Raw genomic sequence first — 72,089 nt, 5'->3', positions numbered from 1 at the left:
GAGCATCACCTAAAAAAAATTTTAGTCTGTAACTTACAAAGAAAAGACAAATGATTCTCTAGGCTGGAATCAAGATCAACAAAACTATATCTCTTGATTTACATTTAAACATACACATTTTTGTTCCTTTAACCTTTAAAGAGTCTATTTTTAAATGACCTACTTTTAAACTGGTTTTTAGTTAAGTGTGTCACACCCAGATGCAGTTGACTTTTAAAAGTGTTTCACTCCTTGCTATTTCTTTCTAAACTAATTATTTTATTTTTAGCCATTCTGACTAGCACAAGATATTTTCTCTAGAGAATGAAATCTTTTCTTTAACAGGAAAGTGGATGAAAGGAGCATAGATGAAAGGATGAAAGGAGCATTTGTTCTGGGTATAGGTGTTTTAGGTTATTTCATGTTTCTGTGAATGGTGCCTATTATACTGATCAATTAAAACACCACCGTTCTTCTGTTTAATATCTTCTGCAGATGCAGGTGAAAGGGTAGTGAGAAGCCTCAGGAGTTCCTGAGGTTGATCTGCCCTGAGACAGGACTTCAAAGCGTTACCAACAGATGGTTGTCCACCTCATTTGTAAAAGTTGCTAGGGGGAAATTCCACAGTTGTTTTTCATCCTGAATCCATCTGTGCTGCATCCCTTTGTCAGGAACGTGTGTCTAGTATCTGTCCAGAATCTCTCCTGTTTGAATGTAAGTCCATTTCCTTTCATTGTGACCTTCCTTGATGGGAAGAACAGCTGCTCGCCATGCACTGTGTAATGTCTCTTCACACAGATCAGCCTTTATATATCAAATAGAATTCTTGGCTGCTTCAAGAGACTTAGGTAAAAAACCCTATGTTTGATTTGGAGGGAAAATGCTGTGTACTGATTGAAATCATTGCACTGCACCATAACACGGTCTTATTATTCATAGGTTGGTTCTGTCTTTGAAATTCATAATTATGGTTTGATTTAAATTTATGCAGTTAAAATATTAAGCTGATCCCTACCATGTGACACCTTGAAATATGTACTCCAATGCTCTCTGTAGAGAACTGCTAGATCACATGAGCCTAGTGCTGCTAAAAATAAAGGATGATCTTGTGACGAGTGATAAGACTTCCACAGACCACTAAAAGAAATAAACCTTTCCCAAAGATCAGTTGCTGACATATTTACATATATCCAATAAGCAAAAGTACTGCCATAGGCAGTATCAAAGTTGAGGGAAAATTTAAAGCTATTTAAAATTTTAAATCTTCCCAATTCTGGGTTGGGAAGATCCTCTGGAGAAGGAAATGGCAACACACTCCAGTACTCTTGCCTGGAAACTCCCAAGGACGGAGGAGCATGGTAGGCTACGGTCCATGGGGTCGCCAAGTGTCGGACATGACTGAGAGACTTCACTTCACTTCAAAATTCTAAAAGATGATGCTGTTAAGTGTGGCATTCAATATCTCAACAAATTTGAAGACTCAGCAGTGGCCACAGGACTGGAAAAAATAAGTTTTCATTCCAATCCCAATGGAACGCCTCTCCATTCCAAAAGAAGGGCAATGCCAAAGAATGTTCAAACTACCATATAATTACACTCATCTCACATGCTAGCAAGCTTATACTCAAAATCCTTCAAGCTAGGCTTCAGCAGTACATGAATTGAGAATCTCAAAATGTACAAGATGGATTTAGAAAAGGCCGAGGAACCAGAGATAAAATTCTCAACATTCATTGCATCATGGAGAAACCAAGGGAATTCCAGGAAAAACATTTGACTTCATTGACTACACCAAAGCCTTTGACTGTGTGGATCACAGAAAACTGTGGAAAATTCCTAAAGAGATGGGAATACCAGACCACCTTACCTGCCTCCTGAGAAACTTGTATGCAGGTGAAGAAGCAACAGTTGGAACCAGACATGGACTGGTTCAAAATTAGGAAACGAGTATGACAAGACTATATATTGTCACCCTGCTTATTTAACTTATATGCAGTTAAATAAGCATCATACAACTGCCAGGCTTGATGAATCACAAGCTGGAATCAAGATGGCTGGGAGAAGTATCAACAGCTTCAGATATGCAGATGATACCACCCTTATGACAGAAAGTGAAGAGGAACTAAAGAGCCTCTTGACAATGGTGAAAGAGGAGAGTGAAAAAGCTGCCTTAAAACTCAACATTCAAAAAACTAAGACCATGGAATCCAGTTCCATCACTTCATAAAAGGGGGAAACAAAAGGGGAAAAGTGGAAGCAATGACAGATTTTATTTTATTGGGCTCCAAAATCAATGTGGATAGTGACTGCAGCCGTGAAATTAAAAGACACTTGCTCCTTGGAAGGAAAGCTATGACAAACCTAGACAACATTTTACAAAGCAGAGACATCACTTTGCTGACAAAGGTCCGTATAGTCAAAACTGTTTTTTCCAGTAGTCATGCACAGATGTGAGAGTTGGACCATAAAGAAGGCTGAGTGCCAAAGAATTGATGCATTGGAATTGTGGTGCTGGAGAAGACTCTTGAGAGTCCTATGGACTGCAAGGAAATCAAACCAATCAAACCAAGGAAATCAATCCTAAAGGAAATCAGTCCTGAATCTTCAATGGAAGTACTGACGCTGAAGCTGAAGCTCCAATACTTTGGCAACCTGATGCAAAAAGCTGACTCCTTGGAAAAGACCCTGATGCTGGGAAAGACTGAAGGCAAAAGGAGAAGGGGGCAGCAGAGGATGAGATGATTAGATAGCATCACTGATGCAATGGACAGGAATTTGAACAAAGTCTGGGAGAGAGTGGAGGACAGAAGAGCCTGGTGTGCTGCAGTCCACAGTCACAAAGACTTAATGACTGAACAAAAACAACTGCCAAATACTCTTTAAAAAGCCCACATTTCTGTTTAAATTGACCCAACAAATAGCTACTGAACACATGTTATGTCCCAATCACTATACCTTATTCTACAATATTATTCTAGGTGGATTCTTGAGGTAGCCTCCATGATCCCTTCATCCTCTATTTACACCCTGGTATGGTCAAGGGCAAAACCTTAATTTGTTTCTTTCTACTAAAAAAAAAAAGTACAACCTAAAAGTTGAGAATTATATTTTATTCATTGGCCTTACTAAGGACTATAGCTAGGATGAAAAGTGAAAATGTTAGTCACTCAGTTGTCCCCAACTCTTTATGACCCCATGGACTGTAGTCCACCAGGCTCCTCTGTTCCTGGAATTCTCCAGGCAAGAATGCTGGAGTGGGTTGTCATTCCCTTCTCCAAGGGATCTTCCTGACCCAAGGATCGAACCTGTCTTCTGCTTTGCAGGCAGATTCTTTACCATCAGAGCCACTACAGAAGCCCGTAGCCTAGGACGCATCCTCTCAAATAGCTCTGAGGGACTATTCCAAGGAGATAAGGGAGGAGCCAGAGCATGAAAGAGTCTTTGCTGAAAAACAAAACAAAAACCATGTTGTCAAACATCAAAATATTACTGCTAATCATACACACACACAGCCATCTGAAATGAATGATTTTACTGCTTTTCTGTGTATGGGAAGATGCTAGAGTCTGGGGTCATAGAAATTAGTCCTTTTAGATATGCATCTTAACTATCTAGACTAGTATCCTGTGTGTCTCCGTCCTATATTCCCCTCTGGGCACACGGTTGGGACAGCTGCAGTGGCTGAAGGCTTGATGGCAGGCAACATTCGCTGTTTACTGAAACGGCAGGCAACGTGTTCTTTTGCCCACACTTCCAACAAACAATATGGCAAAGGTATGCATGTGATGATGCGTCTGTGACAGTTTGGATGACATTATTAAAAAACTGCCCTTCTTGTTGGAGGCTGTCTCCCTTGCTGGTTCTGAGGAAACAAGTGGCCACGTTGGAAAGCTCCACGTGGCAAGGCACTGAAAGTGGCTTTGAGAACCAGAGAGGGGCCTTCAGCCAGTGACCTGTAAAAGTTTCAGCCAGCATCCAGCAAGAGAAAGAATTTCTCAGTTCTGTAATCCCAAGAAAGTTAATTCTGCCAACAGTCTGAGTAATCTTAGAAGAGGATCCTTCTCCAGTTGAGCCTCAGATGAGACTGTAGATCTGGCCAGCACCTTGATTCCCTTGTGAGACACCCCTGAGCAGAGTGCCCAGCTCAACCAACCTAGACTCCTAATTCACAGAAACAGAGATAATGAATGTGTGTTGCTTTAAGCCACTAATATTGTGGTAATATCATTCCATAGCAATGGATAACTACAGCTCAGTCTTTACCTTTCTTGACCTTAAAATCTTTGAAGCATGCAGGCGAGTTATTTTGCAGAATGTCCCTCAATCTAGGTATGTTTGTATGGAAATCAATCAATCTCATCCTCATGATTAGATTCACAATTTTGACAGTAATGACATAAATATAATGTTGTATCCTCCTCAGTATGTTCTATTAAATGTGTATACTATTGGTTTGTCCCAATAAAAGCAGAGACATTACTTTGCCAACAAAGGTCCGTCTAGTCAAGGCTATGGTTTTTCCTGTGGTCATGTACGGATGTGAGAGTTGGACTATGAAGAAGGCTGAGTGCCGAAGAACTGATGCTTTTGAACTGTGGTGTTGGAGAAGACTCTTGAGAGTCCCTTGGACTGCAAGGAGACCCAACCAAGCCATTCTGAAGGAGATCAGCCCTGGGATTTCTTTGGAAGGAATGATGCTCAAGCTGAAACTCCAGTACTTTGGCCACCTCATGCAAAGAGTTGACTCATTGGAAAAGACTCTGATGCTGGGAGGGATTGGGGACAGGAGGAGAAGGGGACGACAGAGGATGAGATGGCTGGATGGCATCACTGACTCGATGGACGTGAGTCTGGGTGAACTCCAGGAGTTGGTGAGGGACAGGGAGGCCTGGCGTGATGCGATTCATGGGGTCGCAAAGAGTCGGACACGACTGAGCGACTGATCTGATCTGATCTGATCTGAAGTGATAATGAATCACTTGGTTAGAGTCTCTTTGTTGTAAAGATACTATTTGCCCATGGTAACTAATAAGAAACCTGCCAGGTGATACTTCAAGCTATGTAAATATCCCACCCATCATCACACTCTCATCAGTTAATTCTAATGACCATTAGTGATTTTTCTGGGCTTCCCTAGTGGCTCAGACAGTAAAAGAATCCGTCTGCTATACAGAAAACCCAGGTTCAACGCCTAGGTCAAGAAGATCGCCTGGAGAAGGGAATGGCTACCCACTCCAGTATTCTTGCCTGGAGAATTCTATGGACAGAGGAGCCTGGTGGGCTATAGTCCATGGGGTCGCAAAGAGTCGGAGGTGGCTGAGTGACTAACAACTTATTTTCAATGATTTTGTAATTACATGATTCCTTTTATATTCATTTTGTTGACATTCTAGTGTAAGGAACATTCCTTTCTCTTCTGTTTATTTGCTTATCTAGTTATTTATTTATATCAGTATGGAATCACAGTTTCTTATTTTAGTCAATGGTTTAAAATTTGTTACTATCAGTATATGTCAATATATATCAATACGTATTTTGATATTCTAATTGTTTCAGACTTGTATTAGACTTTGGAAGTCCTCTGTTCTGATATGCTGGCATTATGTTTAAGTCTTTCTTACATTCTGTCAAAACAATATTTTCCAGGTATATTTTGCGCTTTCCCTGTCACAGACCTGGAATCTTCTACAGAGACTCTTGGTTTCTTTTAAAGTGAAGAAACATATTTTTAAGCCAAAATCTAGGACTAAGTGTACTCTGACACATGAATATCATTGCTTCTAGTATTTCTCAGTGACAGTGGGATATATATTGAAATAAGTTTAACAAAATACATGTAAGACATGTACACTAAAAACTTCAAGACACTGCTGGGAGAAATTTTAAAAGATTGAAGTAAATGGATAAATACATACATTAATAGATATAGGACTCAGTGTTATTAAGATGTTGGTTATGAAGATGTCTACTGCTTAGCATCTCATAAGGGTGCAATCAGTTTATTGGCTGGAATTGTGGTTGTGGTCTCATTTGAGGCGTGACTGGGGAAATATCTGCTTTTGAGCTCACTTTAGTTCTTAATCTTACAGTTATAATACCAAAAAATTAATTTTCTTGGTGGCTGGAGCTCCTTGTAGGCTATCAGCTGCAGGCTGCCCACAGCTCTTAAAAGCTGCCTGCATTTCCTTGTCATGTGGGATTTCCCCACATCATGCACACACACACACACACACACACACATTTAATTTTTAACCTCCAATTCCATTTCAACATCACAATGTACCTTCTAGGCTTCCCCTTCAACAATGAGGGACCTAGATCCTATTATATGTGCTAATATATTGACTCAATTTTCTCAAGCTTAGAATATATGTTTGCTGTAAGAAAAAAGAAGATACTATGTAGTATTTGAAAAAAAAAAAAAAAAAACAAGGCAGGAAAGATGTCATGACTTTCATAATCTGTGTTCTCTTTTGGAAAAGGAATTTGATCATCCACGGTTTTATTTGTTTTTTCTAGTTGTATGAACAAAACCTTTAGCAACAGAAATGAGTAAAAGTCATACAGAACCTTGTAAGCCATGTTAGAGATTTGAGTTTTTTCCTAGTACAATGAGAATATAACAGGTTGGAGGGCTTGTCTGTTAGGTCATTGCATTTTTTGTTGTTGTTGTTTTAAGTAGCATTTACCTCACCTTCCAAGTTATTTCCTCGTAATGTTTATTATTTACTCATCCTTCAACTTATTCTAAAACAAGATTTGATATGCTTAGAGCAATCCATACCAATAAGTTAGAAAGAATGTATGTTAAAAAAAAAAAAATGGAGGAAACTGGGATAAAGAATAAAAGAAGCCAGAGAACAAGATGCCAGGGTGAGGCCAATTCAAAATATTCTTAACTTTAAGTACTTTAAAGTTACAAGAGGTACTGTTCTGAGTTTTCTCGAGACTAGAACAGTTTGAAATGCCTCATCCCATCCCTTCACAGTAACCCCCACCCAACATCTATACCACACAGAATTGAGACTCACTGATGGGAGAGTCCAGGGATTGTTTTTCTTGCACAATTTTTTTTAGACGCCTTCCTGGTTTCTGATAATTTAACCCTTTCAGGTTGGGAGAGAAAAGGGACATTTGGATAATGCCTGTTTATTTAATCATGGTAGCCAACCAAAGCAAGCATTTTAAGCCAAAAATTCACTCCATCCTTAGTTGGAAGTAGAATTTTAAAATATAATTGCCCTCCTGAGAGGAGAAATGCATGACCTTCCACAGAGAAAAATTGAGCACTGAGGAGATGGTCTTTAGGTCATGAGCGCTATAATCACTATCATAGTAAGAAATTAGAAGATCATCCTCATTTTAAAATCTGATATAACTTATCATGTATTAGTTCATACTCCTTTGCTTGCTTTTTACTGGTTTGTGGCTACTGGCATACAGCAGTGAAGTTTCAAAGAAACGGAAATGACAAAAGGACAATCATTTAATGAAGGAAGTATAAACCATTGCACTGGGGGACTGGAAGACATTTCTTAAAGTTCTCATATTATCTGTTTAATTACGTGTTTCTATGTAGTGAGTAATGTCTTACATTCTTGCCAAGAATATTTGGAAAGGAGTTTGTTAAAAGTATGTCAGCTAAATCACTTTTGGTATATCACTGCTAATGGTGTCGTTCACACGTTGTGAAACACACAGCTCCAGTTTAATTCTGCCAAAAAAATTAGGTCATTGCAAAATACCATATTAAAACCGCAGGGAGATGGGGATGAGAATAAAGCAAGGGAAGACTCCCAATTCTTTTTTGTGAAGCATGATAGAAGTGAAGTGAAAGTCGCTCAGTCCTGTCGGACTCTTTGCAGCCCCGTAGACTATACAGCGGAGAAGGCAAAGGCAACCCGCTCCAGTACTCTTGCCTGGAAAAATCCCATGGGCGGAGGAGCCTGGTAGACTGCAGTCCATGGGGTCGCGAAGAGTGGGACACGACTGAGCGACTTCACGTTCACTTTTCACTTGCATGCATTGGAGAAGGAAATGGCGACCCACTCCAGCGTTCTTGCCTAGAGAATCCCAGGAACGGCGGAGCCGTCTCTGGGGTCGCACAGAGTCGGACACGACTGAAGCGACTTAGCAGCAGCAGCAGACTATACAGTCCAGGGAATTCTCCAGGCCAGAACACTGGAGTGGGTAGCCTCTCCCTTCTCCGGGGGAACACCCCAACCCAGGGATCGAACCCAGCCGCAGTTACAGGCAGTTTTTTTTTTTTTTTTTTTTTTTTTTTTACCAGCTGAGCCACAAGGGAAGCCCTATCAAAGCATGATGAGGATAACGACAAAACAGGGTAGGAATGCTGAGTCCTTTTAAACGGATACATTTTTCGTGGTATGTGTACTTTAACTCCAGTTCAATATAAATGAAGAATTAAAAACTGGGCTAACTGGCTGCTCTGCACGGTACCTGGGGACTGCCCCGTAGATCAAGTTAACCTACTTGTATGGAGATTTGTGATTTCATACACAAACCATGGTGATTATTGTATCTCAATTTACCTTTATCTTTTTCCAGTTAGGAAAGGGGGCTTAATGCAAATTAAGCCTTTCTTGTGAAGGCAGTTAATTTATACTTACTATGGTTATTAACGTTAATCACAGGAATGGCTCTGTTAGAAGTTACCCACCAGGACTGTTAAATCTATTTTGGTGACTCACGTCCCAGATCTCGTCACCCCAGATGTGGTCCCTTGGCTGGGGCGCCCTGAGCCGTTGCGCCGTCAGGGCTTCGTGGGAGGTGGGTCCCAGCTCCTCCCAGACCCACGCGCTGATCTGGCGGAAAGTGAGGCAGGACAGTCATTGTTCTCCCAGGCCCGGGGAAAAGAGCGCGGGCTACCAGCACCTCTCATTTTCGGGCGAAAATTTCCCCAGCTACAGCTCTCTGGGTTTGGGCTGGGTCTCCACAGCGTGACCTTTCCTTGCCTAGAGAGGGACGCTCAGCGAACACATCCACCGTCACCTTTGCGCGCTCCTCCGGAGCCGGCTTGGCATGCAGCGCACCCCAGCGGCCGCAGGGCCTCCTTTCTAGTCCTGGCCACTAGGCTTCCGGAGAGCTCGCCAGTCGCCGCCCTGGCCGCCCCGGAATCTAGAGACTAGAGAGACTTCCAGAGCCAGTCTCAGACACACCCCGGGGAAGGCGCGGGGCTGCGGCACCCCCCCCCCCGCCCCCCCCCCCCCCCCCCCCCCGCCCTCCGCACCTGCAAACGGTGAGGACCTGGAGAGGCGGGGCGCGGCAGGAGGCTGGCCCGGCGACTGAGCAGCTCCGCCGAAAGCCTGCCCGACTGAAGCAGGGCGAAGGGGGGAGGGTCTCGAGGCGAGTTCTGCTCCTCCGAGGGAGGGACCCCAGCTGGAGTGGAAAACCAGCACCAGCTGACCACAGAGACACGCCGCGCTGATCATGGAGAGGGCCGGCCCCGGCTCCGCGCGGCCGCAACGGCAATGGGACCAGGACTCGGTCGAAGCGTGGCTGGACGATCACTGGGACTTTACCTTCTCTTACTTTGTTAGGAAAGGCACCAGGTAAGAAGAGGAGCCGCGGAAGCCCCGGCCGGGGCATGGAGCGTGACCTGGGGTTTCTCTCTCTCCTCTATTGAATGCTCCCCTTCTTTAAGCATTAAGCAGTCTCCACTCTCAGGCCCTTTGCTTTTGAAGTTGGGCCATGATCTTACGGTGTAGAGACCTCGACTTTTAAGGCGAGTGCAGTCGAAAAACCCAAGCGTCGGATCCGATCCAACTTGCTCACAAAAGTTCAAATACAAAAATGTATGTGCCGAACCCCCACCCCCACCCCCTCCACACGCCGGCAGCCCTGGTAGTCCCTGGGAGCAAGATTATTTCCATATATTTGTTCTCACGGGCCTTTCTCTAGCCTCCTGGTTCCCCTAACTCTCCTTAGCGAAACCAAAACAGTGCTTGACCCCCTTCCCTGCAGCTCCGGAAGCACCATTTCCAACGCGGTCCCGGTGGCTCCGCTCCTCCCCCGTCCCCCTTTGCCCCGGCCCTGGCGGGGCGGAGAAGCCGGGGTAGGGGCGAGACCGAGAAGCACCCAAAGGCAGCACCATGCCGGAACCTTCCCAGAGTGAGTGCTGTCGTCTTTTGCCCCCCTCCCAGTCCCCTGGTTGTCCCGCGCTCTTCCTTTCCTTCGCGTTTGCGCGCAAGGCGGCGGCGTGGAAGGCGCTCCGTGGAGGGGCTGGCGGCGCGCACACAAAGGACGGCGGAGAGCTGACCCGGGGGGGGTGGCAGGTCCCGCGCGGCCCGAGGCGACCCCGGAGGCCAGTCTTCCTGGTCCGGAGCCAAGCGCCGGGGCGGCTGCTGCGGAGGGTGGGGAGAAGGGAGCCTGTGCTTGGGGAGGAGGCTGCGCAGCGGACAGTCGAGGCGCGCGTGGGAAGCGCCCGCGGGAGAATTGGAGAGGCATCCAGGCTGAAGCCGAGGGGCTAGGAGGGTGGAACGAAGAGTGGGAGGCGGGAGGGTGCCCGGAAGCCGGAGAGTTGATGCGAAGCCGCAGCGAGGGCGAGGCTGCTGCGCGCGGACGGGTGCTGACTCCCAGGCGCACTCCTTTGGAGAAGGGGCCCGGACTTCGCCGTCGCCGGCTCGGGGCAGCGGCCTTCGGGCAGCCGGCGCTGGCCGCCTCGGGCGGGAGGGAGGCACGCTCGGGGCGGTGATGGTGGAGGAGCCGGCCGGGGCTGGCCGCCGGACTCCCACCCTCCGGCGCACCGCCGCGGTCCGGCCTGGCGCTCCCCGCCAGGGGGCGGCGCGGTGCGGCGCGGCGCGGGGCGAGCGGGCGGCGGCGCGACGGCGGCGGCGCGACGGCGGGGACCGTAGGGAAGCCGGCTTCGAGCGACCCGCCTCACCTGGGCGAGTCGTCGCCCCCGACGCCTCCTGCAGTCCAGGGTCCGCCGAGGCCGCCTGGTGTGCACCTCCAACTCCCCTCGTTTGCTATGTTGCCTTTTGGAGACAAAACAAGGTACTTCCTTCAGCACTGCCCCAGTCTTTCCCAGTTTTCCCGGGGGGCGCGGTGGGGCCGGGTGCTGTGCTGGGTGGTGGCACCCGGGTCACACTGGCTGGGAGATGCTTTATTGAAAATGCGTTCTTTGACATTTTTGTCTTCCTTTACATTCCTGCAGATGTAATATTTTTGAAATCTTAGTTAACTGAGTCTTTTTAACTCCCGTTTCTCCCAGCGAACGTTCAGGGTTGCTATCGGTTTGATGACTTTGGGGGTTTTTAACAGAGGCGAAGGTTTCGGGACAAACCTTATCTCTTCTGTTTAATTACTCCGCCTTCCTTTTAAAATCCTCTTCTCCGTCGCTTTCGTCTTCTATCACAGTATTTAATCTGGAGTGACCAGAGGATAAACCCTGAATAAAAGTGGTTTCTTTCCGAAGGGCACTTTTCTGCGCGTTTGGGGTGAGCACCAAGACCTTCTAGGCCTGGAATGATCCATTGCTGGAGGCCGACAGTTTCTAGAGGTCGCCTCCTCCGAGGCTGTCTGTCCCCGGATTCCTTTCACCGTTTGCACACTTCCACCCTTAATGAATTACAGCGCAGAAGAGACTGGACAGGAGAACTGGGCTGATCTTTTAAGTGTGTGGGGGGATGTTCTTTAGAGATGTGCCTTAGGCATATTATTAAGAACGAACGAAAGTATTTATTTAAAAATCAGCGTTGATGTCCTTTTCTTTGTTTTCTCTCCTCTCCCTTTAAAAACACAAACTTGGGCGTGTTTGGCGGTAGCTTTTAACTCATACATAAGAACACTTCACTTTGGGAACCTGCCAAAACTTGAAGAGTAATATTTTTTTCCTAATAAATGAATTAAGTTACATTTCTTTTCCCATTTTTTTTTTCCTCCGAAGTAGCATAGGATTAAAATCTCAATTCTCAAAATTACACTACTTAGTGTAAAATTTAGATCATCTGGAGTTTTTATATTACAATTGATGTTGAGAGTAGGTTGAACACATTCTGTGATGTGTGTGTGTGTATATCTAATCTTGAGAGAAGAGTTTATGTTGAGTAGAAGTTGGAAAACGAAAGTGAAGATATTCAAGAATAGTGCAGGCCCTCAGCTTTAGGAATTATAAAGTGCTGAAAGTTGTCAGTGTGAAGAATATAATCTGAGTCTTGTGTGTAGCCATAATTTTTTCTAGAAACAATATTCCAGTTTGGGCTTATATTTGATAGCGTTAACTGGAGACTTAAAATTTTAAGAATGAGAGGTTGGACATAAAAATGCCAACCTGCTAAACACCGTGTGATTCACACGGTTGTGGTAAACTCTTATTGCCGACACTAACTTTACAGCTAAGTTGTGTGTGTGTGTGTGTGTGTGTTTAACAAGAAGCTCGTGTTCTAGATTCCCTGGAGAAGGGAAAGGCTACCCACCCCAGTATTCTGGCCTGGGGAATTCCATGGACTGTGTAGTCGATGGGGTCGCAAAGAGTCGGACAGGACTGAGCGACTTCACTAACACACTGACAGCTGTGAGGCTACTGAAAGTTCACAGGATTTCCTCAGTGGCTCAGTGCTAAAGAACCCACCTGCCAATGCCGGAGACGTGGGTTCGATCCCTGGGTGGGGAAGATCCGCTGGTGAAGGAAATGGCAACCCACTCTAGTATTCTTGCTTGGGAAATCCCATGGACAGAGGAGCCTGGAGGGCTACAGCCCGTGGGGCTGCAAGAGTTGGACACAACTTAGCAACAACTCAACAACCTAAGGTTACTGAACATGCTTAGTCTAAAAGCAGTTAATATTTTAAAAACAAGCATCTTCCAGAGTATCTTCAAATACTTTTAAAAGAAACTAAATCAGGAACCCTAGATTCTATTACTCAAGTTTCTACTAAACAGATACTGGGTTAATAGACAGGAAGCCTAGCATGATGCAGTCCATGGCGTTGCAAAGAGTCAGACACAACTGAGAGGCTGAACCACAAAAACCAGATACTGAACAGACTATATAATTACTCTGGACCTCATTTTCTTCATCTCTAAGCTTGTCCCGCTAAGTTATTGTCACTTTCTCTCTAAAATTCCATTTGACTCTAGCTTTAGAAATTTGCATAAGTATTTCTGATTTTAGCATCCTAATATGGAATACAGGCCTGTTTATGACATATATTTTCATATTTATCTTTTATTAATTCTAATTGCTAGGTTATGCAGTCTGCTTGAATTTTCTTCAGAAATAAATCTTAATTTATACTTCTCCCTGTCCAAAAAACCTTCAAAACACATTAGAAAGATGTCACCAAATTGTGAATAAAAGTCAACTCAAGTAACTGAAAACAAGTTTTTAAAAAACTTTTTGTAAGGATAAGAGTGTATGCTTTAGATAAGATGGAGTCAACATCAAACCAAGCACCCAAAAGTTAATGTGAAAGGAGTTCCACCAGAGCTTCTAGAATCACGTGGTATCGTGATAAACAAGAAACAGAACAGGCCCAGAGTTAAGCAGCTTTGACCAATACCAGAATATACTACATGCTTGCCACCTTGGATTCTGTACTACCATTTCATTCTTCCTCCACATCAGTCATCAAAACTCAATTCTTTTTTCAAAACAGCTTGCTCTGATGTACATCTTCTTATTTAAGCTCTGGCATCCACTTTGTCCAAGAATTCAAGCTCCTAGGCTGGCATTACTAAAATCACCATCACAGTTTACTGCTTTTCAAAGAGTGATTTAAGAACTTGCATCAGAATCATTTGGGATTCTGGTTAAAACAAGTTATCTCTTAGATTCCATAAAAAAGACCAGCACTATCCAGTATACATAGAATGCAAGTTACATACGTTATTGTAAAATGTTCTGATAGGTTAAAAGCCTAAAAAGAAAAAAAAAAGTGAAATTATTTTAATGTTTTATTTAACCCAATGCACATATAGTATCATTGCAATAAGTAATCAATTAAAGACATATCAATATACTTTACAGGGCTTCCCTGGTGGCTCAGAAGGTAAATAGCCAGCCTGCAATGTGGGAGACCCAGATAGGATCCCTGGGTCGGGAAGATTGCCTGGAGAAAGAAATGGTAACTCACTCTAGTATTCTTGCCCGGAAAATCCCATGGACTGAGGAGTCTGGTGGGCTACAGTCCATGGGCCCCAAAGAGTTGGACACGACTGAACACCTAACTAAATATATATATATATATACACACACACACACACACACACACACACATATACATTTGTTACATGTATATATATATATATATATATTTTTGTTTCTCATACTAAGACTTCAAAATCTGGTACCTTATTCTTGTAGCATATCTCAATTCAAACCAGCATATTTCAAGTTCTTAAGTCACATGAACTTAAGTTCTTAAGAACACAAAGAAAGTACTAACAAATACTTCCTCTATAGATGGAAACCTCATATATTTCACCAGCCTTCTAGAATTCCCAAATTATATTGATACTAATGATTACTTGTATCTTCAAAAAATTTACAAACTATAGTATTGTGAAACTGAAGGATGTCTTTCCTGAAGTGCTAAGCTGTAAGCTCCTTAGAAAGAGAGACAATTTCTACACGGAGAAAGGTGGGCATCACGCTCTACCAGCATGGCTCTAACCCAAAATCCTGGTGGCAGAAATGAAAAGGAGGTGATTTAAAGACACACAAACACACTTGTACCACAGAGACTAAAAGATGTAAGGAAAGTATTACTGGATCAAGTCAGCTTATTACCTATATACCTGTTTCACTCTTCAAACTGATTCAATTCTGATATATAACACTGCGTATAGGCAGAGTTCTAAGATGGCCCCCCAAATTTGTGGTCTCTAGGGAACATATCCTATATAATCCCTCCCCTTGAGTGTGGCCAGACATGTATTTATGAGGCAAAATCATTTTGAAGATTCAGTTCAGTTCAGTCCCTCAGTCGTGTCCAACTCTTTGCGACCCCATGAATCGCAGCATGCCAGGCCTCCCTGTCCATCACCAACTCCCGGAGTTCACTCAAACTCATGTCCATCGAGTCGGTGATGCCATCCAGCCATCTCATCCTCTGTCGTCCCCTTCTCCTCCTCCCGCTAATCCCTCCCAGCATCAGAGTCTTTTCCAATGAGTCAACTCTTCGCATGAGGTGGCCAAAGTACTGGAGTTTCAGCTTTAGCATCATTCCTTCCAAAGAAATCCCAGGGCTGATCTCCTTGCAGTCCAAGGGACTCTCAAGAGTCTTCTCCAACACCCTAGTTCAAAAGCATCAATTCTTCAGCGCTCAGCTTTCTTCACAGTCCAACTCTCACATCCATACATGACTACTGGAAAAACCATAGCCTTGACTAGATGAACCTTTGTTAGCAAAGTAATGTCTCTGCTTTTCAACATGCTATCTAGGTTGGTCATAACTTTCCTTCCAAGGAGTAAACGTCTTTTAATTTCATGGCTGCACTCACCATCTTCGGTGATTTTGGAGCTCCCCCAAAATAAAGTCTGACACTGTTTTCACTGTTTCCCCGTCTATTTCCCATGAAGTGATGGGACCAGATGCCATGATCTTCGTTTTCTGAATGTTGAGTTTTAAGCCAACTTTTTCACTCTCCTCTTTCACTTTCATCAAGAGGCTTTTTAGATCCTCTTCACTTTCTGCCTTAAGGGTGGTGTCATCTGCATATCTGAGGTTATTGATATTTCTCCCGGCAATCTTGATTCCAGCTTGTGCTTCTTCCAGCCCAGCGTTTCTCATGATGTACTCTGCATGTAAGTTAAATAAGCAGGGTGACAATATACAGCCTTGATGTACTCCTTTTCCTATTTGGAACCAGTCTGTTGTTCCACGTCCAGTTCTAACTGTTGCTTCCTGACCTGTATACAGGTTTCGCAAGAGGCAGGTCAGGTGGTCTGGGATTCCCATCTCTTGAAGAATTTTCCACAGTTTATTGTGAGCCACACAGTCAAAGGCTTTGGCATAGTCAATAAAGCAGAAATAGATGTTTTTCTGGAACTCTCTTGCTTTTTCCATGATCCAGCGGATGTTGGCAATTTGATCTCTGGTTCCTCTGCCTTTTCTAAACCCAACTTGAACATCTGGAAGTTCACGGTTCATGTATTGCTGAAGCCTGGCTTGGAGAATTTTGAGCATTACTTTATTAGCGTGTGAGATGAGTGCAATTTTGTGGTAGTTTGAAGATTAGGTTTAACAAAGAGGAAATCACCCGCCTGCGTCTGACTTAATTATATGAGCTGTTAAAAAGGACCTCCTTGGAAAGAGAGAGAGTGGAAGTGTGACAAGGGCTCAAGACTGGCCTCTGGCCAACAGCTAGCAACCCAATGAGGACCTCAATTTAAGAACAAAGAAGTTCAGGTGAGATCTCTCATGCAGCCAGGTGCCTTTACTTCAAACTTACCAGGCTACATAGAGCACCCAGCCATGCCATGCCCAGACTCTCGATCTAAGGACTGAGATAATAAATGGGTGTTGCTGTTTTTGTTTTTAAATCACTAATGTGTCACACACTAATTTGTTACACATCAATAGAAAACTAATACACTCAGGCACTTTCTCATATAATTAAATAACTACATCTGGGCAGGTTTCTCAGACTTCATTTCACAAATAATTTCTCCACCTGCTGTAGGAATACAATTGCTTCACAACTGACATGACAGTAGTAGTGCACTATCTGCTTAATTGGGTTTCCCTGGTGGCTCAGTGGTCAAGAATCCGCCTGCCAATGCAGGAGAAGCCGGTTGGATTCCTGGGTGGGGGAAGACCCCCTGGAGGAGGAAATGGAAACCTACTCCAGCATTATTGCGGGGAGAGGCCCATGGACACAAGAGCCTGGCAGGCTACAAGTCCATGAGGTCGCAAAAGAGGCAGACACCACTTAGCGACTAAACAACATCTGCTTAATACTTCTCATAGAAACATTCAAAGCCACTGGATTTGAGTCAAAATTCCCTGAGAAGCTCTTCAGTGTTGACGAGCCTTTTTGGTAAGAGAACTTTATTCCCTGACCATCTGTCTAGGGGTGGTGGGGTACACAGAGTAGAGGCTGGACTATCAGACGCAGATTTTTGCTGCCCCCAGGCTCCGCCTAGCAGCGGGGTCGGGGGTAGACTCGAGCTGAGCCAGGACGAGGGAAAGAAAAAGGGATTCCGTTCGTCCCTTTCATCCCTAGCCCAATTTCTCAGGAAAACACCACGCCGGCACAGTAATATCTCTAAAACCTTGTCTGCGGCACGCAGCTGCTTTGAAACTGAAAGTGTTAGGCGCTCAGTCGCGTCCGACTCTGTGACCCCATCGGCTGCAGCCTGCCAGGCTCCTCTGCCCATGAAATTCCCCGGGGAAGAATCCTGAAGTGCTTTGCCATTCCCTTCTCCAGGGAATCCTCCCAACCTAGGGATCGTGCATTGCAGGTCTCCGGCATTGCAGAGTCCTCACCGTCTGAGCCACTGGGGAAGCAAACTCCCAGAGCACCTAGCAAATTCCGACCGCTGACTAAGGATCACTGGGGCCACTCAGGGTGGCGGACAGTTCATAAAACTTTCAAAGAATCTCCCAAACTCGGGAATTGTGCTCCTAGGTCGCTCTGTCCGCAGACCCAGAGAGCGGCCACTAAAACCTGGACCTACCGTCTTCCCCTCTAGCCGCCAGCCCGCCAGCCAGCCCACAACTACAGCAGGAACCCGGCCAGGTGTCACCGCCCGGGAACGGCGCCGCCACGCCTCCCCACTGCGCCTGCGCGAACCGCCGCTTCCGGCAGGGGCTTAGAGAACCGGCCGGACACCGCCGCGCAGGGCGGGGGGGTCTAGAGGCATTTCGCGCCTGCGCAAAGGGCGCGACAGGCGGGGTCTAGAGGCTCTTCGCGCCTGCGCAAAGGGCACGACGGGAGGGGGCGGGGGCTAGACGCGCTCCGCGCCTGCGCAAAGGGCGCGAGGGCGTCCCGCGTCGTTCCTTTTGAAACGAGTGGCGGGGAACTGCTCCCGAAGCCCCTGGCGTCGCTGTCTGCTGGGTGGAAACGCGTACCGTCATCCGTGGGCCTGGCCATGGCGCTGCAACTCTCCCGGGAGCAAGGCATCACCTTGCGCGGGAGCGCCGAGATCGTGGCCGAGTTCTGCTGTAAGTCCTCCTCGCGCGGGGCGGAGGGCGGGGAGAGCCGAGCGCAGGCCACCCGCAGGCCCGCGGCTCGGCCGGAGCGGCCCCGAATCCCGGCCCTTGTACCGCGGCCTCCGGTGCCCGCAGGAGGGCTCAGGAAGTGGGGCGGCGGGCGCCGCCTCCGCTCGTGTTGCTGCCGGCGGAGGAGGCGGCCCGGGCGCTGCAGGGGCCCGCCTTGCGGGGAGCCCCTTTGCGGGAGCGTTTCTTTCCAATGCAGAGCTCCTCCCACACCCCCCGCCCCCAACGGCGAGGGGCCTCGGGGGTGGACCGTGACGGGCTAGACCTCGGGAAGAGCTGTTCTGAGCTCGGCCAGGTGTACCTGCTGACAGAACCTGGCAAGACTGGTGAGGATAAGAGGAGGAAAGAGAGACGGGGAGAGGCCTGCCCGGGCTTGGTACCCGTCTGTCAGTTGCCTGTTTTGACACCCTCGAATCATAAAAGAGGCATCTGGACTTGTTTTACAATGACATGAAATTTGGCACTGGTAGATTAGTGCAGTTTGGCATTTTTCTTCTGTTGCCACATAAATGCAGCTATCACTTAGACGCAAGATTTTAAGGATTTTTTTTAATGCCACTTTGTACCCACTCGGCTTTCAGCAAAACACATACACGTGTTTAGACATTTATAACTTTACAGTATTAATGAAACCATAGCCCCATCTACATATGCTTTATTTCCCCTGAACTTACAACGTGACGATGACTTTAATATTTCTTATGTTTTCAGCATTTGGCATCAACAGTATTTTATATCAGCGTGGCATATATCCATCGGAAACCTTTACTCGGGTGCAGAAATATGGACTCACCTTGCTTGTAACTACTGATCCTGAGCTCATAAAATACCTAAATAATGTGGTGGATCAACTAAAAGATATTTTATGGTTGGACACAGTTTTGAGTTTTGCAGGCCTTAATGTTATTAAGATCCTCGGGGCTTCCCAGGTGACTCAGTGGTAAAGAATCCACCTGCCAATGGAGGAGACACAGAAAACCCAGGTTCCATCCTGAGTCTGGAAGATCCCCTTGAAGAGGAAATGCCAACTGACTCCAGTATTCTTGTCGGGATAATCCCATGGACAGAGGAGCCGGGTGGGTTACAGTCCATTGGGTTGTAAAGAGTTGGATACCAGCACACCTACGATCCACATTTTCTAGCTTCTTGGCCGTCATTTTTCAGCTCTGTACAGGGTAGTGTAAACCGCACTACCATCTCCGATACAGTTTGGGAGGGAAGCAAATAACATACAAATTGAAAGAATTCCTACCCTTCCTCCACTTTTGAGTAGGCTGAATATTTGAAGGTTCGGAATCTGATATGGCTTAACAAAACAATCTCCATCAACTCCTTCAGGGATGATAGAACACATTGGAATTTTATGTAATTATGATGGCATTCATTATCTGAGAAAAATCCACTGCATTTATTTTTGGTAGCTGCTTGGAGTCTAAAGCCATCATTATATATATTAAGATGAAGGAACTAAAATCAGATTCAACTTAGGGAACTAAACTTGAAAAAGAAGGAACTACTAAATAACAGCACTCATTGGCATTTTCTTATTTTTCACCTGTTTCCATTTGTCTTTTTTTTTTTAATCATGCCTGTGAGTCAGTAAGCCTTTTCTGTCTGCACACTCATTTTCTTCTTTTAGCTCAAGAAGTTGCAGTATTGTTGGATTAGTATGCTCCATCTATTCCTTTTATTTCTAGAATTTCTACTTGTTTCTTTTTCCTATTTCTCTCCACTTAGGATTCTCATTTCTAATTTCTCTGTGTTGTAAATTGTTTCTCCCTTTCTGCTCATTAGATCTTCCAAAATACTAGTTCTAAAAATACTACAGCCGCATTTTTTTTTTTTTTTCACTTTAAAATTCATGAATCACTTTTGTTGTTTCAACTAGCTTCATTTTCAGATTACATCATTGCGTTTTCATTAACTTCAGAGCTAAGCCACCCATAGTCATTCCTACGGCTGTACTCAGATTGTTTGCTATGGAACCTCTAGGCAACTATGGATGTATGTCTTCATCTTAATCTGAAGAAGTAGCAAGCCAGCCTTGCCTAAGTTACTGGGTTTTGGTTTGTGTCCTTTGAGACCAATAACATTTCTTGTCAGATGTATCTACACTTTCCTACTTAATTTCTCCCTTGTAGTTAAAAGGGAGGAAATGCTTTACAGGCAAAGTATTCAGTCTTTTAAATTCCACTTCTCTAGCCTTAGGAACTTTACCCTATTTCCTCTCTCTTATGTTGTCAATTTCTTTGTTTCCTTTTGGATTATTCCCATTGGTTTCATTTCCATTTTTAAGAGAGAAAAAAATCACCAACTTCCCCATATCTTCAAATGACCACTCAATCTCTTTCTCACAGGTAAGCTGGTAAAAGTTGTTCATATATGCCAGGAGTGAGCGAGGCCAACAGGCCAGATCCAGCAAGTGGCTGATTTTGTACTGCTTGCAAGCTAAGAATATTACATTTTAAAGAAGACTATGCTACGTAGGTGACCCATAGGCCTTCAATATTTCTAAAATATTTTCTATCTCTTAAAAAAAAAAAACAAAACAACCTGCCGATTCCTGAATAAAGTATTCTCAGTTTCGAAGATTGAGGGCTCAGTCTGAGGCCCTCTTAACAGTAATCTCTCTCTAGTTGACCTCCTAACATGTACATACATAATTCTAGTAACAACTTTGTATCTGACTCATGAACCAATATCTAACCAAAGCCTCTCCTAACTCTTGGCTCATATATTGAGTGACTCCCTTAATGTCTTTATGCAGCTATATACTAGACCACTTCACACTCGGTGTATTAAAAACCGAATTTAGGATCATCTCCATTTCAGTTCTCTTTCCTCTTGGTGACTGGATCAACCATCCGATTACTGATATAAATCAGAAACTTGGGAGCTATCCCTGATTCATTCCTCTTCCTTACCCTGAAGTAATCCAATAAATCTTAACAGTTTTAACCATGAAATGTCCTGAATCTGTCTACTGCTCCATCTCTACCAGTATATCTTTCTCTAAGTCTTGATTCGCTCTTGCTTGAGTTATTCATGAATTAGTGCCCTAGATCCCCTGTTTACTTCCAGTTTACTTTCTCCATCACATCCAGAAGGATAGTTTTCAAATACAACTTGAGTCACATCATACTCTGCTTCAAACACAGTAATGACCTCCTTAGTTCTTAGAGTGTAACATCTTTAATTTGGCGCTCATGACCTTGTGTGGTGTGGCCCATTATTCTTGTCAGACCAGCCTTGTTCATCCTCCCTTTCTTAAATTGCAGTTGTATTGGCCTCCTTTCAGTCCTCTGATCCAGTGATCTGTTTTGAGTCCAAGACCTATAGCTTTAGCAGGGAGAGCCCACGTGCCTCAACTAAGACCTCACACCACCAACATAAACCCATCATTTCGTGTTTTAAAACCTATACCCTCTTCCCTGTTTTGCATATGTATATTGTTGTCTCTTAGAACAAAACTCAAACCCCCTCAGTCAGAATTTCCTATTCTGTGCTTTAATTGTAGTATGTGTTGCACCATCATAGGTAACCGCTATTATGTCCTAGGAAACTGCACCATCACAGCAGTTACAGCAGTTACAATTGCACATTTATTGTTGCTGTTAGAGTAATGACATCTCCTTCACCCTTCCCTTGGATTAGGATGGAAGTACCTCATGTTCACTGTCTTAGCACCCAGTGCTATACCTGGCACAAATACTGAGAGTTTGAAATTGGGAGCTAGGCCATTGATGGGGCAAATTTTCTGCACAATTTGGAGGAGAACCAAAATAGCAGTGGGAGAAATTTGCTGAGGATAGGAAGTTGGTCGTGAGAGGAGAGTTGCTTTGTAATGCAGTAAACTAAAAGAGATGCCTTGTTTTGTGTGTTGCAGAATGGTTATACAAGTGTTCAGTTCAGAAACTGGTGGTAGTCATCTCAAATGTTGAAGGTGGAGAGGTCCTTGAAAGATGGCAGTTTGATATTGAGTTCAAAAGATGCAAAAGATGACAGGTAAGTAGGAACTACTTCCATTTTCGTATGTTTTAAAATTTATTTTCTTTACCAAATGAGTTCTAATTCTATTGAACAAGTTTCATATAAAGTACGATTTTTTTCTAGGATGTTTATTTTTTTTAATATAAATTTATTTATTTTAATTGGAGGCTAATTACTTTACAATATTGTATTGGTTTTGCCATACATCAACATGAATCCGCCATGGGTGCACACATGTTCCCCATCCTGAACCCCCCTCCCACCGCCCTCCCCGTACCATCCCTCTGGGTCATCCCAGTGCACCAGCCCCAAGCATCCTGTATCCTGCATCGAACCTAGACTGGCGATTCGTTTCTTATATGATATTATACATGTTTCAATGCCATTCTCCCAAATCATCCCACCCTCTCCCTCTCCCGCAGAGTCCAAAAGACTGTTCTATACACCTGTGTCTCTCTTGCTGTCTCGCATACAGGGTAATCGTTACCATCTTCCTAATTCCATATATATGCGTTAGTATACTGTATTGGTGTTTTCCTGGCTTACTTCACTCTGTATAATAGGCTCCAGTTTCATCCACCTCGTTAGAACTGATTCAAATGTATTCTTTTTAATGGCTGCTGCTGCTGCTGCTGCTGCTGCTGCGGCGGCATCGCGTCAGTCGTGTCCGACTCTGTGCGACCCCATAGACGGCAGCCCAACAGGCTCCCCCGTCCCCGGGATTCTCCAGGCAAGAACACTGGAGTGGGTTGCCATTTCCTTCTCCAATGCATGAAAGGGAAAAGTGAAAGTGAAGTCGCTCAGTCGTGTCCGACTCTTAGTGACCCCATGGACTGTAGCCTACCAGGCTCCTCCATCCATGGGATTTCCCAGGCAAGAGTACTGGAGTGGGGTGCCATTGCTAGGACGTTTAATTTGATCCTTAGTCTCCTGTGGCAAAGGATAGTTCACTGTCTTATATAAGACAGTGAACTTTTAACATAATTGCCTATAGAGTAAATTGGTGAATTTCACCCTTCAGTGTTTATGGTAGTATGTACCTGGTGGCCCGTTTAGTGAATTGTTTAAAGGTACTTTTAACCATCAGGGGTTATCCTAGATTCCCCAAGCCTAAGATTCAGCTCTATTGTATTTCATTGAATGCCCCAAATTTTCTAAGACACTTCATAAAAAAGTTTCCAGCCCACCTGAATGGGAAATGCTTATATGATCATGTCTAGCATAGTCCTAGGCTTGCTTACTGGTAAATTCAGAATCATTTTTCATAATGAAATGTAGTTTGCTTCTGAAGGCTTTGGTTTATTTTAGGAAATGTTTAGCTTATAAAAATAATTTGGTATTTAATGTAATATCTTATTTGAGGCAGTAGGGAATTAAGCATTACGAAAAATGCACCAACAAAATATTTTAGATATTATTTTCATTTTTTGAAAGGTGCTGTAGTTTTCCTAACTTGAAGCACTTGGCCAGTTTTCTGATTATCTGATACCAAATAACCTGATTTTAAGACCACCTCTAGAAAATGACTGGAATGATAAATGAAATAATAAAAATGCATATGCCTCTTGTGAGATATAGGCCCTAATGATATACTTATAACTTACAAAAAAAAAAAAATCCATTTTAATGTATTAATTATTTGATCTTGGAAACATTTAATCAGTCTTAACAGTGTTTTAAATAATTTGTTAACACTTAAATTGATTTGGTTTCTTCAATAGTGCACCCAGAGAAAAGTCTCAGAAAGCTATCCAAGATGAAATCCGTTCAGTGATCAGACAGATCACAGCTACAGTAACATTTCTGCCACCGTTGGAAGTTTCTTATAAGTATTCTACAACGTCACATTGACTTAAAATTTGTCAGAGAAAAGACTAAGCTACTCTTTTAAGAATTAGCCCTTTATTAAATTTTTTCTTAATTATTAATATTACATAATAAAAATGAAAAACCCATTATAAAGCAGAAGTAGTGTTATATGCATTCTAGAAATTTGGAAATTCTGAAAAGGAAAGGAATGAAAGTATTCCACAGTATTCATTCTTGAATGTCTTAATGTAATCCCGTTCATTATCTTAATTTTTTATGTATATTTTTAAGGCTAGCCATAACTGTCTTGCTTTTCGACCTTATCCGATATTTCCTGAATGCCTACTGTATGCGAGACACTGCTCTAGGCCCCAGGCTACATCAGTCACAGAGCCCAGATGTTAGCTTTCCTTCAGGTTGCCTTTATGCTGTCCTGTGTGATGGACTCCATACTTTCTGCAGATAACGGTTTTCTCTTTTAAAAAAAAGAAAACTTGAAGTTTAGCAAAAGGAGTACAATATTTTCTGTAATACAGTAAATGTCTATGGAGGAAAAGCAATTGACTAGTCATTACAGACCATGCTAAACTCTCTTTTCTAATACTCTGGGTGGTTCAAAATGTGAGAGAGACAAGGAGGGTTCTTCTATTTTGGAAAAAAATAATGTACTTTAATGATTTTATCTCCAATTTAGGTTCATTTGATCTCCTCATTTATACAGACAAAGATCTGGTTGTACCTGAAAAATGGGAAGAGTCGGGACCACAGTTCATTACCAATCCTGAGGAAGTTCGTCTTCGTTCATTTACTACTACAATTCACAAAGTAAATAGCATGGTAGCCTACAAAATTCCTGTCAATGACTGAGGATGAGATATGGACAATAACGTACTTGTAACTCTCAAATGTGGTTTTCCTACCAGGTCAACTGTAGTTGGTATGTTTTACTTCATTGGTTAATTTTTAGATGAGGAAAACTTAACATGATACCTAACTGAATCTGTGCAAAATTGTTCCGTTTTTGGTACCTATCTGACTTTCCATAGGGTTGACATTAAAGTAAAGTTACTGCGCAGATTGCATCAGTACTGCAGTGTTACTTTCTTTGGAGGTAGTAACCATAGGTGGAAAAACTTTTGCTAAATGCCTTCCTAAATCAGACTTTTGGTCAAGTAGCTTGACTCAGAATGTAGAGAAATATTTAAATATGAAATAGAACAAAAGAAATATGAATATTCAGAATCTTCATTTACATCCTGAAAGTAACTAATGATAGTCCATAAGTAGTGACATATTTCTCCTATTGCATCCTCTTGTCATTTATTTCATTTGTATAGTTTCTGTATTGAAAAAATGTCCAATTATTTGAGTTTAATTTATGTAACTTGAGCCTATAAAGCTGTGGATATTCCCACTTTTCAAATTGTTGTGATACAGCACTCTTAAGAATGTCTTTGATGTTTTATAAAATCAGGCTTTAAATGGCAATGATGAAATAAAGTTACATGTGTATGTTTTACATTTGTATTAAATTTTTTATATTGGTGTATTGATACAGTTACGTAGTTATTATGGATTCAGTACGGCATATTATTTCCTGTGCCTACTATATTGTAGGGAGGGCCTAAGGACACAAAGTAGAGTAAGTCTTGAGGTACTTTCAGCTTATTGGACAAACTTTTATTAAACCTCCTTCACCCTCTAACAGTAGATTTAAAATAAACATTGTTCTTTATGTAAAATGATAAATGTCACTTGGAATTAATTGAGTTTAGCAAATGTTAGATTGTATACAACCTTTCTATGCTCTTAGGTTTATTATCAGTGACCCTTGAACAACATGGGGGTTGGAACACTGACCCTCGAAGCAATTGAAAATCCCAGTAAAACTTATAGCCAGCCCTTCATATCTGTGGTCACCCCAAACCCATGGATTCCACCAACCATGGGTCATGTGGTACTATAGTATTTACTATTGAAAAATAGCCAAATATAAGTGGACCTGCACAGTTCAAACTGTTGTTCAAAGGTCAGCTGTATACTTAAACATCACGTTTATTCCTCTGCCTGTGCCTGCATTAATACTCTCATCAAGTATGTTCTTTCAGTTCCCACCTATTTTTCCAGAGTCAGTTTAAGGCAAACTTATAAAAATTGCTTTCTAATCTCTATACTAAATCTTAGCTCATTTTGTAAGAATTCATTTTTTTAGGTATGTAGTAGCAGACACTGTTTTAAGATCTTTATATGTATTCATTCAACCTTCACTATTAAGTAAATATACATAATCTGTATCCATTCATTCAAAAATTACATAATGAGCATCTATTAATGTGCAGAAAAAGAATACTGCATGCCAGGTATTACGAAGAATGAAACAAAGTCCTGGCCTTTCTAAAGCTTGAGATCTTATGAAGGAGAGGAAAGTATACGACAGAGGACCATCAAGTAACCAAAGAGGTTTATTTCATTGTGTGTTTGTGTTATTTCACTTGGAATAATCTTTCTCTGATCCAGCTGGGTGCTTGTTGAGAATAAAGGGCGATGTCTCACATTCTTTCATCTCTTGGTGCTGCTGGACAAATAGGTACCAGGTTTTGATGATGGGTATCATGTATACTGCTGTAAAAGCCATCCCCAGAGAGGAGCTGGAAGTATCTAACTTAGGCCCACCCGTGTCTTTTTTTTTCCTGAATAAGAAAAGCAGTTAAGTAGAAGTGGAAATTGTGTTGATTTAGGGATGGTCAAAACTCAATATTCAAAAAACAAAGATCATGGCATCTGGTCCCATCACTTTACAGCAAATAGGGAAAAGGTGGAAGCAGCGACAGATTTTATCGGGCTCCAGAATTGCTGTGGATGGTGACTGCAACCATGAAATTAAATGGCACTTGCTCCTTGGAAGAAAAGATGTGACTCTTGATGAAAGTGAAAAAGGAGAGTGAAAAAGTTGGCTTTAAAGCTCAACATTCAGAAATTAAGATGATGGCATCCAGTCCCATCACTTCATGGCAAATAGATGTGGAAACAGTGGCTGACTTTATTTTCTGGGGCTCCAAAATCACTGCAGATGGTGATTGCAGCCATGAAATTAAAAGACGCTTACTCCTTGGAAGCAAAGTTATGACCAACCTAGACAGCATATTCAAAAGCAGAGACATTACTTGGACAACAAAGGTCCGTCTAGTTGAGGCTATGGTTTTTCCAGTGGTCATGGATGGATATGCGAGTTGGACTGTGAAGAAGGCTGAGCGCCGAAGAATTGATGTTTTGAACTGTGGTGCTGGAGAAGACCTGAGATTCCCTTGGACTGGAAGCAGGTCAAGCCAGTCAATCCTAAAGGAAATCAACCCTGAATATTCATTAGAAGGTCTGACGCTGAAGCTGAAGCTCCAATACTTTGGCCACCTGATGCGAAGAGCTGACACATTGGAAAAGACCCTGATGCTGGGAAATACTGAAGGCAGAAAGAGAAGAGGGCAGCAGAGGACGAGATGGTTAGGTAACATCACTGAATCAATGAACATGAATATGGGCAAACTCCAGGACACAGTGGAGGATAGGACCCTGGGGTTCTGCAAAGAGTCAGACAACTTGGCAACAGAACAACAGAGTCTCTGTTTCCAAACAGTGTGAGGTGCGTTATAGCGGTCACTATTAAAAGACAGTCGAATTCTTGGGCTGTTGACGTTTGAGAGATTGAGAAGGAAAGCAGAAGTAGAACTTGAGTAAAAATATGAAGAGAGTTGAAAATTATGGTCCTGTTTTTAGGAAATACGTTTGAAAATCTTTATAGAAAGCAATGACTGCTTCTGGAAACACTGCCTCTTTGCTAATAGGAATAATAAATGTGGTTCTTTCCTCTAAAAGCACACCAGTAGCAACATTACGGATTACTGCTAACACTTAAATGTCTGTCATTTATGCATTTAGTATTAGTGATCTTAATACTGATTTATTATGACTCATACTCTCTTTTCAAGAGTTACGTCCAGAAATTCATGCTCTGGATTTGAATGTTAGTCTCAGTAGGAGCTTCTGCCATAGTCTATTGCCTAGAAGTTACTCTGTAGTACCAATTCTGCATTAGCTAGGCTCTTAAAAAAAACAACAAAAATTGGCTTTAAAAAAATTAATGAAAGAACATTAACTACATAAAGAATCAAAGGGAAGGCTGAAAACTAGAGAACTAGGGCAGCCCCAAGGACTCTCAAGTCACAAATTTGTGAACTCTAATAAATGGGTCACTGGTGTTACCCAGTGACATCTCCAAAGGAGTCAAACTGATGGTTTCAAAAAGAGTAATATGGATAGTTTAAAAAAAAAAAAAAAAAAAAAAAGGGACAATGAGGAGCCTTAGCATTCTAACAAGCTGAGATATAAGACTAAGAATTCTGGGAAATTGCATTTTTAAATATTTTGATCACTTTGATGCAGCCAGCATTGTTAAGATGGTTAAATTAGATTGCATATTACTATTGCGAGTTTTCTGAGGAGCTAGTCATGATCTTTTTTACCTCTTACAGATTATATATCAATTCAGAAATATACTTACTGGAGTTGAGTAGGAAGAAGCCAAGCTGTGAGCTTTATTGAGAAAGCTTGACTGAAAAACTTCGGCCTACGATTCCCATTGAACTTGTCCCACTCTTTCTATACCTTGAGGCTCACCTTGGAAGGGAAATATTTAATCTAACAGGAAAGAATTGTGACTGACATCCCCACCGTGTTAAAGAAGTTGATTCCAAGAGAGTCTGGTAAGCCTCCAGACTCTGCACTCTGACTCAGTTCTGCTTACTATAGGTAGAGGAATGAACACATGTTCCAGCTGAGCCCATCAAAGTCTGAACTAGAGCCCCAGAAGGGACTGAACCCCACCTAGTCTTCAGGGTCCTTCTCCCCATAGCGTTAGCTGGACAGAGAAGTCAGTCTTCTGGTACTTTGACGCAGAAGTAGAACAATCTCCAGAGAAGGGCAATGGCACCCCACTCCAGTACTCCTGCCTGGAAAATCTCATGGATGGAGGAGCCTGGTCGGCTGCAGTCCATGGGGTCGCTGAGGGTCAAACAAGACTGAGCGACTTCACTTTCACTTTTCCCTTTCATGCATTGGAGAAGGAAATGGCAACCCACTCCAAGGTTCTTGCCTGGAGGATCCCATGGACAGAGGGGCCTGGTGGGCTACAGTCTATGGGGTTGCAAAGAGTCAGACACGACTAAGTAACTAACAGGCAGACAAGCACAACAGTGACAACAATCATTTGTTTCTCCTTCAAGCCTGCAGGTCAGCAGATGGCCTCATTCTCGCTTTACTGCTGAAGAGGCACAGAACTCGGAGGCTTCACTTCAAACTTGTACACTGATGCTTTTCCACATTCCACTGACCAAGGCAAGTCTTATGGTTCAGCCAAACTTGAGTGGGAAAGGGAAATACACTCCTCCCCAGGAGATGGTGGGGAGAGGTGTGAAAATCGAATGCAAGGCTCTAATAGACCAGGGATTGGCAAACTTTTTCTGTAAAGGGTCAGTTGAGGCTCTGCAGCCAATATGGTCTCTTGCACCTACTCAAGTGAGTCAGTTGTTATGAAAGCTCCTCAGACAGTAAGTAAACGAATGAGCATGGCTGTGTTCCAGTAACAAAAAGCTGATGTGCTGTATTTGGTCCATGGGTTACAGTTTGCTGACCCTGTAATAGATACTTTTGCTCTTTTGTTCGCAAATGTTCAAACCTGTCCCTGGCTCAAAGCAACTGATTCTCTGATACTTAAGGCTCACATTTAAAACATCATTATTTATTGAATCTATCCACAGTACCTCAAATGGGATGGCCCTCTATTTCATCTCAATCCCGTATTGAAACAACTGGCTATTTCTTTGAGGTACTCCTCAGGACACCCTACCATGAATTTGTATCTGAAAACTTGGGAAGGGAGCCTCTTTGGCATATGGCGCCTATGAAGAGGTTGAGAACAGCGAAAACGCTACATGCTTCTATTTTTAATCACTGTAGAAACATGGATGCTGAATACATTTTTATTACCAGTATGCATTCAGTTTCTTAGGTTCCTAACCTCCTGTATGTTTTGTAATTATGGACTGAAAAATTACTAGCATAATAAAGTAGGTATCCACACACATATTTAATTTTTTCTTTACCTTCTGTTTCATGTAATTGTAAGATTCATCTTAATTTTATTAAGTGTGAAAATTCAGGATAGCTGAAATAATGCTACATTGTAATACCTAAGTTTTCCACCAGGCGTCACTAATACTGTGAATTTCTTTTGACTCTAAAGACTAATACTCCACTTTGCTTATTGAAAGTTAACATTGGGACTTCTGGCTACAAAAAGACGTCGGGAGAGAAAACACAGCATCTGTCCTTTGCTAGGCATTTTACATGAACTGTCTCATTTAACTCTTATGCTTTAGTGCACAAAAAGCATTGCAGGGTCAGTGGGCATGCAGACAGCACTGTTTTAAAGTTTAGATGGTCTCCTTTGTCCGCGGCCATGGAAGTTCATTTGACTCCATACCAAGCACATCGAAAGGAGTGTTTCCTCACCATTTTCTTGGTGGCTGTTAACCGTCTACATCCTGTTAGCAACTGAGTGTCCAGAATAAGTCAAGTTTTCCTTTACTGGGCTTTAAGTTTCATTGGTGAGTTTGTATTTCCACCTCAGATGACTGACCAATGATGGGCAGCAACCAAAACACAGAGGACATTTTCCTATACCTTATCTATAGTGGTTATGGAAAAAAATCAAGTATGAATTTTCAAGCATTTGTGAACCAGTTTTCCAACTTGCCAGGAGAATTGTTCCTTACTCCTTGGGGCATTAATTCTTGGCTCAACTTGTAAATAATTTCTCATTTTTAAAAATTCCGTGTATGAAACTGTATTTCAGTTACTTATTCATTGTAACCATGATCAAAGTTTGTGTTGGAATAACAATGGAATAAAACCTATTAAACTTCAAATTTTATTAGTTATATTTTCTAAAAACAGATCTTTAGTAATCTTTCCATTCTTCATGATTATGGCTTTGAAAGTCAGCAGAATTAACCTATGCTTATTAAAAAAAAAAAAAAAAAATCTAGCTGGGAGAGCTACTTAATCTCCATTAGAGCGGACAATCCGGTTCCAATCTGGCAAAAACATTGTAGCCCTAGCGACAAAACTATTAGAAAAGGCCTAGAGAGAAAAATGTCAGAGCTGACCCTTTGATTACGCAAGTCAGTTTATGTTACCACTTCACCTATTTTTGTCCCCTTACCACTTAATCTATGTTTATACTAGAGAAACATAATACAGTTTCATTTATTTGTCTAGGTCCATTTTCATCTACATTTATCTGCATCATTTTGCTATGCAAGCTGGTTTGCACAAAGGAACTTAACATCAGATCAGAATCTTGATTGTCTTGGAATTTCATCTGTGCTGGAAAAGGCCTCTGAGCATAAGCAGGCTAACCACACTCTGCTTCCATGCAAGGGAAAGATCTCAAACATCTTTAAAAACTAGTTAGATACAGATATATCAAGTAGATGCCTAGACATGGATATGATTTCTATCTGAAGGGCAGTCTCCTTGTCTATGTGCAGAAGTTAGTGGTTTTAAAGATTGAGTCAGTAATACCAAAATAGTTCATGTCTAAAATACCATTCTTGGATTGCTGTACTCAACCATAATAATCAATACAGCTCTGTGGAAACCAACTCAAGGTTTCCAGATCTAAGAAAGGAAATTTGTAGGCAATGATTATCTACCATGTGCCAAGCACCAATGAATGCTTTACATCTGTTCAGCCTCATTCCTTCTAGGAGACCGGAGGGTGGGGCTCGTGAAGAAGTGAGAGACTTGGGCTGCACCCTGTGGCCTTGGGAACTGGTGAGGGGACACGGGGAGGGCCACGGAGCAAAGAAAAGGATGAGGTCTGAGTCTCAGTGACAAGTCCTCCGCAGTAAGGAACGGCTCCAAAGCCTCAGTTCAGGACTGCGAGGAGAGAAGAGTGTGGAAAGAGAAGGACTGGATCCAGAAGGAAGGTTTCATAACTCCTGATGCCTAGAGGGTAACCGTGAAGGAACACTGAGTAGGTAGGAAGAGCCCTTCATAGAGTATCTTTAGCTCAAGTTGTAGACAGGAATGGGCTCTGGCATCAAGTTAGTACATTATATGCATTGTCTGTGGAGTAGGAAATGGCAACCCACTCCAGCAGTCTTGCCTGGAAAATCCCATGGACAGAGGAGCCTGGCAGGCTATGGTATATGGGGTCGCAAAGAGTCAGACACGACTGAGTACACACACACATTATCTCAATCCTTAGAACAAACTATCTTCATTTTACACCTGTAAAAAGTGAGATTCAGGTAGGTTAAGTAATTTGCCCAACTTCAAACATCCTGAATACATTCCCAGACCTGACTTCAAAACCAATATTCTTTCTACTGTACCTCACTGCCTCTCAGAGACTAGGGAACAAGGAAGAGCTCCCCTGCTCCAGTGCCCATCTCAGCCAAGGAGACTTACCACTGAATCTAACCCCAGGCTGCAGAAGAGAAAACTCACAGCCACAATATTTGACTGTCGAGGTGTAACTTTTTTAAAAGACTCTTTTTCATAATAAGCTATCACTAAATGTTTATAAACACAGAGCATTTTGCTGTGTAACAGGAGCATTTTCTTCTATCAACATTTTCTTCTCTCATTCTTTCCCTTGTTTTTGCACCAAGTGCTGTGTTAGAATTTGGGTTTCTACTTTATGGACTTTAACCCATTTGAGAAACAGACACAGAAAATAGGAAGAGATTGAAATGTACTTATTACTACCTAAACTATGGGGTTGCTATTAATGCTGGGTAGGAGGAAGCAGAAACAGGCTTGCTCCTCCTCCTCCTCCATGGATGAACTGTGAACACTCAGAACACTTCCATCCTGCTCACTCAACCCCAGCACCAGCATGGGAGTAGAAGACCTGCATCCTGAATTCCAAGGGTAGAACTAGAAAGCACCTGACCTGAGCTCCTGTCAGTCTCAGAAAGTGTTCCTCTTCGTTGCTGGGATGGTGTGAGAGAAAGTGGAGAGAGGAGCCGCAAACATTTCTCCAGTGCCAGCTCCCATCAGCAGTATCAGAGCAGCAACCTGGAGGCAGGAGTAGTGTGCACCCCCCCCCCCAGTGTTTGCTGGGTCTTTGACCTTCTGTCGTACCCCACTGTGTTCTGCTCGCACCATGCCAGTTACTTTGGTGCCCAATACTTCCAGGCATCTGTGTGAAAGAAATATTCATGGTGATGGCGATAAGGATTTTTTTTTTTTTTACTTTGCTAATTATGTATTTTAATATGTATTCAGAAAAATACATAACACATTTTAACATACGAGCTAAAGATTTTTAAGTACACATAACATTTTTTTTTTTTTTTTTGAAGTATTAGTGTGGGTGCTAGGCAAACAAAAATCACGAAGGCAGCGTGGATATGAAGGGAGGCTGGCGGCGATGTCATGAGCCATGGCCTCAGGAGGTCAGACGTAAGCCAGGGTGGCCGTCCCTAAGCGGGGCAGGCTGCGTGCTCACAGTGCTGCGTGCTCTCGCCATCCGGCACTCTGCTCCTTGCTGCACAGACCTCCCCGTTGGAGCCACTGACGGGCATTTCACTCTGCCCACAAAAGACTCTAGCAGCATATGAGTCAGACAGGAGTCCATGCAGCACCATAAACTCAAAATTCAGTCCCTATTCTATTCTTATCACTAATTATGTCCTAGCATGCTGTCCAAAATACATCGCCAGACTTTATGAAATGAACACAAAGACTGGATCAACAACGTAAAAACGCTCCAAATTCGAACAATAGGCAGCTCTTATTATTTGACTTCCTCAAAACTAACTCCCCCTGCAAATAAAAGACCATAGAAATTAAAGCCCAAATGCCTTCACTCCCAATGTTATGGGCTCAGTCTCAGCCAGAGGGTCTTACACAGTTGTCTGGCTTCCTATATCTGCAGCTGCGTCCTGGGCAGCTGGTCTTTCATAAGAATGTAGCTTCTCTAAACCTAATCTCTAGTTGTGTAGTGTGGGTCAACGCTGCTATTCTCAGCCAAAGAACATGACAGACGACTCGGCGGGACCTGTGTTGGAGACAGTGAGGCCTTGAGAAGAGCGGGTCTCAGTCCCACGGCAGGCCAGCCAGCTGCGCCAGAGTCAAGTCCACGGTCTCGGAATCTGCACTCACTGACCGGAAACTGCCCAACAGCTGTGCTTGTCCATGTTTAATATATGTGTGTATTTCTTCTTTGTGCTTTTTCTTGTTTTGTTTGGGTGGTGCTCATGCGATCTCCCCGTATATGCTGCCTACTTTGTCTCAGAGGGACATGTGAGACATTATTGCCTTCTTAGAAAATTTAGATATTCTAGTTTCTTGTCTCATGGAAGATTGTGGCCTAGAGAAAACCTCTACTCCCAAATTCTTCCAACCACATTCTTTCTAGGAGTGAAGTACACTTTTCTCCATGAAAATATAAGGGATTGGGTAGAGACCATCACCCTACTTCCTTAGCACTATGTTTTTTAACTTAATAATATACGCTGCTTTATTTAGTCTGATGATTATGATTGTCATCACTCTTCCATAAACTTTTTCTTCCTACCTAGGTAGGTTGAGTTGGACCTAGATAGGCAGTAGGTGACCAGAGTCAAAATTAAAACAAAAAAATTAAAACACCAGGATCTCAGTAAGACCAGAGGGTCAGGATTACTCTTGTAGTGTTGGTGGGAATGTAAACTGCTTCCACCACTGTGAAAAACAGTTTGAAGGTTTCTTTAAAAATTGAGGACAGAATTTCTAACTGATGCAGCAATTCTATTGGGTTAGCCAAAAAGTTCATTCAGGTTTTTCCATAGCATCTTATAGAAAAAAAGCTGAATGACATTTTTGGCCAACCCAAAACTTTCAGGTATTTGTCTGAAGAAAAGAAAAACACTAATCTGAAAAGGTATATGCATCCCTGTGTTCACTGCAGCATTATTACAACAGCCAAGATATGGAAATGACTGACATGTCCAAGATGGATAAAGATGCAACACACACACACACACACACACACACACACACACACAACAGAAGAGTAGGCAGCCATAAATGAAGGAAATCTTGTCATCTGCGACAACATGGATGGAGCTTGAACGCATTCTGCTAAGTGAAATAAGACAGATGAAGAAAGACAAATACCATATAATTTATCTTACATGGAATATAAGAAAAAAAAAAACAAAAACAAACTCATAGATTCAGAGAACAGACTGCTGGTTACCAGAAGGGAAGGGGTTGAAGGAGGGTGAGATGAAGGAAGGGGATCAAGTGTATGGTGATGGCTGGTTACTAGACTTACTTATTACTTTGTACTGTACGCCAATATTGATTTGTAATATTGTCTATCTGAAGTTTGTATGAATATGATATACTAATTTTACCTCATTTTTTTTTTTAATTGAGAAAAAGGAACAGAAGGATACAGAAGTTTAGTAAGACTTTAAGGAGAGTCTAGATATCACAGATGAAATTCAAAAGTTAGTATTCCAAAAGGTGGGCCATTTAAAAGATAAAACATAAGCATAAGCCAAAAAAGAAAAAAAGAAAAACCTAAACCTAAACTTCAGGGCAGAAACTTTGCTTTTTCCCTCCTTCCTGTCTCGGCAGGATCTGACTGATCGTTAGTGTAAGGAGAAAGACTGCAGCTGCGGTGGGAAGTGGTGCCAAGAGTTGCAGCTGCAGAAATTTCTTGCTTTTTTCACTTTTAATGTATAAAATTAATACATATGCAAGTTTGTTTTTTTTTAAAACCAAACAGTACAGAGTTGTGCTGAATGAAAAGTTCTCTACCTGACCTCATTCTCCTACTCCCCATATCTAATTCAGCTCCCCACTTTTAAACGTTTTTTTTTTAATTCTGCTGCTAGTTATTACCATACCTCTGAAACTTACGTTAGTTCTTCCACCTCTTGTTCATCAACTTTAGACAGTATCTACTGAGAGATGATAAACTTAGTTCATATTTCTTTATCTATCCATTGCTAAGTTTTTCCAGTCACAGTATTTTGGTACTTCTGGTGGTTATCTATAATTTTAAAGAATATGCTTAGTCTCCATATTTTGTTACATCAATTTTAGATAGCGTATCTTGAGAAGGTGAGAAAAATTTGTGTCTGACATAACCTTCCACATGTGTCTGCTGCCTTTAACATTCAAACTTCCTTTTTTTTTTTTTTACAAGATCAATGTGAATATTAGATTCTCTTTTATAGTTATTATTGTCTTCCAAGTTTTATTTATATGCTGATTCTATAATCTGAAATAGCATTTACATTACTGCATTATGAATTACTACTTACTGAAACATTAAATAGCTTTATTTATTGAGAAAAATAAGGACTCTATATCATAAGATGGAAAGATGAATGTTCCAAGTGTCAAGGTCAAATCAGATTCCTTAAATTCAATCTTCAAGACTTTCAAATAAATTACTCATTTAGGCAATGATACTATGACCAACCTAGACAGCATATTAAAAAGCAACATTACTCTGCCAACAAAGGTCTGTCTAGTCAAAGCTATAGTTTTTCCAGTAGTCATGTATGGATGTGAGAGTTGGACTATAAAGAAAGCTGAGCATTGAAGAATGATGCTTTTGAACTGTGGTGTTGGAGAAGATTCTTGAGAGTCCCTTGGACTGCAGCGAGATCCAACCAGTCCATCCTCAAGGAAATCAGTCCTGAATATTCATTGGAAGGACTGATGCTGAAGCTGAAACGCCCATACTTTGGCCACCTGATGCGAAGAACTGACTCATTGGAAAAGAACCTGATGCTGGGAAAGATTGAAGGCAGGAGGAGAAGGGGACGACAGAGGATGAGATGATTGGATGGCATCACTGACTTGATGGACATGAGTCTGAGCAAGCTCTGGGAGTTGGTAATGGACAGGGAAGCCTGGCATGCTGCAGTCCATGGGGTTGCAAAGAGTTGGACACGACTGAGCAACTGAACTGAACTGACCTTTAATTTCTAAGAAATCTTTCTTTGATTATTCTTGTTTCCTAACCACTTATTATTTGGGTTCTTGACCTGCAGATATCAAGTTTTGGAGGGCAGGGAGTTTAATCAAAAAATTTTTTTCAGTTCTCTTAAGTAAAGAGACTCCTGTTTTCTTCAGGGGTCAATTTAAATCTGCTCCACTTGGACCTTCTTATATTTTGCTGTTGGTATCTTCTAAACATCATGGTTTTTCCATGCACATGCACGATGACAAAGATTAATACTGGTTGCATAACTTTCATCTGTGCTATCAGACCTCTCCCATGAATGAAGAGGTGGATGGCAGGGTTTATGTGCATAGAAGCTAGTACTGTAGGCCCTATGTGTCCACAGACTCCACATCCACGGATTCAACCAACCTAAGATAAAAAAGTGTTCCCCTCAAAATTCCAGAAAATTCCAAAAAGCAATATTTAAATTTGCTGTGCACTGGCAACTATGTAAATATTTACTATGTAATATTTACATTATATTTGCCTTGCATCTATAGATTATAAGATTATCATCTATAGATGATATAAAGCATACAGAAGGATGTGCACAGGTTATATGTAAATACTACACCACTTTACACCAGGCACTTGAATAGCCATGTATTGCAGTATCCACAGGGCATACTGGGTAGAATTAACCCCTCATAGATACTGAGGTATGACTGTATTTTTTAAAGGTAAGTTTAAATATTTAGTTCACTGTGTATTTTTTTTTTGAAATTTGAAATACATTTTAATGTATATTTTTTAAATTCGACTTTTAAAAATGATGCATGATATATCAGTTATTTTATTTATTTCATTTTTTGTATGCCAGGATTCACTCAATGTTTAGAAATCTGCCTTCAACCGAGGGCTTGAAGGTTAAACATAATTTCCAGGTATGGTCAGCAGAGGGCAGCCAAGGGTAGTGGAACAAGTGCTCACTGCCGAGGATTGGTCTCCCTCTTTGTGAAGGCAGCAATCAATCAGCAGGCAGCAGCAGGAGAGAAGTTCCTCACAGCGACAGTGACCCAGAATGGGGATGGGTTGGAGAGGCAGTGGAAAGGTTCAACCACAATTCATTCTGGTATCTGTCATTAGAGACGTGAACAACTGGACATCAGGAGGTGAATCATCAGTTAGAGTACTTTCAAGTCCTGCCTGCTCCCCCCAGTCTGTCTAAAGCCCAAGTAAGGGTCCTTAAAGTAACAGGAGTGTACTATCCACCTTGGGAGATGATACACACTTCCTGTCTGAGCGTTGGCCCACGTTTCCAGCTTTGGCTAAGGGTACCACGACCTGCCATTTTGAGGAGAAGAGTGTGTGTGTGTGTGTGTGTGTGTGTCTGTGTGTGAGTCACTCAGTCACATCCGACTCTTTGTAACCCCATGGACTTGGGGTTGCAAGCCATGGAGCTTGCTGGGCTCCTCTGTCCATGAAATTCTCCAGGCAAGAATACTGGAGAGGGTTGCCATTTCCTTTTCCAGGGCATCTTCCCAACCCAGGGATCGAACCAGGGTCTCCAGCATTGCAGGTGAATTCTTTACTGCCTGAGTACAATGCTGACAGTTAATGAAAACAGATACATTCCAATTAAATAATCTGGGAACCAACCTAAACGTGAGGTGGCTTAGATACACGTCCTTCCTCCAGAGAGCAAACATTCGCTAGTTGTGGAAACACCATAGGACTTTTAAATTAGACAAACGCGCCTCTATGAATTGTTAGATCCATGACTCTCAGTTACCTAACTTTACTGAGCCTCAGTTTCTCTGTTTGTAAAGCTATAAATAATGATTCTTACCTCACAAATCTGCTGCAAAGAAATCAGATGACATACGTCAACCCCTGAGAGGGAGCACGCAGCTCCCCGCGCGTCAGTCAGCACTGGCGCCTGTTCATCTCCCTGCCTCGCCATGGGGGGATCGCCATGAGACTGTGTTCTGTTTTGCAATACCAAGTCTCACAGTCTCCTAAGAGTATGACTAACATTAACTGAGGGACTACTGCCGGGGTCCAGCCCCAGCTGATCCAGGGTATTCGAAGGAGAGACGGCATAGGCGAGGGTCAGGGAACAACTGCTTAATTAAACGTTAATTAAGGATATAAAGAGTAATAGAATGAGGATAGCTCAGTAGGAAAATTCAGTGGAGAAAAGAGGCTGAGTAGCTTGGTTTACGCGGGGGACCAATAAAACTTCAAGACAAGAAGTTTGCACCACTTACGTAGGCCACAGGCGTCCTTCCGTTCTCCCGAAGGAGAGGAGACACTGAGGCCTCCCCGGTCGGATCTTAGAAGCCCAGGCATAATTAGTAAGCATGGTGGGTTCCGCGCTCCAGATGGAGACTCAACCAGAGTGAAAGAGAGAGAGACATGGGGAGACCAGTCTTTCGAGGAACTGATCCCAATTCTTTATTTTCCATGGTCTACTTTTATACACTGAGATGTTATGCAAAAGTCACGTGGGGTCAGCAGTCCTGACTTTTATCAAAGTCAGGTGCTTCATACAAATGTATACAGAGGTCTTAGGGGTGTTACATCATCTTCTGGCCAGGGGGCCTGCTGACAATTTACGACCCTCTCCTTGTGACAGCGGTCAGTCAACCAGGACACTTATTTCTCCAGGGGTGATTATTCTTAAAACAGACGCCACCCAAATAAAGTTACATTCCTATAGGGTGAGGGTGTACTGGGTTTTAGTTAAGGAAAGAATTTACTTAGCCTAAGGTCTAACGTGATTTATATCAAACGTTAATACTTATTTCTTCTATATATTCATTAATGTGTGTAAGGGCAGGGGATATGGAGACTTAGCAACAAACATTGGCTCAACAAATGAAAAACCCTTCACCAATACGATTTCTAATCAGCCCATTACACTTATACTAATAATTTTCCAACTTTTCTAAAGAACCTGTTTTTAGAAGGTTTAAAGCATCTCGTGCCTCTCACAGTTGGGAGGCTGTGAGCAATCACATGTGGCCGGACAAGCCTGTCAGGCAGGCTAGAGAACTTTCAGAGGAGTTTGTAGGTTAAAACACTCCTATCACGCCCAGGAATTACTATTAACTGGAGCTCTAAGTTAACTCCTTCTCCGAAAGAGGTGGTGGGGGACAGCCCCCTGTAAAGTCAGAGGTGTAGGTGAGAGCACAAAGTAGTAAAGTAGGCAGGCTCTGGTTATGGGGGTAGATGCTCGAGGATTTCCAGGGGGACTCCTGAGGCTCGATCCCGCCTTTGCGTATGTCGAGCCTCCTTGCTCGTGACCTTTGCCATGGGCGGAGTGCCTCACGCCGGCCCCCAACAGACTACTGTGCTAGGAAGCATAGTGAGTTTTCCAAAGTATTATCTAATTTTAATACCAAGCCTATTCGGTAGGTACTTTTACTATCATCTCTCTTTTACAAATGAGGACATTGTAAACGGGTTTTCCTTGTCTTCTCGTGTATGTAGTGAAGAGCAAGGAGGGAGTCAAAGCTGGGGAACTGGGATCCAAAACTCACGTTCTTGACAATACACCATCCATTTTCCAATACAGATATTTAATCAAAAATTTAAAAATCTAAGGGAAAAAGCAGAATTAAGAAAATAGTCTTGTCTTTGCAATGTGTTTAAATGTTGGTATTACTGGCATAGGATCAAGTCTTCTATTTGATATTTAGGGCAAGAGTTCAACGTTCAATGAAATAAAACACTTTGTTATTCCATTTAGTTCTTTCAAAAATTAAAACAACTAGTAATGGTATTTTGGTAAAAATTAAGCTTTAAAGTTAACTACTATATAACTAAGGAAAGCTCCCTTGATCTTTCTGAGAAAAAAGTTTTATCTCTTTCGCTTCACTCCAAGGGAAAGATGATAAAAGAACGCTTCTTTCTCAATGGATACCTAAAACACAACCACTATCCTGGTTACATGAAGGTCACACAAAACACTTTCCACAAATACAGGTGCTTTGGATCTGATGGCTCAGAACCTCTGGAGGAGGATAGCCTAAAAAGTCTGAAACAGATCAAAACTGATTACCAGTGAATAGATTCCAGAAGGGGAGTTTTCCTGGCTCTGAGTGCTCTGAAGGAGTAAGACAGAAAATGGAGATAATCTGGGAATTGGGGAAAGTGCAGAGATGTGTCTGTCTGCATTTCTTGCCTTAAATAGATTCTGCCAGACCCTTGATAAGAGGCCAGAAAGTGTTGCCCAATGAGCCTCTATGGTTCTAAATACAGTCCAGCATGTCCAGTGGCCCCATCCCTTTAAAAGCAGTAAGCAGTCTCTGGAGGCCACTATTTGCTGCTTCCATGCTTGGGTTTCCCAGGTGGTGCTAGTGGTAAAGAACCTGCCTGCCATGCCAGTTTGGTTTTAAGATGATAGGCCTTTAACAAGGTCATAAAAACTACAAAGACCTTTACTTCTGGCCTCCACCTACCTTTTCAGACTTACTTCACCTTCTTATACCTCTTGTTTGTGTCTCCACCCAGTAAACTCTTTCCTGTCTCTGAAATGTCATAGATCCGAGTTCTATCCCTTTGGCATGAAATTTGAAACATCCTCTCACCAAACACTTTTTTCTTCCTCTTCTCTCTTTTTCCCTTTCTCATTCTCCCTCTCTGTCTCTCCTCCTGTCTCCATCCCTCTTTCTCCCTCCCACGCCTCACCAATTCTCTAATTAATTCCAAATTAACTTAAAAGCTCATTTCGCATGAGTCCTTCAGAGAAGCCTTCCTCGCCTGCCCTCTCCACAAAGTCAGGTGTCTAGTCTCAATGGTAATTGCTCATCTCACTCTCTAATTTTTCTTTGTAGTACCTATCAGAGTCTGGCATTAAGATTTACTGGTGAGACTGTTTAATTTCTGTCTCCTCCACCTAAATCTAGAGTTGAGCTAGAATCCCTTTTGCTCCCTCTGCCCAGACCTAACCAAATGCCTTTCCTTTAGCGCAGGTTCAAAGACTGTTGAACAAATGAAGGGAAAGAGAGACTACTTTAGATGATCCTTTGTCCCCTACAACCACGGCAGAAAGCTATCTCACTGATTTATTCAATAAAATGTTCTGAATTCTTCCCATGTGCCAATGCCTGTGAGAATTAAATGATATATCAAAAATAGACTCATTCCTTGAAGTCCTTAAGAGTCTGCATGCATCCTCAATTGATTCAGTCATGTCTGGCTCTTTGCAATTCCATGGACTATAGCCCGCCAGGCTCCTATTGTCCATGGGATTCTCCAGGCAAGAATACTGCAGTGAGTTGCCATGCCCTCCTCCAGGGAATCTTCCCCACCCAGGAACTGAACCCACATCTCCTGTGTCTTCTGCATTGCAGGTGGATTCTTTACCCACTTTGCCACCTTGGAAGCCCCTGAAAGAGTCTAGTGGGGAATATAAAATATGTATTCAGATTAATATTATAAGAGCCAACAAGAGAAACCACAAACTGCCACATGGTCAAATTTCAGTTCTCCGCCATTGTCAAAGGAAAGAGACCGTCCTCAGGAGAAGAGGTTAGGGGCCTTGCTGCCCAGAAGCTGCGTGACCCCTGGGTTGGCTGGAGCTGATCCTTCATTACTATTATACTGGGCTTCTTGCCCTCACAGGTATCCAGACTAACTGAGTGGCAGCCTCCTCAACTGTACAATGGGTCAATTTTCTAGTGGAAGGAGAATACTGTCTTTATTTTCTTTAAACACAAGATACCATTGCTGTTGTTATTTGCTAAGTCGGGTCCAGCTCTTCGTGACCTCGTAGACTGTAGACCACCAGGCTCCGCTGTCCTTGGGATTCTCCAGGAAAGAATCGTGGAGTGGGTTGCCTTGTCCTTCTCTAGAGGATCTTGCTCCCAAGAATCAACCCCTCGTCTCCTGCATTTGCAGACAGATTCTTTACCCCTGAGTTACCAGGGAAGACTTACAACTACCATACAGTCGTGCATTTACACTCCTAGGCCTTTAACCTAGAGAAATGGATCCTTGCATCAACACCAAAAAAAGTGTATACAAATGTTTGCTGCAGCTTTATTTGTAATGGCCCCAAACTGAAGACAGCACAGGCGTTCCCCAACATGGTTAAACAAACCCGGATACATCATTCTCATGGACTGCTACTGAGAGGTACAAGGAAATGAACTATTAATACCTGCAACAGTCTAGATGAATCTCCATTTATGCTGAGCAGGGAGCAAAACGGGAGCAAATCCCAAAATGTTACATCCTGTATGATCCCGTTGATATAACGTTCTCGAAAGGGCAAAAATAAAGGAGAAAACTTAGTGGCTGCAGGGATTAAAGAGGTGGCAGAAGTGGAGGGGAGTCTGTGTGGCTGTAAAGGATCACTGAGGTGATGGAAACGTGCTGTATCTTGACCGTTTCAATGTTAATATCCTAGTTATATTGTACTATAGAGAGATACTACCATCGCGGAAAACTGGTAAAAGGTTATAGACTCTGTGTTATTTCTTGCAACTGTGTGTGAACCTAGAGTTATTTCAAAGTAAAAATATTAATTAAGAAAAATCAAAGCGTCAGTCGCTCAGTCATGTCCAGCTCTTTGCGACCCCATGGACTGTAGCCCAGCAGGCTCCTCTGTCCATGGGATTCTCCAGGCAAGAATACTGGAGTGGGTTGCCATTCCCTTCTCCAAAAACATTGAAAGATAGGTGTAAAGTCAGGGAAACAAACATTAAAGCTTGTCAGCTATGGCATGAGCCTCACAATGTTGACATCATAATGGCCAGTGACCTGGACTACTACAGAATCCTCAGGCTTCATGGGTTTGTTCACAGTACTCTGCCGAGTATTGTAGACACACTCAGCTTTCAGTGCCGAGAATTGGGAGAAAAAAGGATTTTCACGGCAATCAAAACGCACTTTGAACTTATTGGTTGTCATTCAAGGTTTTACCACATCAGGTAATCCTTTAATATACTATTTTTTTTTATCATCAAAACAAACTGGTGTTCACAGTGAATTTTATTTTGTTTCTTCTAAGACATGAACTAATTTTTAACTTCAGCATGGGTTTCATGAAAAGCTACTGGCGTTCCTAAGATTCATACTGCGGAACACAAGTGAGCAGCTTTACATCTTCAGGGTGGGCCAGGGTGTAGGGGGACATTTTCTTGGCTTCAAGCCTAGAATTTTCTGTAGATCTATGAAAATATCTGCTCTATTTATCAAAGGATCTTTATGTTCAGTGTAACGTATTTGTTTTGATGAGGCAGTTCTATGAGACCTTAGCTCAATCAACGAATAACTAGGCACTGCCTAGTATTTAGAAACTTTTTTGATGTTTCCAGTATTATTTCGCTGATCTTAGAGAATTTTCCCCAAAATTTGAATATTGATTTAGATATGATTGAAGTCAGTTTTCCAGAATCCTCGGTTATCTAAAATTTTAGACCATCATGAAACCAAGTTGTAATTACTTCTTGGCAGATCTCCATATCTTTTTATCTCTAATAGGCCACACATTATCCTATTTTGTGTGGTTATTGGGTTTTTAACGTTGTCTGTTTTTGCCTTCCTGCCATCGTCTCTACCTTTGGCCTCTTGGTTCTCCTCTTCCTAAGAGTTCATGACCAGCTCCGCTCCTTTCTCTGTTCCCTGCCTCTAAGAGTCCGCATGCCCAAGGGCTTTGTCCTTGAACTTGTCGCCTGTCCGCATCAACTGCCCGAGTGACCTCATTTCTCTCAGTAACTTTCTATAGCTTGCTGATTCCTGGATTTGAGCTGTGAAGCCCTGTTTGGGAGACTGAGGCTTCTTTTTAAAGTTGTGTCGATCTTGACATTTAACATAAACCCCATCGTATATCTGACCAGTGACTCGTTGTTCTGTGGTGTTTGATGTTTTTCAGAAGCCCTTCCGTTGAGGTGGCCACCAAGAGGGAGAGTACTTCATCATCCGAGGGAGCCAACGGTACCCTGCTGATCCACAGCCCCGCAGAACTCAAAAGCGGCTGGAGGAAGCAGAAGCGGTACCTCTCCTCATTTAGTGATGCGTTGCCTACGTCTAATACCATGTGAGTACATATTACATGCTTTCCTAACTAGTATAAAATGGCACCTCTGCTAACCTTGAGGAAAATATGACAGGCAAGGTCTCTCTTCTCTGTGACTTAGATGATAAAAAAAGGAGAGGGGGAAAGGAGAGATTGCGTCGTGCTTGTGATACAAGGTAGATACCATGAGCATCATGAAGGGGACCATGAAGACGATGGGACCATATTTGAAAGGGGTTGTTCAGCAGGACCTCTCAAGAAGCCAGCCTCTAAGCTAGACCTGTGGCTTGAGAAGCAGCCTCCAATCTCAGCCAAGGCGGCTGAGCCTTCGAGGCTGAGGGAGCAGCAGGCTTTGACTGGGTGCAGCTGGGCCCCGTGGATGGGGTAGTTCTGGGAAGGCCAATGTGACCGGAGCCTAAAGTAAGGGGCATGACATTAGATATAACACTGTAGTCAGGGGTCCAGCCACACAGGGTCCCCACAGGCCACAGTAAGGGGTTAAAATACATGCTGAAAGGTGTTTAACTAGGATAGTAACCATATCTGACATATACTTTTTAGCAAAGCTTTCTGGCTATCGGAAGACGAGAGATTTTGGAGTAAGCAAGGGTGGAAGCAGGGAGACTAGTTAGGGAGGCAACAGTCCTGTGAACAGTATCAAGGACTTCACCCTGGGGTTGGTGGTAAAAACAAAAGATTCAGCCACACAGATGTGGAATATATGTTGGAGACAGAACCAGCGGGGTGCACTTTCCTCCCAACCCTCAACATAGATGCAACTAACACCATAGACTTGGTGGCTTAACAAAAGAAATGTGTTCCCTTATAGTTCTGGAGGCTGGAAATCCACAATAAGGTACCTGTATGATGAGGCTCTAGTGAGAGCTCTCTTCCTGCCTTGCAGATGGCTGTCTTCTCATTGTGTGCTCACAAGGCATTTCCTTGGTGCCAATAAGCCCACCATCCTACTGGATTTGAATCTTACCCTTTATGACCTCATTAGCCTCCATGACATCCTCCAAAGCTCATTTTCCAAATATAGTCTCATTTGCAGGGAGGGCGTCACTGTATTAAGGACTTTAGCAGCCAGGAGGGGCGGGGGACACAGTTCCCCCACTGCAGTAACCACAGCACTGAGTCCTTGTTCTTCACACAAGTTTTGGAAAAAGACCTAGAAGATCATTCCCACAGTAACATTTAGGTGTATTCATGATTATTATTAATATAAAATTTTTTTTTTCAGAAGGAAATAACTAAAAAGAAATCACCTCCCGTGATAACAAACACATCTCTTCCTGTCATGCCTCATTCTTAGATGGAATATTGTATCCTGCCTTGAATCAATCTGTTCAAATTAATAATCTGAGTGTAGCACCTAGTTTTGCCACTTAGCCATAAGAAGAGGTGGGGACACTGAGGTTCCCTATTGCCTCAGCTCACCTTCAGACTTCAGTGGAAAACTCACTCATCTTGAGGCTGATGCCATAGAAATTAACACAAATGGAATAAATGGTTTACTAACTTCTCCCTATGCATTTGATGAGAATAAGTACATTTTAGTTTCTAGGTAATAATAAGGGGGATTTAAATATTTATTTCTTCACAGAGAAATTATATTTCTCCAATTGTGGGATGTTAATATTCAATTAAAATTATTTTGAGATTTTTTTTAGTCATTTTTTCCCATATTACAAACATTAGAAACATCTGTTCTCAAGAATTAATCTCATGAATTTTTCAACATCATTTTGATATTCATTAGAATGCTAATAAGCTATCTTTCAAATAAAATGATTACTTTTATTTTTTATAACAGGATCTACTTTATAAATATTACGATATTAATACTAGCAGAGGCCTATGAAGAATTAACAAATAGGAAGGGACCATACATAGCCAACACCACTTTTAGACATCACTATCCTCACATTTAGTTGTTACAGAATACAGAAACAATAAAAAATGAATGTTATTTAGATCAAAAGATAATTTACTATTAACTTACCAGTGAAACAGCAGACAGTTACACACCATACCACAATCTCTATTTCCAAGCATCTAAAGGAACAGTCTTGTGTTGGAATAGGGGAAGTCTGCCTAGAATCCCAGAAACTCCACAAACCATTGGGGCTTACCTTCCAGTATGAGGAGAAGGGCAGAGTTAGAGATGGTTATATAGCCTCACTGTCTCAATGGACTTGAATCTGAGCAAACTCGCGGGATAGTAAGGTCAGGGGAGCCTGGCATTCTGTAGTCCATGGGGTTGCAAACAGTCTGACATGACTTAGCAACTGAAGAACAACAACAAACAGGAAAGGAGAGGGGTGTGGGAATCCGTAGTAAGGGATACACAATAAAAATTTTAAATGTAGTCCTCCTCTTCCTTCTCATCCTTCAGTCATTTTATATTAGATTCGTTCTAACTTGTGAGAGAATCTCATTAAGTCATGACTAAGGCTGAAGAAATACAATGAGACCCTAGGAGAATCCACTGCAGTATAAAGTTTTGTTGTCTTAAACATTTCCAAGCTGGCATCTAGCTTTGTTGGTATAGTGTCATGAGATTTATCATGTCAGTCTGCAAATTAAAGAACAATCCCGTCAGAAAGCCTGGTGGCTCCTGGAGAAGAGTTGAGGCTGAGGATAGGAAAGAGGAGAAGGGTACCTCAGGGAAGCTGAGGTCCACACCGATGGAGGCCAAGTGGGTAGGAGCACAGGCTCGTGATTTAGGCTGTCTGAGTTCAAATCCTGGTTCTGTTGCTTTGGGAAATTGACTTAACCTCACCTGTAAAATGGAGCTGCTGCTGCTAAGTCGATTCAGTCGTGTCCGACTCTGTGCAACCCCATAGATGGCAGCCCACCAGGCTCCCCCGTCCCTGGGATTCTCCAGGCAAGAATACTGGAGTGGGTTGCCATTTCCTTCTCTAATGCATGAAAGTCAAAAGTGAAAGTGAAGTCACTCAGTCATGTCCGACTCTTACCGACTCCATGGACTGCAGCCTACCAGGCTACTCCGCCCATGGGATTTTCCAGGCAAGAGTACTGGAGTGGGGTGCCATTGCTTTCTCCTAAAATGGAGCTACTAAAGACTACTTGGTGTAGTTGACCATTAAATGAAAAAAATGTTTATAAAAGTCTTAGAACAATGCTCACTATATGGTAAATACTCAGTGTTACTGAAGAATGCAAACCATGCTCTGGGCTTTTGGATAACTCCTTGATTTGGTTTCAAGGGAGTGAATGATCTTGGCACTTCACTTCACTAAGAAGAGAATTATTGAAATGCCTTTTCCCAGGTCAGTGTATTTGGACGGTTCCACACAGTACCTTGGGTGTCAACACACTTAGACATCTACATGAGAAAAAAAAACCTATAAAACCCAGCAGATAGGCATCTCTCTTTCCCATTAACTGAAAGTCGCTCAGTCGTGTCCTACTCTTTGCGACCCCATGGAGTATACAGTCCATGGAATTCTCCAGGCCAGATACTGGAGTGAGTAGCCTTTCCCTTCTCCAGAGGATCTTCCCAACCCAGGAATCGAGCGGGTGTGTCCTGCATTGCAGGTGGATTCTTTACCACCTATCAGGGAAGCCCTCTTTCCCATTGGGCATATATTTTTAATTTGAAAATGCTTTTAGAGTTACTATATAGAAAAATAATTTTATTTGATAATTGTGTTTCATAAAATCTTCAAATACACAGGCACAGGGTAAAAATGTTGAAATCAGATGTAGAAAAAACCCACCTTGTATTGCAAAGCAGATTTCCATCATATTTATATTCATAGTGCCCACTGAATCAAGATTATCCTTCAAGTGGGCTCCCTGCAAAATTATTTTCATTTCATAAGTCCCATTGAAGAGTTGGAGCTTTAACTGTTCCCTGAACCAGAAGAATCAAAGGCATTTCTGCACACGAGGTATCTCGGATCTCATTCTACATTTAGTGTGTCTACATGTGGTTCTGAATTGTAGAAGTTCCAGAGCTGTGCACCCCAGTTACCTCGGCATCTTTCATAGGGCTTGTAGCTATCTAAATCTCAGGCCCGCCAAGAGTTAAATTTGTGAATTAACCAAGAGATATGGTGGTTTCCATGTTAGAAGTCAAAAGAGAATCAGCAGAAACTGTCAGAGAGCAGATTCATTGGTGACCTTCTGACTCCCCAGAGGTAAATGGGAAAGATGTCTCTCATCTATGCAGAAGACATCCTGGCCACTGATCTGAGGTTGACTGACTGACTGATTGATTGAGTTTTAAGTTGGGGTTCAATTTGTATGCTAACAATTTTTCGGTTTTTACCTATAAGAGAAAATGTTATGAACAAAATTTACGAAAGGAAATTTAAAATAACCTATGCTAGAAAATAAAACATCTTGTTTAAAAAATTAAAGTTGAAAATGTATTTTAAATCTCTCTAGTCTAGCCTTTATTATTATTATTATTATTTGGTCTCTGTTAAGGAAATAGTTGTGTAACTATTTTTATTTTTATTTTTTTTAGTTCTACCAGTTTATTGCTACCAACCCGTGACCCTCCACCCTCATACACACATGCTCAGTCATGTAACCCCATGGACTGCAGCCTGCCAGGCTCCTCTGTCCATGGACTTTTCCAGGCAAGAATACTGGAGTGGGTTGCCATTTCCTTCTCCAGTGTAACTATTTTTATAAACCATATATCATGCATGTATTTTGGTTCAGCCTCTCAATACTTTTTGACATATGCAAGACATGAATGAATAATAAACTAATTATAATAATTACAAACATATTTGTATATTTTCTACATTTATATTATTATAATTATAAAATGCTAAATATTTACATTTATATAAGATTTATTTTTAATATAATATATAATAATAAATATGAGACTGATAAATGAGTTAATGGTTCTCTAAAAAAGCTCTAAGATATAAAGGATGGTCTATACTCATTACTTAACATTCAGAAAATGTCTATTCCCACCATGAAGGAAGTGTTTTCAGGGACTTCCTGGACCAGCCTCCGCTGAACACGTATTTTTGAAAAGGTCTATCAAATGCCTAGCCACGCCATCCACAGTGAGAAATAGAGATGAAGGAGGCATGCTTGGCCCTCCAGCAATAAGAAACACCATCTTAGCATGAACACAGCTGCTCCCATTACGTTTCAGAAACAAACTAACAGAGGCATTATTTGGTTCTTTCCAGGTATAAAAAGAACGTTAAGATAAAAGATAAAACACCACTGAGCACCACATGGACTGACAACCGTATACACAAGGCTGGTGAAGCCGGCGTCGTTGCCAGAAAGTCCTTTGTCCTGGGCTGGCCCACGGTGAACTTTGTGGCCCCCTCCAGGTGAGACCTACAGCTTGGTGTCCTGGATCTACGTGGGTTCAAAAGGAGGACATTTTAATCTGATTGTCTATTAAGCCAGTGACTCACTTCTTGACTGACCATAATGACACATACGGGCTTCCCTGGTGGCTCAGTGGTCAAGAATCTGCCTGTAATGCAGGAGACTTGCGGAAGACCCGCCCACTCAATCCCTGGGTCAGGAAGATCCCCTGGAGGTGGAAATGGCAACCCACTCCAGCATTCTGCCTAGGAAATCCCATGGACAGAGGAGCCTGGCGGGCTACAGTCCATGCGGTCACAAGAAGAGTCAGACACGACTGAGTGACATAAACAACAACAAATGACACATATGCCTTGTACTTTTCCCTCCTAAAAAGGTTTTCATGTGCAAATGCATGCATATGGATAGTAAATAGTGGAAATGACTGGAGTGATTTCCTTTGGTTTTGATCAGTGGTTTTTCAGATGGGCTATGTGAGCTCCTTGGGAAGCCAGATCCTCTTGTGTTCATGGTATCCTTGTATGAGGAAGGAGGATCATGAGAGCAAGACTCTAGGACCCCTCACCAATATCCTGCCCTCAATCCAATCCCGATTATCTTTCTTGAAAAAGTACAATTATATTTGAAAAACTGACTTTATACTCCCAAATTAATTCCCTTTAAAATGGGACTTAATTATACACATAACATTAATTGTGTCATCAAATAGTAGGTTGCCTGAATTGCTGTGTACAAATAATCTTATTTGGTGTGTGTAGAAGGGTCTACGATTCCATGGAGTACAGGTCAGTTTTCCAATTACATTCTTAGACTGGAGTGAGGATGGGGAATGTGACTATCCCAAGTTGACAGTCCCGGGTTCGCCAGTGCCATGAAACATTCACAACTGCCATTTGGAACAACCATACCCCGTATCTCAGTCTCGTGCGCACACTGGGCCCTCCTCACACGCACTTGACACACTTTCTTGTCCTCCTCACCTGACCACCAAGATCTCTTGTATCATCAGAGAGCTAAGACAACTAAAATGCTGCCAAGTGGTAAACTGACTAAATGCTAGAATTCAGCTGTTGACTTAATGAAAACTTTGAAAGCTTTTGGGGAAGAAATATGTATTTGTATCATTCTCTGTATGTCTGCTTTCCATGACTTATTTCTCTAAAGATCCAGTTCCTATTGCTTAAACATCTTTTCCATGTTTTAAGTGAATGGAAGCAGTTTCATTTGGGAATGTGCAATTTCTGATAAGGGAGTGTCCAAGAAACTTTTTTCCTAGTGAGGCTAGAAAGGAGGAAGCCAGGTTTACACATGTTATTTAGGTTTAAAAGCTGTGTGAGAACATACACGGCATTCATAACAATGCCTGACACCTAGTGCTTTGGCCATTTGCTATTTTACTCTTCTGCAGGTTGCCATGAGTAATTAGCAGCTGTGTTCGGGTATATATGCAGGTTGGGAGCTCAGGGGACACTCTACTTCCTGGTGAAACAGTTCTTGAAATGGGGATGGGGGGTAGGAGCAGTGTTTTGGTAGGAATATAAAATGTGGCAGCCATAGGAGAACATACATATTCTGGGTATATATCCAAGAGAAATGAAAACTTACATCCACACAAAAAATTTATACACAAACGCTCATAGCTGCTTTATCCACCACAGCCAAAAAAAAAAAAAAAATTGGAAATAGCCTAAGTGTTTATCAACTAATGAATGTATAAACCAAACCTGGTATGGGGCCTGAGGATGGAGGAGACTGGGGTGTGACTCCTTAATGCACACAGGGTTTGCCATTGGGTAGTGAAAATATTCCAGAAGTAGATAATGGTGATGGTTGCACAATCTTGTTAATCTACCGATGATCACTAATTGTCAGTTTTATGTTATGCATAATTTACCACAATAAATAAAATTTAGTAAGTGATAAGTCTGTGTATGAATGAGCCTAAAACATTTTCAGCTCTGGATAATTAAATGCTACACAAACTTTAGCACAGAAAATGCTAATCTTTAACAATTTAGCAGTAGATTGATCTGCATCAGAGGATCATAGTAATGAAGAATAAGTTTCCTAGAAACTAATTTCATATATTACAATTTACTATATGGTACACACATAAAGTGGGCTGGAAGAAGCACAAGCTGGAATCAAGATTGTGGGAGAAATATCAATAACCTCAGATATGCAGATGACACCACCCTTATGGCAGAAAGTGAAGAGGAACTCAAAAGCCTCTTGATGAAAGTGAAAGTGGAGAGTGAAAAAGTTGGCTTAAAGCTCCACATTCAGAAAACGAAGATCATGGCATCTGGTCCCATCACTTCATGGCAAATAGATGGGGAAACAGTGGAAACAGTGTCAGACTTTATTTTGGGGGGCTCCAAAATCACTGCATATGGTGATTGAAGCCATGAAATTAAAAGACACTTGCTGCTTGGAAGAAAAGTTATGACCAACCTAGATAGCACATTCAAAAGCAGAGACATTACTTCGCCAACAAAGGTCCGTCTAGTCAAGGCTATGGTTTTTCCAGTGGTCATGTATGGATGTGAGAGTTGGACTGTGAAGAAAGCTGAGTGCCGAAGAATTGATGCTTTTGAGCTGTGGTGTTGGAGAAGACTCTTGAGAGTCCCTTGGACTGCAAGGAGATGCAACCAGTCCATTCTGAAGGAGATCAGCCCTGGGATTTCTTAGGAGGGAATGATGCTGAGGCTGAAACTCCAGTACTTTGGCCACCTCGTGCGAAGAGTTGACTATTGGAAAAGACTCTGATGCTGGGAGGGATTGGGGGCAGGAGGAGAAGGGGACGACAGAGGATGAGATGGCTGGATGGCATCACCGAGTCGATGGACGTGAGTCTGAGTGAACTCCGGGATTTGGTGATGGACAGGGAGGCCTGGAGTGCTGCGATTCATGGGGTCGCAAAGAGTTGGACACGACTGAGCGACTGAACTGAACTGAACTGAACACACATAAAGGACTAAAATATTGTAGGGTTTTTTCCTAATAGGATACTCCTGTTTCTGAGATAACATAGTTCCATCCAAATGCCAATTCCTAAGTATGATTTAATCTGAATAATCATGTTCTTTATATCTGAATAGCACTTCTACCTATAAGAACACTCAGGTATAATTAATCCTTTTCCTGTTCTGGAAACTGAGGCACAGAGTGGTTCAGTGACTTGCCCATGATTACACAGCTTGCATGACACCTGCAGTTAAGTGTTTAGATTTCAAACCAACTTTTTGTCAAGTTTAACATCTACTTCTCATCACTGTAATATGGTTTAACAAAGAGAGACTCCATATCAAGAGCCTAATTATGAAGAGGGTACAACTTACATATGCATACACATTAGTTAACAACTGGCTGCTGATATTTTTTTAATCTGGAATAGCACTTAATATGCTAATACAAGTCTTAATATGTTAGTGTGGAGAAGGCAATGGCACCCCACTCCAGTACTTTTACCTAGAAAATCCCATGGACGGAGGAGCCTGGTGGGCTGCAGTGCATGGGGTCGCTAAGAGTCAGACACGACTGAGCGACTTCCCTTTCACTTTTCACTTTCATGCATTGGAGAAGGAAATGGCAACCCACTCCAGTGTTCTTGCCTGGAGAATCCCAGGGACGGGAAGCCTGGTTGGCTGCCGTCTGTGGGGTCGCACAGAGTCGGACATGACTGAAGCGACGCAGCAGCAGCAGCAATATGTTAGTGTAAGTATTTTATGTAATTTTTCTCCCATTTTTTAAGATTGCAGTTTTCCTGAACAAAAGGAAAAATGGCAGTCCTTCCTTCAAAGGTATTTTGACAACAGTATACGTATGTTAAATCTTTAATCCATGATAGAAGAATGCAAATCTCTTCAAGGCAGTGCCCCCAAACTGTGTCCTTCTCCCTGGTAGGAATTGTTAGACTCCCCTCAAGTAACTTCTTGTTTAGGTTTATCCTGACTGCTGCTGCAAAGAATGTTCTCTCATTTACACGTATGCTCTGCTTAGCTTTAAGGAAGTTCTGTGTGTCACTGTCATCTTTCCTTTCTCTCCATCCTAATGGTTGGAACTAACATTATTCTCACAACATATGTAAAATTTCCATAAGTGTAGATTACTTACTCTAATGAAAGATTCCCAAAGCAAATGCCACGTCCTGTCCTTGAACCCAGGAAGGCCCTGCGCCCGCCAATCTAGGCAGGAAAACTTTGAGGATTGGATCTGCTGCCCAAATCGCACATAACAAAGGCGACCTGTTACTTTCTGGGTCATATCTTATTTTCCTGAAAATATTTTTGCATATCTTCTTCCAATCCCTAATTTGATTTTACTCAGTTTATCTCTCCATGCTTTTAAGAATAATAACAAGGGCTTCCCTGACGGCTCAGTGGTAAAGAATCTGCCTGCCAATGCAGGAGATACAGGTTTGAGCCCTGATAGAGGAAGATCCCCCATGCCGCGGAGCAGCTAAGCCTGTGCACCACAATTAACTGAGCCTACGCTCCAGAGCCCAGGAACCGAACTGCAGCTACTGAAGCCCACGTGCTCACAACAAGAGAAGCCCCTGCAAGGAGAAGCTCGTGAACTGCAGCTAGAGCATGGCCCCCACTGGCCACAGCCAGAGATGGGCCTCCACAGCAACACAGACCCAGCACAGCCGAAAATTTAGAAATTAAAATAAGGCGAAATAAAAAAAATAGATATTAAAAGAAGAATAATAACAAATAAGGGGCTTCCCTGGTGGTCCAGTGCAGGCGCCTGGGTTCAGTACCTGCTCAGGGAACTAGACAGATCCCACATGCCACAACTAAGAGTCTGCATGCCACCAGTAAAGATCCTGTGTACCACAAGGGAGACCCGGTGCAGCCAAACGAATTCAATAAATAAATTTTTTAAAGAAAATAATAACAGTATTTAAAAGATTAGCAACATTGATTGATTTGAAAATAAGCTAATAGCTAAAGCTAATTTGTCTACCCTATCCTGGGTTATTACTGAATTTTATTAGGTACGTCAATCTAGCCAAAGAGAAGGATCAATCAGAAAGCATTCCCCTCCAAATCTTCACTGAGGACATCAAAAACAGTGCATGTGTAAGTATTTTTAAGATCAAAAATTAAATTCCAAGTTCTCAACTTAGCAAAATGAAACTGATGGGAGATATACAGAAGAGATAGAGAGATGGGGTGGGTAGGAGGGAGAACAAAAAAGAGGAGAAAGAGAGAGGGGAGTAATTTAGCAAGCACTGTGTGGGAACACATATTTTCCCGTGAAAAGATGAGTGTCATTACATTGTGGTTTGGATTGTTTCCACTGTTTTTTGTTTTGTTTTGTTTTTTCCCCCTGTGATGTTTTTATTTGGAATAATTGTAACTTACAGAAAAGTTAAAAAAATAGTGCAAAGAACACACCATATGCCATTTACCTAAATTCACCTATTTATGAACCTTTTGTTCCATTTGTTTGATCCATTTATTTGTCTCCTCTCTCTCTCTCTCTCTATATATATATATATATATATATATAAATATAAATATATATGTGTGTGTGTGTGTATCTAACTATTTTTGAGGGTCATACGTACACCATGCCCTTTCTCCTTAAATAATTAGGTATGTCCTAAGAATAAGGATAGTCTTTCATATAACCGTCACACAGCTATGACCTTTGGTAAATTACCATACGTGTAATACTTTAATCAACCATTTACTTTTCCATTTTGTTAGCTGATCTCAATAATGCCCCTTTCTAGCACAGGATTAAGAGGAAGGTAATGCTAAATGCAGAAGACTTTTTTTTTTTAAATTTTATTTTTAAACTTTACATAATTGTATTAGTTTTGCCAAATATCAAAATGAATCCACCACAGGTATACATGTGTTCCCCATCCTGAACCCTCCTCCCTCCTCCCTCCCCATACCATCCCTCTGGGTCGTCCCAGTGCACTAGCCCCAAGCATCCAGTATCGTGCATCGAACCTGGACTGGCAACTCATTTCATACATGATATTTTACATGTTTCAATGCCATTCTCCCAAATCCTCCCACCCGCTCCCTCTCCCACAGAGTCCATAAGACCGTTCTATACATCAGTGCCTCTTTTGCTGTCTCGTACACAGGGTTATTGTTACCATCTTTCTAAATTCCATATATATGCGTTAGTATACTGTATTGGTGTTTTTCCTTCTGGCTTACTTCACTCTGTATAATAGGCTCCAGTTTCATCCACCTCATTAGAACTGATTCAAATGTATTCTTTTTAATGGCTGAGTAATACTCCATTGTGTATATGTACCACAGCTTTCTTATCCATTCATCTGCTGATGGACATCTAGGTTGCTTCCATGTCCTAGCTATTATAAACAGTGCTGCGATGAACATTGGGGTACACGTGTCTCTTTCCCTTCTGGTTTCCTCAGTGTGTATGCCCAGCAGTGGGATTGCTGGGTCATAAGGCAGTTCTATTTCCAGTTTTTTAAGGAATCTCCACACTGTTCTCCACACTGGCTGTACTAGTTTGCATTCCCACCAACAGTGTAAGAGGGTTCGCTTTGCTCCACACCCTCTCCAGCATTTATTATTTGTAGGCTTTTGGATCGCAGCCGATCTGACTGGTGTGAAATGGTACCTCATAGTGGTTTTGATTTGCATTTCTCTGATAATGAGTGATGTTGAGCATCTTTTCATGTGTTTGTTAGCCATCTGTATGTCTTCTTTGGAGAAATGTCTATTTAGTTCTTTGGCCCATTTTTTGATTGGGTCATTTATTTTTCTGGAGTTGAGCTGTAGGAGTTGCTTGTATATTTTTGAGATTAGTTGTTTGTCAGTTGCTTCATTTGCTATTATTTTCTCCCATTCTGAAGGCTGTCTTTTCACCTTGAAAGGTCTTTCATTCTGAGGAATATCTGGATAGAACTGAGCCAAAAGGGATGATACTTTGAAAGGATCAGCAAATCTCTACCTCATTTTGTTTATGCTACTGGGGGGAAAAAATCATACCATTAGCCCCAGTTATTTGCATGTAATTTGATTTCTGAAAGTGTAGTGCTGTAGCCTAGACATTTGTGATGAAAAGATATTCTGGATGTTTTTTTTATGATACTTTGTTCTACTGTAGTTTACAGTAACTCTAGATGACACACAACAGTATTTGAAGGTAGAAAAAGGAAGTCATTTAAGACAGTTATTTCCTGGCCAAGAGCAAAGCCAGGCAAAATCCAATTTGTTCCTGACCACCAGATAAATGCAATGCCGGCAAGAGATGCATCTAGAGGGTTCTCATGCAGCAAAGCACACTTTCGTCTCCGCCTACTTTGATTTGTGACAATGGGTTACATTCAGAATTTTTCACCTAGAAATTTTAAAAAATCAACTTTATTTATGTGTAACTTACACAAAATAAACATTTCTGATGTTCTTCATTCCTGAAGATTCAAGTTTCCTTCTAGTACTTCCTTTTATCCTGGAGAACTTTCCTTTTCTTATACATATCTGGTACCAACAGATTGTCTTAGTTTCTTTCACCTGAAATGTCTTTATTTCACCTTCAGTCTTGAAGGGTATTTTTGCTGGATATAGAATTTTGTTTGCAAATGTTTTCAACACTGTAAAGATGTTTCACTTTTAGTCTCTGTGTTTTCTGATGAGTACTCTGTGCTCACTCAAACATCAACCCTCTATGTGTGACTTGTCATTTTTCTTCAGCTGCTCTCAAGATATTCTCTTTAGTTTTGGTTTTTAGCTGTGTAGCTATGAAGTGTCAAAGCATGGTTTTCTTTTAATCTACCTGTTTGGTACTTTCTGAACTTCTTGAATTTATAAATTTATGTCTTTCACCAAGTTTGAGAAATTGTAGTCATCATTCTCTTGTATTAATTTTCTATAAATTGCCTTCCTATTTTTATGGAGCATTTTTTAATGTGTTGTGTGCTCAAGAGCTATTATAAACACCCTGTTCACTGGCAGTTTAGAATGGAACTTACATTTTAAAAATTTTCAATCTCATTTCCTAGATTAATTGGTTTTATTTAATTGATTCATTAGATTTCAATCATGAAAATCTTAGTAATCATGACACCTGACAAAAAGAAAGTAATCACTGAATAGTAGTTAAAAAAAAAAACTTTAATAACCAGTTCTCATTCTAATTTTACTAAAACTGACTATGTAATGACAAATAAATAAATCCATATTATAAAAGCACAACTCAGGAAGACCAAGATGGTACTTTTTTTTAAACTATCTTTCCTCCATTATGGAAACAGCCTTAAGGTGCTGAGGGTAGCCTATGTGCCCTTGTGGAATTCTCAGTCTTTCTAGTTCTTGCTTAAGCTATTATATTTTGTGTGCCTCAAATCCTTTAACAGAAATATTTGTTTTACTGAAATGCTTTCTACTAGCTTCATGTTGTATAAAGGAATGGAAATAGATTATAATTAGGGGATTATATTCTATATACAAGCATTTTACTTTGTCATTACCTGAATTATAAGCTTTGCCTTTAGAATATAGATAACAATATAACAATAATTATTGACTCACTTGTTTAAAAATGTTTAATTTATAGCAGCTTTTCTCGCTTCTTTTTTGCAGTCTGTTACTGTAACAGTGACAAATTCAGACACAGTGAATGATGTTATCAATATGTCACTTTCAAAGCTAGGAATAACTGTAAGTTACCTGCAAGTTATTTTTAGTTAAAAAACCAACTTTGATTTTTGAGATTTGTGTGTGTATGTGTATGTCTGTGTTTGTGTATAATGTATCTATTATCATAAGACAGCTGATTATTTCAGATAACTCCATCATATTTGGTAGAATTTGAAGGCAGCCAAACTATATTAATAACCTATGTGTGTGTTAGTCACTTAGTCATGTCCTACTCTTTGAGAGCCCATGGATTATAGCCCACCAGGACGCTCTGTCTATGGAATTCTCCAGGCAACAATACTGAAGTGGGTTGCCATTCCCTTCTTTGAGGATCTTCCCAACCCAAGGATCAAACCTGGGTCTACCATATTGTAGGCAGATTCTTTACTGTCTGAGCCACCAAGGAAGCCCCTTAATAATCTATACAGATGTGTTATTTGTGTATTCCCATTATAAATTTTGTGTGAACTGAAGTCATAGCACAATGAAATCAGGCTATAATTTTACAGTTTTAAGGAAAAAATGTATTTTTATTATATATATATACACACACACACACACACACCCACATAGACAAGAAAATATTTATGATTCTAAATATTTCCTCCTCTATTGGATTATTCTTTTTGTATCTTCTTTCCTGATTCCTCCTGTCCCATCTCCATTTACCCTGATTGCGCCTGAGGACTCAATCTCAGTATGAGAAAATCCTAAATGATATGTTTTGTTGTAAATCTGATGTAAAGACCACCTGGCAAGAAGCTACATCCCCTTGATGCAGGTCCTATAATGCAATGGCTAATGCCTCTTGTGAACTGCTGAAGAAGACAAGTTCTGAATAAGACCATGGGTCTGGAAGCGTTTGTGTGCACATCTCTTTCATCTCATTTTGTTTTCAAGTGTCTGCTCTTTTATGTTTTGATAGGACTGTTATGCTTGTTAAACATTTTTTAGTGAAAGAGATGGCTATGTTTGAGGATGAGGGTTCAGAAGCAGAAAGAGGAGTGGAACATTCAGATGGACAGAACTGAACAAAGCACTTGTAAAGCATAGATCCTTATATAAAATTATATATATTTATATATATATATATATATACATATCAATGTGTAAAATGTACATATAAATATAATTATGAATACATATTTATACATAAATGTGAAAATGTCTTGCTATTGTGATATGACATAATTACAATATTCATATTTGTGTTTCTCAATGGTATAATAAAGCCCCTTAAAACCTCAAGACAGCCAGAATTTGGTATAAGACATCAAGATTTCTGTAAAAATATAATTTAATAATACATTTTAAATAAAATTGAATTCATATGCATTGAGTACAGCACCCCTCTGCACTGATTTCTAATCTATATGATATTTATGCCCTGAATGCGAGTCAAATCTTAGAAGAAAGTGGCTTTAGGGATAAGGTTGGGGAGACTGATTAATGTTAGAACTCATTTTATTTCATTTTTGTAACTTTCCTTTGCTTAACGTGATCAATCTCACTAGACAAAAAATTTCTATTTCAGTGAATAACTAGGGTTATTTGCCTATATATATATATATATATATATATATGCCTGATTTATGGGATTCCATCATAGTTTTTCCAGTTTTTACCTTAAAAGAAAAGATTTTTATCAGCTCTCTCATTTCTATTCGCAATGCCATTTTAAGCCTATTTAGTCACATGTGTGTGTTTGTGTGTGTGATTGCATCCATACCTGGGAGCTTACTTCCTTCATGGCAAGGCCGTGATTTTTAATCAGGAGTCAAAGGTAAGTGTAGTACCTAGTACCTATCACCAACAACTCTATTTCAAACATCTTTTGCTTTATCTTCTCCTGGAGGGCTCTTTAATTTAGCAGTCTTTGTAATTTATACTTGTTTCAAATGGGATATTCAGAATTCCTAGGCAGGGATTCTGCTGGAAGAAACTGTTTTCTACATCTGACTCCTTCTTCAGGTTAGAGTCCTTGTCCCTTCTCTCCCTTGAGTGGTGCTTGCCTACATCACAGCCAGTAGGCTGCCATCTACTCAAGGCCTCTTGGGCATCTGTCTCATTGTGTTAACAGTTGCTGAGCTAATGCTGCCTTTCAAGTTTTACTTTGTTCAGGAATAGTCATGGCAGAGTATGTGGCTTTCTGGACAACATGCTTGACTGGGCAGGGACATTTTAAGGCAAAAGCCAGAATTCTCCAAGGAGTCTCAAAACAGCAGAAAGCAGGATTCTTGAGATTAGACTTCTCTTCCATAGTGAAGAGAAGTTTTTTTTTAATTATTTTATTTTTTATTTATAATTTATATATTTATTTATAATTTTATTAAAAAGTACTATGTTTTGTTTTAATTCATGGACCGCCCACAAAGTTAGAGGCTGCCTGTGACTGCACTGTGGCTGCACAGATCCTCAGCCTTTATCCAAAAGGACAAGAATCTCAGTCGATCCATTGGAGGCTATGAGAGAGGGGCAGGGGCTACTGGAATCAGCATTGTTCACTCAAAAATTGTTGCCACTTCCACGGACCAAATAGCATTTATCCTGGCCCAAATTCTCCTTTTGAAAGTATAGAAATGCTAAGGAAATGAGTTCTTCAAGTACCTACTAGGAATATTTGCTGTGACACATAGTTCTTTTTCTTTCCAAGGGCTCTGAGAAAGATTACCAGTTGTGGATCAGTTCTGCTGAGAAAAAGACTTCATATCCACTTACTGGTAAGTGTCAGGGAAAACCTAAGATGGAGCTGGTTGGGATCCAAATTGTAACTTTAAAGTCTCAAAGTAATGGTTGATCAGTCTTAAGCTTAAATGCCCTTAAACTGAAAATCTCTTGCAGTATTCATTTATACACGTCTTAAATAATTCTAAGCACCTGCTCTCTCCCAAGCACAGATAGCATCTCTTCATGCAGCAGCTTATGGTCTATTTGGGAACAGCAGTGTGGATTTTTCTTCTTTACTTTTTCCACTTGACAAACAGAGTTGTCTTGAAAACAATTACTTACTTACTCTCTATTTACTCACTTAGGTAGGAAAGCAACACAAGCGGGAATTTCTTTTGCTCATACATTATTTTTCATATTCCAGTCTTGACGTTCTCAGTTCCATTTCCTAACTACTGAGTTGTCTCTATTTCGTGATCATCTTCTAAAATCCAGCCATACCTCTGCCCTCAAGTACATTTATTTAATACCTATTCTGTGCCCAAAGCTTTTCTCAGCATCATAAAGAAAATGAAATAATCACAATCAGACACTTAGATTCTTCACTGACTAAAAACCACCTGCATGTGCTTTGCTGTTTCTCAAGCTGAGTTCACTAGCACTGCTCTTGAAATTTTTGATAAATAGACTACATCTTTCCTAAAATAGTTATCATAGCAAGTTAACTAAAAATAATAATGCACATTCTTGGATGAGCAAATCTGTCAGGGGTGGTCAGTGAAAAAAGGAGGAATTAAAACAAGGGCAAAGACAAAATCTGTAGTGGAACCTGCAATATAGTCATGGTGACAATGACTTCCACTAGAAATCTTAGAGCACTTCCTCTTTTAACTTTTTTCATCTGTTCAACAATCCTGTGAGTCTATTACTCTTTCAAGTGATCTGAGGAACATTTTCATGTGGTCTGAAGAATCTAAACAACTAAGTTTTTTCTGTGATATGTATATTCCCAGTCTTAGAATACATAGAGTCACCAAGTATAAAGCTGAAGACAAAACCACCTCACCCATTTCATGTGTTTTTCTTGTCTTGTTGACATCCTTGTAAAAGTCAGTCAGCAGTAAAGTGAAAAAAAATTGAATATTTAAACATATTTAGTTTAATAAAATGCATTAATTTAAATAAGACCATGTAGATGACAACTTCTAAGCTTAGAACAGCCTCAAACAGCATGGCTGGCTCTGAGGACTCCTAAGAGGCTGTCTTTCATGCTGCTGCCTCAGCAGTCATTCTGAATGCGCTTCTTAACATGTTCTCAGCTCACAATTATGGATTAGCTCCTGGTTATCCTGGTGACTTGGTTGTATTTTACTACTCTCACAGAAGCTTCTTTTGCCTTAAAGGATGGAAGTCGCTGTGATTCTTGTTCTGAATAGAGCACTGACATTGTGTTTATGCCAGATGTAAAGCACAAGCAAGAACTCCTCCAGTTGCATTTAATAAATCAGAAACAAAAGAAAAGGAGCTTTCATGCAATTCTTTAAAGATGGAATCCACAGGACAGCACAGGGTCTTAGAGAATTCTATGGAGAGGAAACAATTTATAGCATGAAAGAGCAAAACAAATCACTTGGCAGGCAACTCCCGATGATTTCTGGTGTGGTTTTCCACTCTGTAAACACCGTTTTGCACTTCTGGGTTTTCTCGGCCGTGCAGGCTTGTCTCTGATCACTGTCTCGTAGGAAACCCCTTAGAGGGAAGCAGCAGCGGGAGGGAAACATTAAGGCAAACCACCCCACTGCACTCTGCCTACTGAACTGACAAAAGGAAATGGAAAATCTGTTAAACTGACATGTGGGACAGAACACTGATCAGAGCCATTCTTAACATACATAGTCCGATTATTTTAAAAATATTAAGCACCAATGCTTATTAATATATTTACTTTGATCCTTATGAGTCTATGTGTGAGGGTCAGTGTTTCAAAGGAGGAATGTTAAGGCTAGCATTTTGCCTAAGATGTACAGATGTAGTGTGTCAAGGCAGAAACTAGAAGGCCATAAATATTCTCAGATGGAAACACAATGAAAGTCAATATTGTGCAATTCACTGATGAAATGCCTTCCAAGCCAAGCAAGGTGTCTAAAAACATTTTTCTTGTTATGTTTTAAACTCTTCTGTTTGGGCACCTGCTTTTTGCAGCGTGTCCCCTTGAGAGAGTGCACATTGTGCTTACTCGGGAGTCACAGCCTTCTCTACCCAGAAGCCCCTGAAGGTCAGCAGTCACACCAGTGTGGCATACTCGCTCACGGTAAGGTGGGTTTGATCCCACCCATCACCATCGGTCTGAATCTGTATTTAGCTTTTTCTCCATATAGGTCATGAACATCCTTATGGAATTAAACTGAGCTATATTCCAGGTACTGGGCTGCTGCAGCAGGAACTGGAGGGCTCCACTTCTGCTTCTGCCCTCCAGGAGGCCTTCCTGGAGGGGCCCCAAGAGATCCAAGACCAGTTTATCCTGAAACCCAGGCACTCAGCCAGAAACCAAGCCAGGAATCAGCGAGGGAAAGGTGAGCCCCTTCCCTTCCTGCAAGTGGCTTCTCTTGGCTCTTGTCTCTACTCCTGAAAACAAACTGTTGACGTACAGACAGTTCTCCATGTGGGGCTGGAGGGCAGTATAGGCAGGCACCAATTCCACCCAGAATCAAGTCCAGAGAAGCCCCAAAGGTCTGAAATCAAGACCCAATTCACTTCTAGGAAGGCTTTTTTTTTTTTTTTTATTAAATTCCTCTAGGTAGACAGCATAGCACTTCCTACATATAGTTATGTATTCACACATCTGTGTGGGCTTTGCTGGTGTCCTAGATGGTAAAGCATCTGCCTGCAACACAGGAGATCTGAGTTCAATCCCTAGGTCAGGAGGATCCCCTGGCAAAGGGAATGGCTATCAGCCACACCAATATTCTTGCCTGGAGAATCCCACTGACAGAGGAGCCTGGCAGCCTACAGTCCATGAGATCACAAAGAGTCGGGCATGACTGAAAAACTTAAAGACACATACATAAACACACACACACACACACACACACACACACATGCATCTATGTATCTTATTAGAACATGAGCTTCTTATGGCCTGGAAACACACGTTCCCCATCCCAAGGTTTTGTCTAGTATCTCGGGCCCCTCACAGGAGGTGCTTAGATGACTGTGTGGCTTAGAGAAGACCCAGAATCTATTCTGGGCTTAGGCTGAAGTGGACTTGGACATTCTGGTTAGACTTGAACTCTCTCTCTTTTTTTTTACATTAGTATATTTATTGAAGAAAATATATTTCAAAAAGAACAGTAAACCATTTGCTATTTGCTAGCAAAATTAATTGTCTCTCAGTGTATTTTGTAATTATGAAAGTCCAAATGCTCCTGCATATAGTCTATAAGCAGAGAAGGTAAATTATCAAGCACCTTGGTCAAATATCTATTTATAGAAAATCTAATATTCGGTTTTAACTAGTTTAAATTAGAGTCTTGCAATATAATTCAGTTATCAATATTCTTATTTTTCCTGTCAGTAAACTGAATGTGCTAGTTCTCTTTTGGGGAAGACTGTAGTTTAAATTAGGGTCTTGCAATATAATTCAGTTATCAATATTCTTATTTTTCCTGTCAGTAAACTGAATGTGCTAGTTCTCTTTGGGGGAAGACTATTTTACTCAATATTTTCCTATGCTTTTGATTTTCGAGAGAAGAGAAATCTTAAGACACTTGTGTTTGAATGTCTGGTATTGTGCCTAATGAATAGTTTACTAATTAATGTTATCATTAGTAAAATGTTCATTCTTATTACTTCCCATGCTGGTTTAAAGTGACCTATGATAAAAGACATATATCCATTAGGTATGTTTTGGATTGACATGTACACACTGCTCTATTTAAAATGGATAACCAACAAGGACCTGCTCTATACCACAGGGAACTATGCTGAATACTCTGTAAGAACCTAAATAGGAAAAGAATTTGAAGAAAATAGATATATGTATAATTGAATCATTTTGCTGTACACAAGAAGCTACCACAACATTACTAACCAGTTATACTCCAATATAAAATAAAGCATTAAAAAAAGAAAATAAACTTTCACAGAAGACAAAAATAGCAATAAAAACTAAACAACGTTGTTCAGTTCAGTTCAGCTCAGCTCAGTTGCTCAGTCACGGCCGACTCTTTGCCACACCATGGACTGCAACACACTAGGCCTCCCTATCCATGACCAACGCCCAGAGTTTACTCAAACCTATGTCCATCGAGTCAGTGATACCATCCAACCATCTCATCCTCTGTCGCCCCTTCTCATCCCGCCTTCAATCTTTGCCAGGATCAGGGTCTTTTCAAATGAGATAGCTCTTTGCATCACGTGGCCAAAGTATTGACAACGTTGCATCTTCAGCAATAGTCCTTCCAATGAACATTCAGGAATTATTTCCTTTAGAATGGACAGGTTGGTTCTCCTTGCTGTCCAAGGGACTCTGAGGAGTCTTCTCCAACAGCACAGTTCAAAAGCATCAATTCTTTGGTGCTCAGCTTTCTTTATCGGAGAAGGCAATGGCACCCCACTCCAGTACTCTTGCCTGGGAAATCCCATGGATGGAAGAGCCTGGTAGGCTACAGTCCATGGGGTCGTGAAGAGTCAGACACAACTGAGCGACTTCACTTTCACTTTTCACTTTCATGCACTGGAGAAGGAAATGGCAACCCACTCTAGTATTCTTGCCTAGAGAATCCCAGGGACAGGAGCCTGGTGGGCTGCCATCTATGGGGTCGCACAGAGTTGGACGTGACTGACGTGACTTAGCAGCAGTAGCTTTCTTTATAGTCCAACTCTCACATACTTTCATGACTACTGGAAACATCATAGCTTTGACTAGATGGACCTTTGTTGGCGAAGTAATGTCTCTGCTTTTTAATATGCTGTCTAGGTTGCTCATAACCTTTCTTCCAAGGAGCAGGCATCTTCTAATTTCAATGCTGCAGTCACCATCTGCAGTGATTTGGCACCCCAAAACATAAAGTCTGCCACTGTTTCCACTGTTTCCCCATCTATTTGCCATGAAGTAATGGGACTAGATGCCATGATCTTAGCTTTCGGAATGTTGAGTTTTAAGCCAACTTTTTTGATCTCCTCTTTCACTTTCATCAAGAAGCTCTTTAGTTCTTCTGCGCTTTCTGCCATAAAGATGGTGTCATCTGCATATCTGAGGTTATTGATATTTCTCCTGGCAATCTTTTTTTTTTCTCTTTTAAAAATGTATTTATTTTAATTGGAGGCTAATTACTTTACAATATTGTAGTGGTTTTTCCAAAATTGACATGAATCAGCCATGGGTGTACATGTATTCCCCATTCTGAACCCCCTCCCATCTCCCTCCCCATCCCATCCCTCTGGGTCATCCTAGTGCACCAGCCCCGAGCACCCTGACTCATGCATCGAACCTGGACTGGCAATCTGTTTCACATATGGTAATATACACGTTTCAATGCTATTCTCTCAAATCATCCCCCCAGCAATCCCACTGTGTATGCCCAGCAGTGGGATTGCTGGGTCATATGGCAGTTCTATTTCCAGTTTTTTAAGGAATCTCCACACTGTTCTCCACACTGGCTGTAATAGTTTGCATTCCCACCAACAGTGTAAGAGGGTTCCCTTTGCTCCACACCCTCTCCAGCATTTATTGTTTGTAGACTTTTTGATAGCAGCCATTCTAACCGGTGTAAGATGGTACCTCATTGTGGTTTTGATTTGCATTTCTCTGATAATGAGTGATGTTTAACATCTTTTCATGTGTTTGTTAGCCATCTGTATGTCTTCTTTGGAGAAATGTCTGTTTAATTCTTTGGCCCATTTTTTGATTGGGTGGTTTATTTTTCTGGAATTCAGCTGTAGGAGTTGCTTGTAAATTTTTGAGATTAATTCTTTGTCAGCTGCTTCGCTTGCTATTATTTTCTCCCATTCTGAAAGCTGTCTTTTCACCTTGCTTATAGTTTCCTTCATTGTGCAAAAGCTTTTAAGTGTAATTAGGTCCCATTTGTTTATTTTTGATTTTATTTCCATTACTCTGGGAGGTGGGTCATAGAGGATCCTGCTGTGATTTATGTCCGAGAGTGTTTTGCTTATGATTTCCTCTAGGAGTTTTATAGTTTCTGATCTTACATTTAGATCGTTAATCCATTTTGAGTTTATTTTTGTTTATGGTGTTAGAAAGTGTTCTAGTTTCATTCTTTTACAATTGGTTGGCCAATTTTCCCAGCACCACTTGTTAAAGAGATTGTCTTTTCTCCATTGTATATTCTTGCCTCCTTCGTCAAAGATAAGGTGTCCATAGGTGTGTGGATTTATCTCTGGGCTTTCTATTTTGTTTTATTGATTGATGTTTCTGTCTTTGTGCCAGTACCATACTCTACTGATGACTGTAGCTTTGTAGTATAGCCTGAAGTTAGGCAGGTTGATTCCTCCAGTTCGAGTCTTCTTTCCCAAGAATGCTTTGGCTATTCAAGGTTTTTTTGTATTTCCATACAAATTGTGAAATTATTTGTTCTAGTTCTGTGAAAAATACCATTGGTAGCTTGATGAAAGTGAAGTCGCTCAGTTGTGTCCGACTCTTTGCCGACCCCGTGGACTGTAGCCCACCAGGACCTCCATCCATGGGATTTTCCAGGCAAGAGTACTGGAGTGGGTGGCCATTTCCTTCTCCAGGGGATCTTCCCGACCCAGGGATCGAACCCAGGTCTCCTGCCTTGCAGGCAGATGCTTTAACCTCTGAACCCATGAGACTCCCTCCTAGAAATTATTCGTTCTAGTTCTGTGAAAAATACCGTTGGTAGCTTGATAGGGATTGCATTGAATTTATAGATTGCTTTGGGTAGTATACTCATTTTCACTATATTGATTCTTCCAATCCATGAACATGGTATATTTCTCCATCTATTTGTGTCCTCTTTGGTTTCTTTCATCAGTGTTTTATAGTTTTCTATATATAGGTCTTTTGTTTCTTTGAAAGTGAAAGTGAAGTCTCTCAGTTGTGTCTGACTCTTTGCGACCCCGTGGACTGTAGCCCACCAGGCTCCTCTGTCCATGGGATTCTCCAGGCAAGAATACTGGAGTGGGTTGCCATTTCCTTCTCCAAGTGTTCTTCCCAACTCAGGGATCGAACCCAGGTCTCCTGCATTGCAGGCAGATGCTTTAACCTCTGAGCCACCAGGGAAGCAGTTAGATATATTCCTAAGTATTTATTCTTATCATTGCAATGATGAATGGAATTGCTTCCTTAATTTCTCTGTTTTCTCATTGTTAGTGTATAGGAATGCAAGGGATTTCTGCGTGTTAGTTTGATATCCTGCAACTTGATTATGTTCATCGATTAGTTCTAGTAATTTTCTGGTGGAGTCTTTATGGTTTTCTATATAGAGGCTCATGTATTCTGCAAACAGTGAGAGTTTTACTTCTTATTTTCCAATCTGGATTCCTTTTATTTCTTTTTCTGCTCTGATTGCTGTGGCCAAAACTTCCATAACTATGTTGAATAGTAGTGGTGAGAGTGGGCACACTTGCCTTGTTCCTGACTTGAGGGGAAATGCTTTCAATTTTTCACCATTGAGGATAATGTTTGCTGTGGGTTTGTCATACATAGCTTTTATTATGTTGAGGTATATTCCTTCTATTCCTGCTTTCTGGAGAGTGTTTATCATGAATGGATGTTGAATTTTGTCAAAGGCTTTCTCTGCATCTATTGAGATAATCATATGGTTTTTATCTTTCAATTTGTTAATGTGGTGTATTACATTGATTGATATGCAGATATTGAAGGATCCTTTGTATCCCTGGGATAAAGCCCACTTGGTCATGATGCATGATCTTTTTAATATGTTGTTGGATTCTGTTTGCTAGAATTTTGTTAAGGATTTTTGCATCTATGTTCATTGGTGATATTGGCCTGTAGTTCTCTTTTTTTGTGACATCCTTGTCTGGTTTTGATATTAAGGTGATGGTGGCCTCATAGAATGAATTTGGAAGTTTATCTTCCTCTGCTATTTTCTGGAAGAGTTTGCATAGGACAGGTGTGAATTCTTCTCTAAATTTTTGGTAGAATTTGGCTGTGAAGCTGTCTGGTCCTGGGCTTTTGTTTGCTGGAAGATTTCTGATTAAGGTTTCAATTTCCGTGCTTGTGATGGGTCTGTTAAGATTTTCTATTTCTCCCTGGTTCAGTTTTGGAAAGTTATACTTTTCTAAGAATTTGTCCATTTCTTCCAAGTTGTCCATTTTATTAGCATATAATTGCAGATAGTAGTCTCTTATGATCCTTTGTATTTCTGTGCTGTCTGTTGTGATTTCTCCATTTTCATTTCTAATTTTGTTGATTTGATTCTTCTCCCTTTGTTTCTTGATGAGTCTGGCTAATGGTTTGTCAATTTTATTTATCTTCTCAAAGAATAGCTTTGTTGATTTTTTCTATGGTCTCTTTTGTTTCTTTTGCGTTTACTTCTGCCCTAATTTTTAAGATTTCTTTCCTTCTGTTAACCCTGGGGTTCTTCATTTCTTCCTTTTCTAGTTGCTTTAGGTGTAGAGTTAGGTTATTTATTTGACTTTTTTCTTATTTCTTGAGGTAATCCTGTAGTGCTATGAACCTTGCCCTGGGCACTGCTTTTACAGTGTCCCATATATTTTGGGTTGTTGTGTTTTCATTTTTGTTCATTTCTATGCATATTTTGATTTCTTCTGTGATTTGTTGGTTATTCAGAAGCGTGTTGTTCAGCCTCCATATGTTAGAATTTTTAATAGTTATTCTCCTGTAATTGACATTTAATCTTACTGCATTGTGGTGAGAAAAGATACTTGGAATGATTTCAATTTTTTTGAATTTGCCAAGGCTAGATTTATGGCCCAGGATGTGATCTATCCTGGAGAAGGTTCCATGTGCACTTGAGAAAAAGGTGATATTCATTGTTTGGGAGTGAAATGTCCTATAGATATCAATTAGGTCTAACTGATCCATTGTATCATTTAAATTTTGTGTTTCCTTGTTAATTTTCTGTTTAGTCACTCTATCCATAGGTGTGAGTGGGTATTAAAATCTCCCACTATTATTGTGTTACTGTTAATTTCGCCTTTCATATTTGTTATATTTATAATTGTTATATCTTCTTCTTGGATTGATCCTTTGATCAGTATGTAGTGTCCTCCTTTGTCTCTTTTCACGGCCTTTATTTCAAAGTCTATTTTAACTGATATGAGTATTGCTACTCCTGGTTTCTTTTGGTCTCTATTTGCATGGAATATCTTTTTCCAGCCCTTCACTTTCAGTCTGTATGTGTCCCTTGTTTTGAGGTGGGTCTCTGGTAGACAGCATATATAAGGGTCTTGTTTTCTTAATCCATTCAGCCAGTCTTTGTCTTTTGGTTGGGACATTCAACCCATTTACATTTAAGGCAATTATTGATAAGTATGATCCTGTTGCCATTTACTTTGTTGTTTTGGGTCCGAGTTTATATACCCTTTCTGTGTTTCCTGTCTAGAGAAGATCCTTTAGCATTTGTTGGAGAGCAGGTTTGGTGGTGCTGAATTCTCTCAGCTTTTGCTTGTCTGTAAAGCTTTTGGATTCTCCTTCATATTTGAAGGAGATCCTTGCTCTGTACAGTAATCTGGGCTGAAGGTTTTTCTCTTTCATCGCTTTAAGTATGTCCTGCCATTCCCTTCTGGCCTGAAGAGTTTCTGTTGAAAGATCAGCTGTTATCCTTATGGGAATACCCTTGTGTGTTATTTGTTGTTTTTCCCTTGCTGCTTTTAATATTTGTTCTTTATGTTTGATCTTCGTTAACTTGATTAGTATGTGTCTTGGGGTGGTTTGCCTTGGGTTTATCCTGTTTGGGACTCTCTGGGTTTCTTGGACCTGTGTGACTATTTCCTTCCCCATTCTAGGGAAGTTTTCAACTATTATCTCCTTGAGTATTTTCTCATGGCCTTTTTGTCTTCTTCTTCTGGGGCACCTATGTTTCGAGTGTTGGGGCGTTTCACATTGTCCCAGAGGTCTCTGAGGTTGTCCTAATTCTTATAATTCTTTTTCCTTGTTTCCTCTCTGCTTCATTTATTTCTACCATTCTATCTTCTACCTCACTTATCCTATCTTCTGCTTCTGTTATTCTACTCTTGGTTCCCTCCAGAGTGTTTTTGATCTCATTTATTGCAGTATTCATTATATATTGACTCTTTTTTATTTCATCTAGGTCCTTGTTAAACCTTTCCTGCATCATCTCAATCCTTGTCTCCAGGCTATTTATCTGTAACTCCATTTAGTTTTCAAAATTTTGGATCATTTTTACTGTCATTATTCTGAATTCTTTTTCAGGTAGACTCCCTATCTCCTCATTTTTTTG

The 72,089-nt window shown here is 41.3% G+C and overlaps 1 protein-coding gene, 2 long non-coding RNA genes and 1 pseudogene across 3 annotated transcripts in view; 2 read left to right on the top strand and 2 right to left on the bottom strand.

The window, feature by feature from the left end:
- Nucleotides 1–9,016, bottom strand: part of LOC129640870 (uncharacterized) — a 17,154-nt gene extending 8,138 nt beyond the window's left edge. Inside the window, exon 1 of the long non-coding RNA XR_008709008.1 lies at nucleotides 8,610–9,016. This is a non-coding gene — a long non-coding RNA (uncharacterized LOC129640870). The remainder of the gene's footprint in view (nucleotides 1–8,609) is intronic.
- A 1,842-nt stretch (nucleotides 9,017–10,858) lies between these two features.
- LOC129640869 (uncharacterized) lies at nucleotides 10,859–17,755 on the bottom strand. Its single transcript, XR_008709007.1, has 4 exons — nucleotides 17,624–17,755; nucleotides 13,828–13,859; nucleotides 12,572–12,706; nucleotides 10,859–11,366 (listed from the first exon to the last, which is right to left on the bottom strand). It is a non-coding gene; the product is annotated as an uncharacterized LOC129640869 (long non-coding RNA).
- Nucleotides 17,756–17,861: 106 nt separating this feature from the next.
- Nucleotides 17,862–24,020, top strand: LOC129640867 (mitotic spindle assembly checkpoint protein MAD2A-like; annotated as a pseudogene).
- Nucleotides 24,021–43,740: 19,720 nt separating this feature from the next.
- LOC129640857 (rho GTPase-activating protein 20-like) lies at nucleotides 43,741–64,316 on the top strand. The gene is made up of 7 exons (XM_055565844.1): nucleotides 43,741–43,922; nucleotides 44,867–45,031; nucleotides 50,203–50,352; nucleotides 55,356–55,440; nucleotides 58,939–59,016; nucleotides 61,649–61,715; nucleotides 64,083–64,316. Exons 1-7 carry the CDS (start codon nucleotides 43,741–43,743, stop codon nucleotides 64,289–64,291), a joined length of 936 nt encoding a protein of 311 aa, XP_055421819.1. The 3' UTR covers nucleotides 64,292–64,316.
- Nucleotides 64,317–72,089: the final 7,773 nt, after the last annotated feature.

This window comes from Bubalus kerabau, unplaced genomic scaffold (genome assembly GCF_029407905.1).
Source record: "Bubalus kerabau isolate K-KA32 ecotype Philippines breed swamp buffalo unplaced genomic scaffold, PCC_UOA_SB_1v2 scaffold_50, whole genome shotgun sequence".
NCBI classification, from domain to species: Eukaryota; Metazoa; Chordata; class Mammalia; order Artiodactyla; family Bovidae; genus Bubalus; species Bubalus kerabau.
The sequence above is the reverse complement of the archived record's forward strand: the minus strand, read 5'-3'. Positions and strand labels throughout refer to the sequence as shown.

Coding starts and splice junctions, on each gene's coding strand:
- LOC129640857 (XM_055565844.1), top strand. CDS start 43,741: ATGGCCAGTGACCTGGACTACTACAGAATCCTCAGGCTTCATGGGTTT. Junction 43,923..44,866: donor TCAAGGTTTTACCACATCAG/GTAATCCTTTAA, acceptor GATGTTTTTCAG/AAGCCCTTCCGTTGAGGTGG. Junction 50,353..55,355: donor AACTTTGTGGCCCCCTCCAG/GTGAGACCTACA, acceptor GAATTTTATTAG/GTACGTCAATCTAGCCAAAG.